This window comes from Rhododendron vialii, chromosome 7a (assembly GCF_030253575.1).
Source record: "Rhododendron vialii isolate Sample 1 chromosome 7a, ASM3025357v1".
NCBI classification, from domain to species: Eukaryota; Viridiplantae; Streptophyta; class Magnoliopsida; order Ericales; family Ericaceae; genus Rhododendron; species Rhododendron vialii.
The window spans coordinates 10,928,908-10,983,218 of record NC_080563.1 but is presented as its reverse complement, the minus strand read 5'-3'; the positions used below and the strand labels follow the sequence as shown (position 1 = coordinate 10,983,218).

The 54,311-nt window shown below is 38.2% G+C and overlaps 4 protein-coding genes and 1 pseudogene across 6 annotated transcripts; 2 read left to right on the top strand and 3 right to left on the bottom strand.

The window, feature by feature from the left end:
• Positions 1–5,214: 5,214 nt before the first annotated feature.
• On the bottom strand, positions 5,215–9,558 carry LOC131333906 (replication factor C subunit 2). The gene is made up of 7 exons (XM_058368715.1): positions 9,310–9,558; positions 7,853–7,959; positions 7,650–7,751; positions 7,201–7,396; positions 5,961–6,089; positions 5,678–5,872; positions 5,215–5,544 (listed from the first exon to the last, which is right to left on the bottom strand). The coding sequence occupies exons 1-7, from the start codon at positions 9,469–9,471 to the stop codon at positions 5,434–5,436; spliced, it is 1,002 nt and encodes a 333-aa protein (XP_058224698.1). The 5' UTR covers positions 9,472–9,558; the 3' UTR covers positions 5,215–5,433.
• A 7,899-nt stretch (positions 9,559–17,457) lies between these two features.
• Positions 17,458–22,360, top strand: LOC131332311 (E3 ubiquitin-protein ligase At4g11680-like). Its single transcript, XM_058366462.1, has 5 exons — positions 17,458–18,108; positions 19,207–19,329; positions 19,428–19,560; positions 21,504–21,668; positions 21,797–22,360. The coding sequence occupies exons 1-5, from the start codon at positions 17,615–17,617 to the stop codon at positions 21,968–21,970; spliced, it is 1,089 nt and encodes a 362-aa protein (XP_058222445.1). The 5' UTR covers positions 17,458–17,614; the 3' UTR covers positions 21,971–22,360.
• Positions 22,361–26,572: 4,212 nt separating this feature from the next.
• Positions 26,573–27,922, bottom strand: LOC131332314 (BON1-associated protein 2-like). Its single transcript, XM_058366465.1, has one exon. The coding sequence runs from the start codon at positions 27,552–27,554 to the stop codon at positions 26,964–26,966; it is 591 nt and encodes a 196-aa protein (XP_058222448.1). The 5' UTR covers positions 27,555–27,922; the 3' UTR covers positions 26,573–26,963.
• Positions 27,923–29,279: 1,357 nt separating this feature from the next.
• LOC131332313 (CASP-like protein 4A4) lies at positions 29,280–31,308 on the bottom strand. Of its 3 annotated transcripts, XR_009201645.1 has the most exons (4): positions 30,926–31,308; positions 30,679–30,814; positions 29,434–29,748; positions 29,280–29,399 (listed from the first exon to the last, which is right to left on the bottom strand). XR_009201645.1 is itself a non-coding variant. In XM_058366463.1 (3 exons), the coding sequence occupies exons 1-3, from the start codon at positions 31,306–31,308 to the stop codon at positions 29,566–29,568; spliced, it is 702 nt and encodes a 233-aa protein (XP_058222446.1). In that variant the 3' UTR covers positions 29,327–29,565. The 3 variants fall into 3 exon arrangements, 2 of the variants coding, with proteins under 2 accessions (XP_058222446.1, XP_058222447.1); XM_058366463.1 differs by having other exon boundaries at positions 29,327–29,748; XM_058366464.1 differs by having other exon boundaries at positions 29,327–29,748; positions 30,679–30,808.
• A 2,021-nt stretch (positions 31,309–33,329) lies between these two features.
• On the top strand, positions 33,330–34,138 carry LOC131333416 (thaumatin-like protein; annotated as a pseudogene).
• Positions 34,139–54,311: the final 20,173 nt, after the last annotated feature.

Below are 54,311 nucleotides of genomic sequence, written 5' to 3'. Positions count from 1 at the left end.
CCAAAGCCCAAAATTTGATTATTTCTAAGAATGTTGTTAAGTTTGATTATACCATTGTGAGCCATCTTTTACTCCAATATTGTTAACTTTAAAAATAATTTGCTTTTGATTATGCCACTGTGGATGGCCTTAGTCAAAGACTGAAACTTTTGTTTAAGAGAACTAACGAAGACTATTTCCATCAATGGGCCGATGGAAGCGAGAAGTTCGGGTTATGTTTTGCCACAATCCTACGATAGAACTCAACGATGCTTGAATTGGGACAGATGTGACTCCTTTTGCGACTAATGTACACTGTAAAATGCCATCTGAGTCTAATGCCAATCTGTAAGAAAGTCATGTTGGTGATTATGTGTGTGTGTTTTTTTTGACAATTCCTAACCCATGAACCTTGTGATCTCGTTCTTGCTCACTCTCATATGGGGTGAGCCAATGCTCTTTGCTTACCTTACTTGGACATAGAGGCGAATAGCCATAATATTCGTATTGGATATAAAATATATCATTGATTAGTAAATGTGAATAATGTTTTATTCACTTAAAATAAAACAAGAACAAACAAATTAGGACAGAGTATGCATTTTACATTACATTTTTGAAGGGAGCATGTCCTGTCAAGTTTGGTTAATAACCACTCTCGTCCAATTTGTATTTTTTAGGCCCACAACAAAAACAAAAGCGTTCATTTTGTAGAACTCGTGTTCGTTGGTTACCGATTGATGCTTGATAAGTGCAGTCTATGTGATAAGTGCACTCATTTAAAGATAAATGTGTTCCGATCAGGCGTCGATCGGCAACCAACCAACACCATTTTTGGCATGCGGAAAGATCAACAAACTGAACGATTTCGACTTTTGTTGTGAGCCCGAGACAGGGCCCACAAAAGCCAAGCTGGATGGGACTGGTTATTAACCAAACTGGACAGCACTACCCATTTTTAACGGAGGTGATCTCGGTTACAGAACCATTGACTACATCGTAAGACCAAACCAATACACCAAGCTAGGGAATGCCAAAAGTATAACGGTACAGATTTTTTTATTTTATTTTTATCCGCATAACGGTACAGATTCAAAATATGCAGTTAAATCTGTATCGGTGCGTACAAATCTTTCCTGGTCCGTTTTGGGTCTTAAAAAATGATCGGAGCCATCCATTTTATTTAAAATACTTCGTTTATGGCCCTTGCAAAAAAATAAGCTCCATCCAATAACGGAAAGGTCGTTTACGAAACATCCATCTTTGCTTTAGAATTCAAGCCTAAATTCTAGAATAAAGTTGGACGTTTCACAGATGCCCTAAACGATACCGGATTGAGCTTATTTTTCGAACGGACCATAAGCAAAGTATTTTAAACAAAATGAACGGTTTCGATCATTTTTTTTAGATTCAAAACAGACCCAAAAAAAATTTGTACGTGTTGGTACAGATATAAAATCTGTACCAGTAGCACCTCTGATATGTATGTGGGTGCAATGCATCTTAGAAGAATAAATTTTTATGCTTTTACCAGACGCGTTTTAAAAATAGGATTTGGACAAACCAAGAAAAACGATTGACTTCATCAATAGAGTTCATTCAGATGGAAAAGGAATTAGTAAAAGCCATCAGGAGAGATGGTTAATTGAAACAGTAAAATGCTTTGGATATAAAAAGCTTATAAGATTAAAAATAAATAAAATTAAGCTATCTTAAATTTCTTTGTAGTTATTTACTCATGATATTCGTCTCCAATGGTTTTTTTTTAATTACCAATAGTGTAGAAAATCGGTATTCATATGTATTTATTTATATATGTCCTTTTTATTTTATCGAATTTCTCTCAAGTCAATTTAAACTTTCTGCATGATGCATCTTAAATTCTTGTTTCAATAATGTTTCTTACATTACATGGGTCATTATATATAGTAGAAAAATAAAAAAAATATACGGTAGAGGAAGACAGAAAAGATCACATATAATCAGACATAAAGATTTGAAAGGGTTATTTGGACAATTTTCCTATAAAATAGAGCCCAAAATTGCATTATTGAGCTCACATCTCCTGCAATATAAGCAATGGTCTTTCCGATTGTACCACGTTTTCTTCGAGACCGGTTCTTATTGATTTAAGTCTAAAATAATTACTAGTACTTGTATAATATTGTATCTTTTCCATTCACCAAATGCATAAGATAATACTATATTTCAACACTTTCTAAAATCATGACCGAACAAGAGCGATTCGATTCGCGAATTGTAATTGGCCGTCTTGATTTTCGATTCGGTTGACAATTCGACAACTATGGAGGTGATAGTTCCACTATTTTTTCACACGTAGGACTATTTTTACTTATTTGGCCATTAAAGTGTTTAAAACTCTTTTATCATCTACAAATAGTGATACTTAGACGTTGTTTTCCGTTCACTCATGTTGCCTTCAATATAATATGAACAGAGTCCGCTCTGAGCTAAAACTTGTGTTGCGGCTGCTTTAGGCCTTGATTTTTATTTTGTTTTTGAATTTCAGAGGCCCTTTCCACTGTTTTAATTCCCTATAATGGTCCAATACAATGGTCTCATTTTTGAATTTCGATTTAGGCCCCTAAAATGTCAGAGCTACCTCTGCATGTGAACTAAAAAAGAAAGAGACAAGGGGTCTTGCAGTGAACTAATACACTATAGGAATGTAGTGACTCGGTACATGTTTCCGAGATTCTACCACCGTGATCCGAATCATTAATTTTGTAGAGTTTGCTGAGTAGGTCATCGAGAGATTTTTATTTTTTTTTTAAATTGTTCCAATGTCGTTAACCCCTTGGTCGGCTAATATTCCTTATACAAACATGGATGGTATAATTTTAAAAGTAAATTGTAAAACAAATCTATATTGACCATGTGGTTACCAATCGTCGGTTCATAAACTGTTCGAGTATTATTTTTCTCACACAATTAAGACGACCCACCATTTACTTAAATAAAAATAGTAAAAGCCAATAATGGTTATGAACCCATTGACATTTTGTGCCCACGGATTGGACACAACATCTTTCTGGGTGCGCATATTTTTTAGAATGCCGCCACTGGTACAGCAGGTTGGGCACAGACAGCGCGTATAACGCGCGTTTGCGCCCCTCTCGGGTCCAATAAAGATAATCGGAGCCGCTTATTTTATTCAATATATTTTGATTAAGGTCCCTGTAAAAAATCAACTCCATCCGACATCGATTAGGGCATTTACGAAGCGTCCAAAATCGCTTTAGAAATTTTCTTAAGCAATTTTGGACGCTTCGTAAACGCTCTTATCGTTGTCGGATGGAGCTGATTTTTTGCAGGGACCTTGAGCAAAATATATTGAACAAAATGAGCGACTCCGATTAATTTTTTTGGACCCGAGATGGGTCCAAACGCGTATTGTACGCGCTATCTGTGTCTCAACTGCTGTACCAGTAGTATTTCTGTATTTTTGACAAGTTCATATTCCTTCCTTTGCCTTTCAAGTTTAAATAGTACTACGGAGTAGTAGAAAACAAGAAGAGGTTGGCAGTCTAGGACAGCTAAGTTGGACCTATATAGTTTTGCTTGAATAACTCGCACACCATGTGGTTTTAAAGATACGTGTCCGACATCATTGGTTTAAGAGAATCTTAGGGTTTTTGCTAATCTTTTTGTAAGGGGTGTGATTAGGTCCCTTAATTAATTTGGGAAATTGTACAAACAATTTGACCAATATGAGCTTTCATACCTCATTGGTCAATTTTTAGTACAATTTGCCAATTTAATTAAGGGACCTAATCACACCCCTTACAACAAGATTAGCAAAAACACCTACGATTAGCAATTTGGTATGAATGTTCTGGCCAATGGGCTCTTGCCCAATTGGTATCTTCTAGATCTCCCCACGTGGGAGGCCAAAGTTCGAGCTCCTTCATGGGTGTTTGGAATTCAAGCTGTGCATAATCTCTAAAACCTCTTGTGGACTAATTCTCTTGGACCTTCCCATGTGGGAGGCCATGGTTTGAGCTCCATCGTGGGTGCTTAGGATTCAGACTATACATAACCTCTAAAACCTCTTCTGGACAACGGCCCTGCTAACTCCACAATATTTGGGGGGAAAAAAAGTATGAAAGCTCTGGACTTTTCAGATTGAAATGCTGAAAGGATAATGAAATGGGACTCAATGAAATGATGCTAGAAAGCAACATTTCGGGATCAATGCCATTTGGGTCCACCTTCTTGGGCCTACGAGTGACTCAAACTCTCGACTGTTAATTTACTCGCCGAATTTGTCGACCTTGTCCAAATGGCATTGATCGAATATCAACAACACGTCAACACCCGCACTAAGGTCGCACATCTATTCAAGTTTATCACAAAACTTTTTATAAGATCGTCCTTACCGTAATACGGTAAGGACGTCCCTTTCCCGACCAATTTGCGATGATCCAAGCCGCTCAATGTGTTCAGAACGTGATTTTAGGGGTATTCCCAAAAAATCAGCAAAAAAAAAAACCAGAAAATGCTTGATCCGAGCAGTTTTTGTTTGTATTTTATCGAACGGTTCAAATAAAAACTGCTCAAATCAAGCCCTTTCTGGTCTTTTTTTTTGTTGATTTCTCGCGTGTACCCTTAAAATCACGTTCTGAACACATTGAGCGGCTCGGATCATCAAAATTTGGTTGAGAAAGGGGAGAAAAGGAGAAGTCCTTACCGTAATATGGTAAGGACGCCCTTATAAGAAGTGGACTGTCAAGTTTGTTCTAATAAAAATCATTGCCATCAATGATTTTCAAGAAAAAACGTTGTTCATTCATATTGGCATCGTTGTTCATAACGATATCATCTTTGACATGGATGCCAAACTTGTTCGTTCATATTGGCATCGTTGTTCATATCGATATCATCTTTGACATGGATGCCAAACTTGACGCGCCAAACAGAACCAAACAAAATGGAAAATGATTTTTTCAGTCTTTTTTGTTAAGGGCAAATTTTTTTTTTTTTGTCTTTTAGTGGAAAAAACCATACAAAAATTTCACAAAAAGACAAAAAAAGAAAAGAAAAAAGGAATGCCATTAACGAAAAAAGGGAGTGTAAAAATCATTTTCCAACAGTGACCACGCATAGGTGGTGAGTAGTTAGAAGCAATTCATTTCATTTCTTCTTTTCCCAACCCTAATCTTATCCCAGATCCAAACATAACAGCAGAACAAGCAATATTTTCTACTGGTCATATGGCAAGAACTTTCCCCATGACGAATAAAAGTAGGCTTAGCAAATATTTCACAAGTCCAAGCAGTCCCCAGGTAAATAAAATGCACCCCAAACAAGTTCACCGCAAGTAGCTTTGATTCCTCCATACAAAACCTACACATGAACACCAAAAGCGTATTCCCACAAACATCTCAGCATTAGAAGGCCTACTTAGAATTTTAGAATTTAGCAGCTACGAAATTATGATGCTTTTGCGGTTTCCCGCACTAGTGCAAGCTTAGCCAGCAAGCCACACAGCTGAAGATATGAACCTACTCCATCACAGATTCTCATGTGTGCAAATCCAGTTTCCTGCATATGGTTCCCGAGAGAGAGAGAGAGAGAGAGAGAGAGAGAGAGAGAGAGAGAGATGTAACAATGAAAATACATTTGAGCAGGCAAAAACCAAAACAATGAGAAAATTAGGCCCATACGATTTACATACCTTCATGAACTCCAACTTCAGATACTCAGCCATCTCATAGTTCTTGATAATCCGGAAAAGGGTTGTGATTATATCAGTGGGGGAGTAGCCCAAATCATAAAGCTGCTTTAGACCAGCACAAGAATCATCAAATTTTCCCTCTAGTACATTACGCACAATATTCTTCACAAACAACGGATGAGGCTGGTCGCAAACCTAAAAACAATAGCGAAAATAAGTAAGACATCTGAATCTTAAATGGTGGTGACAAGCACCAAAAGGCTGCTACATTTTCTTGTAGTACCTTGAAAACATTTTCTTGGTTGACAAACCGGAATCCACTGTATGTAGCTTGCAAGTTATTCAATGCCTGCCTCATATCACCATCAGCAGTGAAAATAATTGCTTCAAGGCCTTCCGGAACATAAGGAACCTTCAATGGTTAAAACATGCCTCAGTCATTCCTTTTCATCATTGTTATAGATAATACTGGGTAACAGATGGTAATGAAATTTAAAGCCATCATGAATTTAAATATAACTCACAAGTTGCAAGTGATTGAAAAGATGCCACTCCAGTTAACAGATAATCATATGTATGGTCTTAGTGAGGGACTTCCTAGTTTACAAATGAAATGAAAGTGCAACAATGGCCTAGACATAAGTGGCTTCAACAAATCAATAATTGCACATTTTGAAAGCTATATACAGGCTGAGCCACAAACTGACAAAAGCTTGGAGGAGAAGCAGCAGCAAATCAGATGGGCCAAGATAAGCCCCACAACACCGCAACGTAGCTTTCTTGTGTGTAAGGAATTAACAACATTCCAAAGACACTTGGAAGGTTTAGAGCTTTTTATATCATGGAAGGTTTAGAGCTTTGTGTCTTTTTCCCTGTGTTCTTGGTTTTCATGGTGCCTGGTACTGTCTGAGACTTCATGCCTGTGTTATTAGGAATGTACTTCCTCTAGCTTGTTGTTTTGAGTTTTTTTTCTTGAGTTTGTTGAAGGTGTTTGGATTCCAAGGGTGTACCATTGATCCCCTCTTCGTGGTTCATTTGGTTCTAATTAACTTATTCCCCAAAAAAAAAAACTCATCCAAATACACACGGGTGTTTGGCAGAGCCGCAGAGCAAGCCCAGTGTCCATGACATGGCTCAACGAAAGAGAGACGGATGAAATGAGCAGCCAACTTGGCCACATTAGTGCACAGGAATAATTGTGTAGCTTCACAAAGTGGTTTTGAATTCTAATTGGTAATCAAATTTATTTGTCACTTCAAAATTCATTCCAAAGCTCGACAATCCTCTAATTGCTGCCCAGATTCTGAGTGTGTAAAAGAAAGATAATATAGCAAGAAGCCTGAAGAAACTTTTGAAAACTGAAAATCCAATCACAAGTCTGGGTTTGATCACCCAATTTGACCTTTGCAATGTCAACATAAAAGTATATGGACTCTCTCAGTGAACAGTATGTGGCTTGAAAGACACCTTAATTCACCCAAAAGATGAGATGACAAAGAGGACGCAAAATATAATAGACATACCTTTTCTGCTTCAAGGACCACCATGAGACGGCTGAGAATCTCTTGATCGGATAATCTTGAAAATCTAACAAGTGCACATCTACTTTGGATAGGCTCGATAATTTTTGAGGATGTATTGCAGGCAAGAGCAAAACGTGTGGAATTGGAATATATTTCCATTGTCCTCCTCAAGGCTTGCTGAGCTCCTGATGTCATGCTAATTTGAATACAATAGAATTAGTTTACAACCCCCAACAACATAAAGGTACAATCTTATTAAGCTCATGAAAGTAGAAAAAATAAATTCCAAATGGAGAACTTGTTAACAGATAAAAAGTCGAGTACATTTCCTCAGATAGGACATTGTTTTCACTTTTCAGAAGTTCAGAAAAAACAGTATTTAGCTGAAGTCTCCTCTACCAAGCCAGCGCAAGAGAAGTCATACCACGAAAATTAATCTAATTGCTCACCTGTCAGCTTCATCCAATATGATTACTTTGTGCCTCCCAGGGGGTAGCGTAACTTTCTTTTGGGCAAACATCTTAACTTTGTTTCTCACAACATCAATTCCCCTAAAAGAAGGAAAGTAGATGTGAGTTATATACCTGCAGATCAACCACAGAAACTACAGGAAAGCTAAAACACCACAAACGTTCATGAACAGCTTATATACCTCTCATCTGATGCATTCAGCTCTAAAACTCCCTCCTTAAAATTTGGTCCCAGGAGCTCATGTGCGAGAGCTAAAATACTAGTGGTTTTACCAGTTCCAGGAGGACCCTGAAAAATTACCATGAGAAGTGCACCATAGCAGTGTTTGATTTAGTAACTCGTTCTATGAAATTTGTGGGGGAAAGAACAAAATACAGACACCACATTGGTAGGCGTATATTGTTTCTTCAAAGAGATGAGAATAAAAGCTTCCTACCCTTTTAGCCCTCTTGCCAGGTAATGAGCAAACAAACTAATATCTTCCCTTAACTCAGTTAAAAGTCAGATAAACAATAGCCTAAGCATTTACCAAAAAAAAAAAAACAATAGCAATCCAACGGGCGTTGATTGACGGTTAAATTTTGCATCTTACCAATGGAGAAAAACTCCATCCTGCTGGGTCATCGACTCATCCCTACCAGAAGGGTAACCTTAACGACTAATGTGGCATAATTATGTTATCTGACCACCTTAGTTCCGCTCAACCGTGTATGGTTTCAACTGATGGATAACCCCTCTTTTTAACATTCCTCTCACTTCGAAGACAACATGTTGCAGCTTGCCCATATAGTTTCAACTCCAAAACTAGTACACAAGTAAGTCCTTTTCACTCATTTCCAATTGGTTCTAAGTTGAATTGGAATCGGGTTGCTTTAACATAGTATAAGAGTTGGGCTTTGGGAGTTTCTGGGCAAGACTCCCAATTCGTTTAGTGATTGATAGATTCCCCCTTGTTGTGGGAAAAAAATACACTCCATCAGTTAACTCCCCACGTACAAGTCAAGAGTTGCACGTGCTGGGAGCTTTATAGCTTGTCCCATAGAAGATAATTTTTAGTTCTGAAACTACTATATGCATCTTAGAATCCACTCATTGATTAGTTTTGAGTCGGATACTTTACCACAACACTTTTATTCCCATCTTTTGATTGGAAAATCCATTAACAGATTACAGTAGTGCATATTACCCATCATCCCAAATGAACTTCTATTCATTCGAAGGCTCAGTTATAAATTGTACATCGATTTGACATACTACGCTCGCCATGTGTTTGTCATCAAACACTGGAGTGTCGAAATACGCTAAAGTGTACATAAACATGTGGAAATGCGCTAACTTTCTAGTTTTTTGGCATTTTTCCCACCTTAACCATTAGATTTCGCCGTGACGAATAACTCTGAAATGGAAGTATCAAGAAGCTTCAACTAGTTGAAGACGCACTGGAGCTTTTGAAAAAACAATATGTATGTCATCTGTTTCCCAAAAACCCTCGGACAGTAAACCCCCGGAGAGATTACAAAAAAGGACAATCTTTGTACAGCATTGTAGACATTCTTCTACAATTTACGTCAATCTTATGAGCTAATCGAGCCCTAGAATAAATATTACGCGGCAATACGAAGGGGAGGGGTTTCTTACAGATAAGATGAGGTTAGGCATGTTGCCGTCGCGAGCGATGACTTGGAGCCTGGACACGGCGTCCTCGTTGCCGACGATGTCGGCCACTTTGGAGGGTCTGTACTTCTCTACCCACGGTATCTCGTACGCCTGGGTCGCTGATGACGAAGAAGAAGACGCCATTGTTCTGAGCAGAAGAAGCTCGTGGGAGTGACTCGAAGAATATGGGCTCTGTTTGCAGCAAAAGAAAAACCACCCTAGCCTTGTACTCTTTGGCCTCTTTTGAGGCGCGGACTGAAAATGATGAGATTAACAGTACTGGATTATTTGTTCCGGATTAATTTCATCCATAATTTCACCCAATTCCATGTTTGATTCATGTGGGATTAAATATGGGATAAGGAATAGGATTTATTTTTAAAAAAATTTCAAAAACATTTTTCGAAAAAATAAATTTTTGAAAAAGAAACATTTTAAAACAAATTTTTTTGTGAAACATTTTTATTACAAAACAATTTGGGAAAAGTTTTTTCTTTTTTGGACTAATTTTTGAAAAAAAAAATTTCTTTAAAAAGTTGAAAATCAATTTTCTGAAAGAAAAAAAAAACTAGTTTTTGAAACTTTTTTTTGAAGAAAAAGGTTTTTTGAAAACATTTTTCAAACAAAATAGTTTTTGAAATCATTTTTTGAGAAAAGAAAGTTTTAAGAAACATTTTTCGTATTTTTTTTAAAAAAAATAATTTTTGAAAACATTCTTGACAAACATGAAAGTTTTGAAAATATTTTTTTTTAAATTTTTTTGTAAAACATTTTTGAAAAATACGAAAGTTTTGAAAATATACATTTTAAAAAAAAAGTTTTTTCAAAACAATTTCTGAAATTAATATTAAAAACATTTTCTGAAATTAAAATTAAAGAAAATAATTCTGAAAATACTTTTTGAAATCAATCTCAATATCATCGAAATATATTTGAAAACAATTCCTCATTTGTTAATCCTACGTAATCCCACCTCCCCCTAGGATTATTTAGTACCCCCCATATAGGGATAAAATTAATCCTGGGATTAATAATCCCGACAGTCATTTCAGGAACCAAACGTGGGATAACTCAGGATTAAGTACATTTAGTCCTATCCTAGGCAGTTAATCCGCGAATCAAACGAGGCCAGGGTCAATTTACACTGATTCGCTTTCCGGATCCGGATCCTCATCCTCCCCGTGGACGAGATAGTGTTGATCTGGACTGTCTATTGGCAAATTCAATGGTTCGGATTTTCTTATAATCTATTTTGGCCAAATAATTAAAATGAATTTTTTTTCGTTCAAGTTTTTTTTTTTCCGCATTTGTTAGTTTTTCGGTGAATTATTATTTCGTCATGACGGGAGGAATTTGAAAAATAGAAAACTAATATCGATTTTTTTTTAATAAAGATAAAAATAAACCGCTTAATCCACAAAAAATCGACACAAAATTTTAAATGCAAATTTTTTTTGAATAAAGGCAAAAAAAAATATGTTGCCTCTCATCCCTTCAAACACTCCGTAACAAATTCCGTCATGAACCCCCGTAAAATCACGGATAAATCAAACCACCCGAGCAACCCCGAACTGCCGTCAACATAATACTAAAGAAACAACGTGTGATCAAAATGGAAGAAAATGAAGAATTGAAACAGGAAAACAGAGAGAGAAATTGGGAGATTCATGTCCCTCCTACTTGTACTCGTGCATGATCCAGTATGTGTGTTGACTGCTGCTCGGACTCTTCCTTGGTTTTCTTCTTCCCCACTATGCTTTTTTCTTCATGGAAGTATCTTTATCATATCCGGTTGGTTTCCAGTAACCACTGGGAGTAGTTCGGTTTGTTCTAAAACCGATATATTATCTGGGATGATCTGGTTCGTCGGAAAACCGGATTGGTATTTGGATTCTGCGAAGAAATAGAAGTACCATTTACTCATCCCCTCCTAGTTTTGCATTCCGGGCAAATTCCCGGGATCAACTTTGTTCAAATCCGCATCTCCTACTGCGGCATGGCGGTGAAAATAATGCCGTAACCCAAACTATAAGAGCATCCACTGTGGATATGATAATTTTTCACATGTTAAAAGACAAAAGACAAGTGTCTATATGGCTAAATTTAGAAATTATTTGACTTAGTTAAGGTATAAGTTAGGTAATGGACTCATGTAAAGTATTACGGGATAGCTAAAAAGTTCATTAGTTATAATATTTTACCTCCAATTAAATGCCCAATAGGCAATAGCCTCTTCTTTCTTTCTTTCTTTCTTTCTTTTTTTTTCTCCTTAAATCCCAACGATGATTATTATTATTATTTTTTGACCAACGTCTCTATATTTAAAAAGCACAACTCTAAGGCCATCCACAGTGGTATAACCAAAAGACAATTGTTGTTAAAGTTAACAATATTTGTGCAAAAAATGGCTCACAATGGTATAATCAAACTTAGCAACATCCTTGAAATAATCAAATTTTGGGCTTTGGATAACCAAAACTAGCAACCTTTTTCAATAATCAAAATTTGTGAGCCCCACATTACATAAGTTAACTAGTTCCAAAATTTATATACACACGTATTTCAACTACTATTTTATTCTTCTCTTCTTCACTTGCTTTATATCTTCTTCACTTCAACTACAAACTGTTTCTCTTTCTTTTCCTTCAAAAGTGAAGCTCATATTTCTCGATCATCTATAATTTAACTTATCGTTGCTAGATTAAGGTATTTTACTCTTCTTTTACGTTTCTATTTTAGGCTATATTCTTATGAATTTAACTTAAACTTAACTTAAATCTGAAAATTGTCTTTATTTGAATTTTTTTCGCATTTTTTAGTTTTGCGCCAAACTTTTATAGGTTATTGATCTCAACGAGAGGAATCGGGAAAAGCGTTTTTTTTTATTTTACTTTTACCCAAGTATATTGATAAATAATCACTTTTTAGCAAAAAAAAATTGATTTTTTCGACTAATTAAAAAGTGGTTATTCAATTTTTTGTTCCTCCCCCCCCCCCTATGGTTGAGTAAACAAAGAACCTTGCAAAAAAAAGAGAGGAAGGAATCTTTTCCAAATTTAAGAACACATTTGATTTTTTTTTTGAAAGATTAAGAGAGTGGTGAATTTGTGATATAGGCTATAGGAATAAGAAGAAAAAAAATCGGTGTTGTTTTGATAGTTAACACTAGGAAGAATATCATATATTCGATATATTTTTGCCCAAAAAAAAAACGTAATGGAGGGAAATGAATGGCGGGAAACAAAAGGGGAGAGATAGATTGTGTGAAATTGTAGTGGACCATTTATTTTGGTTATGGACTAGAAGTGACCATTGTGAACCTCAACATTGTTAAGTTTAACAATCTCTTAAGTGAATAATCAAAAGCTGATGTGTCAACTTTTGGTTATTAATTTTTGATTATACCACTGTGGATGGCCTAATGGAGTATCTTTTTTCTTTTGTTCCCAATGGCTGGAATACAAGTTAAGCAAATATTCACCAAGTATTCACCAAATGAAACTCAACAATATTCACCAAATTATTCCTTTCTTTCCAATCCAATTAACTAAAACTATTGCCTTGATTTTTTTGACATAAATTAATTGTTGAGGTTGCAAGTGAAATTTAATGCAACGTTAAAGTTCTTCTCAGCAATACAAATGACTTGACATTTGCAAGAGACAGCTCGTGCATGCAATTCTTCGCGGGACAGCTACATACACTTCACATTGAAATTAGATTTTAAAAAAGTATAATAATGCATCAACTATTCTGTGGAGTTCAATTGGTTAGTTCTCCATGTTGATGTTATAGGTAAGTTTGTTAGTTTTTCATGTTGTGTTACTCTAATGGGTAGATGATTTATATGGTGGACCAATTTTTATTTTTCTTCTTCTGTTCTTAAACAGAAGTACTAAAGTTTTAGCCGAAGGGTTGCATGTTGTAAAGTGTCAGTCTTTTTTTTTTTTTTTAGGGAATTTGGGTCAGGGGGTTGGCACGGAATTTGTCTTTCTTTTTCTTTCTTTCTTTTTTTTTTTTTTTTGCCTTTTGTGAGTTTTTTTTTTTGGTTGATGATAGAATAATTTTCTTGCTTGGTTGGAACTTGGAAGTCTATTTTTCCTAAATTTGACTGCAGTTTTGTTATGATGATTGGCTTCAGTTAGTTTAGAAACACAATTGGAGCTCTTCCTTTTTTCTTTTCTTTTTTCCTTTTTATGTTGTTAATTGTTGTTAGAGTTGAAGTTTACCAACTTATAGGCATTTATTAAGCTTTAATCTGTGCAGATAATGATGAATCTGGGTTTTATTTATGAGTAGGTTAATACTTTTTAATAAGTGCCTTCAGGCACATGCTCATTTGTTGAGTACGTAATGCAAATGTGTTGCGTTGTGCTTGAAGATCACTGGCACAATCGTTAGGGATTAGAAAATTGTTTATTTTTTATTTGCTGATTCAAGTTGAATAGGTCAATAAATATGTTTTGATTATTGTTTTCCGCATAGTTAGATTCGTTGAGTAGGAGTTGATGTATTGCACTCGAGTCCATAATTTATTTGTCTGTGCTGATCGTTTGAGCTGTACCTGGCATTCGCTAGTGCATCAATAAATCGAAAGGGTCTACTTTTGGATGGCTAGAATATTGGCCAAAATTGGCCAACACTTTATCACTTGCTGTATTTAAGTCACACTCTAACCTATCCAAATGCATGTTAAAAATGCCTAACTACTGGCTAGAAATTTAACATCCCCTGTTGAGGCCATCTCCAATAATGGAATTAAGAACCAAATTAGGTCCGAAATTTGGTCAATTAATTAATTTTATTAGTGTTTTTTTTGCTCCCAATCGTGTAGTTTGGTTGTGGTTAGAGTATGTTAGGCCATCCCCAGTGGTATAACCAAAAGACAATTGTTGTTAAAGTTAACAATATTTGTGCAAAAAATGGCTCACAATGGTATAATCAAACTTAGCAACATCCTTAGAAATAATCAAATTTTGGGCTTTGGATAACCAAAACTAACAACCTTTTTCAATAATCAAAATTTGTAAACCCCACACTACATAAGTTAACTAGTTCCAAAATTTATATATACACTTATTTCAACTACTATTTTATTCTTCTCTTCTTCACTTCAACCACAAATTGTTTCTCTTTCTTTTCCTCCAAAAGTAAAGCTCATATTTCTCGATCATCTATAATTTAACTCATCGTTGCTAGATTAAGATATTTTACTCTTCTTTTACGTTTCTATTTTTGGCTGCATTCTTATAAATTTAACTTAAACTTAACTTAAATCTGAAAATTGTCTTTATTTGAATTTTTTTCGCATTTTTTAGTTTTGCATCAAACTTTTATAGGTTATTGATTCGTTTCAACGAGAGGAATCGGGAAAAGTAATTTTTTTTTTACTTTTACCCAAGTATTTTGATAAATAATCACTTTTTAGCAAAAAAAATTGATTTTTTTGACTAAAAAGTTGTTATTCATTTTTTTGTTCCTCTCCCTATGGTTGAGTAAACAAAGAACCTTGCAAAAAAAAAAAAAGAGAAAGAACCTTGTATTTTTTTCCAAATTTAATAACACATCTGAATTTTTTTTTTTGAAAGATTAAGAGAGTGGTGGATTTGTGATATAGGTTATAGGAATAGGAAGAAAAAAAATCGTTGTTGCTTTGATAGATAACTCTAGGAAGAACACCATATATTCGATATATTTTTGCCCAAAAAAAAACGTAATGGAGGGAAGTGAATGGCGGGAAACAAAAGGGGAGAGAGAGATTGTGTGAAATTGTAGTGGACCCCTTATTTTGGTTATGGACTAAAAGTGACCATTGTGAACCTCAACATTGTTAAGCTTAGCAATCTCTTAAGTGAATAATCAAAAGCTGATGTGTCAACTTTTGATTATCTATTTTTGATTATACCACTGTGGATGGCCTTAGAAGGTTAAAAAAGTTAAGACAGATGTTAATTGTCCAAGCTCCACAAACCTCAACTATGTGGGCCCAACACATAAATATTCTGACGAATATAGTAAAAAGCCGCTCAAGATTGTGTTGAAAAGTAAAATTATGGGACCCATTTTGATTGAATTTGTATTTAATTTAACACAATGCTAGTTGTACCATCGAAATACACATAGAAAACTAAACTAATAACAACTTCACTCACACAATTAGGTCGCACTTCTTACATTTTTGTATCGTATAACAACACAAATTTAACTTCACTATTGGAGATGGCTAACTCACTCCTAACATAATTTCTAGTTAACCCATCCATAGGAGATGCTATAAAGCTAAGTATGAATTCCAGTTCAAAAGATAGCTAGCCCAACTATTAATCTATTATATATTCATGTGCTTTATTTTTCTTTTCACCAACTGAAAGGGGTGATCCCTTAAACAAATGACATTCTATTGACTTTTTTATATATATATTAAACTTCAGTTTTCTGTTATATTCAAAACAAATTTTTGAGTTAATCATTCCATTGGAAAGAGATAAATTTTTGAACTTTAAATACCATGTTCAAAACTTTAAAAATATTTGTAACAGTGAGTTTTGGAGTCTTATAACCTATTTTGTGATCAAAACAAACATATTATCTTTATTTTTATTTTTTTAATATTTTACTCCGACTTTACTTTGTGTTTGATTTCTTCCGGCATATGTATGCTTAATCACATGTATTTCGACCAAAAACTTTAAAAAAAATATATAGTTCACAAAATATTAACAGACGCATTAAAGAATATTTTTTTGTATGGGTTACGCTATGTTAATTTGGGTTGTTTAACGTTATTTGAATATCAAACATAAGACAAATATACCAACTATATATTTAACCTATCTACGTGATGCAATTGACATTTTCAAAAAGAAGAAAACAATTGAATTTTTGGGACATGAAACGGCCCATCCAAATTTGACATTTGGCATAAATTCATCCAACATCACTCGAGGAGTGTCTCTTATTTAAATGCGTAATGACATGTTGAACAAGTCTGGAAAAATTCAAAGCAACATCGATAGGCAAGAAGAACGGGCAATTAAATTTAAGCCGGCCGTAATCATATCACAATTGCGGAAGTAAATGAAAAGGACTAGCGAACCAAAGACCAGAGTCCGAAATCAAATCGCAGATCTTCGTTTCAAAGAGGATCATTATTTTAACCAATTGTTCATATCCGATTGGAGTGCTTAATTTTAAAAGAGTTCAATTTAAAAATGTCAAGCTGTCATAGACTCTTTCAAACAAATTATAAAACACCTCCAAATTTAAGCACGGATGGAAAAAATTAGCGTCTGCTCAATTCTCTTGTATGAGATTTTATGGGATGTAAAATGAGAATTAAGATGGCTTTACGTAAAATTACAAATCGTTCATTTTATATGTATCGATACGTACTTTGACTAGAGAAAAAATTAAGTTGATCGAACATCGATATCTATTCTGTGAACGATATTTATCTTAAGAGTAATGAATAATCACTCTCATCTCTTTAAAAATAAATTTGAATTTGATTAGAACTTTATTAATGTCCAATCATTCAGATTTTTTTCATGAATGATTTACGCGTGTAAGCTTATCAAAATGAACGATCCGAATCTTTTAACTAAATTCAGAATAAAAGTTACTTTAAACTGTACAAAAGATCATAATACGTGACAGAACAATTTGTGGAAATACTGCATATGATGCCTCAATAATAGAAAGGAATGGTGCTATGCAAGGGATAGGGTTATCAATGAATTGGATTCGATCAATATTTGATCTAAAAAATTTGAGTCATTCGTTCGGCAATCTAACGGTTCAGATATCATTTTTATCTTATAGCATACGAGCCTGTTTATTATCAAAATGAAATCTAGACCATTTAATTGCTGAACAGATGTCTCGAATACCTCCCGCACAGCACCATCCCCGATCCCAATAATAGACACTTGTGCCAACTGAGAATGGTCAATATTTTAAACCGGACAAGAAATAGTACTTCCAAAAATCAAAATAGTACTCCAGTAAAAAATACCATGCCCACCATCTGACAGGTTACATCCGTTGAGAAACATCCGAATATAACCCAAATTTCAGCTGTCACTTCTCAGCCCAGAAATCTAAACTTATCATCATCCTACCTCTGTATATAAAAAACTCACCATCCCCATCAATAATTTCTCATTCTCTCTCCTCTCTCTCTCTCTCTCTCTCTCTCTCTCCAATTCACCTGATCTGGCATTCGAAGAACACGGCAAACACATACAGCGAGTCGCCTTGGCGAGTTAGGGCTGTTCGATCAACCAGAATGTCCACGTCGACCACCCCGACCAGATCCTCGCCCGACGCGGCGCCGCTGCTGAGCCCCGACGAGGATCGCAGCAGCCGGAGCCTCCGGCGGCAGAGCATGCGGGAGGCGGCGCGGTTCCTGCGGCGGGCCGGGAGCCGGCGGCTGATGCGCGAGCCGTCGATGCTCGTGCGCGAGGTCGCGGCGGAGCAGCTGGAGGAGCGGCAGAGCGACTGGGCCTACTCGAAGCCCGTCGTGTTCCTCGACATGGTTTGGAACCTGATGTTCGTCGTGGTCGCGGTGGGAGTGATGGTCCTGAGCCGCGGCGAGTCGCCGTCGATGCCGCTTAGGGTTTGGATCGTGGGGTACGCTCTCCAGTGCGTGGTCCACATGGTTTGCGTTTCCGTCGAGTACAGGAGGCGGCGTAGGCGGTCGGTTGCCGCGGCCGGTGCGGTGGATGGGGGGAATGGGAATCAGTACGTTTCGTTGGCTCACCTAACGGATGACAGTACAAGGTATAACTGAAAAATGCTATATGGTCTGGATTTTAGTCACATAATGTGCATGCGTGAGCTTTCACGTCTTTTGAGAATTAAAATTTGTGAGAGCGATAATTGAGAGTGGGAGCGAATGCCCTACCAAAGGATTGTATGACTAAGGATATTAGTCACAAACTGTGCGTGCGAGAGCGTGAAAGCGAAAGTGTATTTCGAGAGCAGCAGCGAAGCGACCTACTGTTGGATTATGTGACTAAGGTCTAAATCTCAGTCACATAATGCGCATCTTTTGAATACATACCAAAGTATTGAAATTTGTCAGGTGAGAGATTGAGATCGTGAGCACAGAGCGAGGATTGAGTGCGGGAGCGGAGGTTCCTACCAAAGGATTATGTGACTAGTAATGCTTGCTTGATTATGAAACTTGAACTTTGTAAAGTGATTTGGTTTTGAAAAATTTACATTGATCTATAGTAGGACATGGTGGCTCTTGTTTATCTTAGGGGGGTTGTAGAAAACATGATTCTCAAGTAATAAATAAAGGATATGTTAATGTATTGATGTTGTTGTCTTGAAATATTTAAACCACGTTTAGATATATGCAATTTCACATAATTTAGCATATTGACATCAAGTATTTTGGACCCATAAGAACTCCGTTGTTGGTAGTTGGTCAATATGAAAACATCATTTTCTATGCACCTCACCCGTCATTCATTCATTTAATTGCTAATTTTAGGATTCTTTCATTATTGATTTCCTTGTTGAAAGAGCTCTTTCAACCATCATAGTTGTGACCTGCATGAATGGTGGTTTCACGAGCAAATGGACCTACAAAAATGCAATGTTTTCCATTGTCTCTACCAAACTTTTTTCAATTTAGTGCTTTTCATTTCTTGATCCGTGGGATCTTCCTTTTTCATTGGACCAGTGTCAAAGTTCTACATAATGGGTGCAAACTCCTCGCCAAGTTATTTCGACAGTTAATATTGGAAAAATTGTGGATCTTTTCAAGTTTAAGTGGGTCAGCTGACCCCATAATTCTATTTTTGCCCTTCCTTTTGGGAGTAGAAGCTTTGTTCTGTGCCTGTTACTTACTGTCTTTTAATTTTACAGTAGCATGGCCAAGCACTTAGAATCTGCAAATACAATGTTCTCCTTTGTCTGGTGGATCATTGGATTTTATTGGTTATCCGTGGGTGGACCATCGTTGGCAAGGGAATCTCCACAACTTTACTGGTTTGTGGACTTGGTTTTCATTAACTCCGTTCTATTTGCAGCATCATGTTAATTGTTAAGTAAACCTTATGCTTAGTAATTTTGGTTTCGAAATGCAGGGTTTCCGTACTTTTCTTGGCTTTGGACGTCTTCTTCGTTGTTTTCTGTGTTGCCCTGGCATGTGTGATTGGTATTGCGGTTTGCTGCTGCCTTCCATGTCTTATTGCAGTCTTATATGCTGTGGCAGATCAGGTAGCTGTTGCACCTGTTTCCTTGTGTTTTTTATTATCTTATGGGTTGTTTTATCCTATTTGATTTTTCCTCTAGCTTGGAAGAATTCTTGCTTTTGGTGAACAATGTTTTCCTACTGCCTAAATACTCTCGAACTTTAGAGTCGCTAGCTCTAACCTTTTCTTGGATGTGCATTCACTATAGTGGTTAATTCAGTTAAACAAATACTTTTCATTCTGAAATTTCATGCTCCTTTCTATTCATTATGGGTATTATATTGTCTAGCAACTCAACTACGTCTGGAGGTATTTTACTTCGATTGGGTTAAATTTCATGAGTTAGCTTTTCATCTTATTGGAAGTTGAGGTACTCATACAAACAAAAGATGAAATGATAAAAGTTAAGGATGGTACTTCTATGATCCTGTCTTTTGGATAGTTGTATTTGAATACAGTTCTTAAAGGTATTCTACACGGTATTTGGATGGTTGTATGAAAGCAAATATGTTTGTCTTTTCCCTTTGGATTGACAATTAGCGTCTTGATAATATCATGTGGAATTGACACAGATGGTAACATTTTGGTGTTGCTTAAATGGACCAAGTTTTCTTGGAATTATACGCCCGAATCCCTGATCCTTTGGTTTCTGACTCTGATGTCTGCATCTGAGGAGCATGGTTCCTTCTAACTTCTAAGTTCGTGGAGTCCCTAACTAGTTAACTCTAGTATCTCTTGACAAATCTTAAACATGGAATCTTGTGGATTTAGGAGGTGGAGTGATAGAAAAATCCTTTGGCTTCATTTGAGGATACATCTTACCTCAGAAGTGCTACCTTCTTAGGTGTTAAAAAAAGGATGTTGGAATACGACACTCCAGTCCTTGCCTGCCCGCCTCCCTTAGAGAGTTCAAGTGTTTCCTAATTTGGCAAGATTTTGAGTCCAAAACATGAAATATTGAAAGTGTCGAAAGCACCCATGAAAATGAAACTTCTCTGAAAGCTAAAACTGCTTGGCGGGATAGTGTCTTAGCCTAAAATAAACCTTAGAAACAGCCTATTTCAGGTTGTCTGAATGCTAAATCTAGGCCCCTGCATCAATCTGGGGTGTTAATTCTTGTGCTCATATAGTGCATCATCCTATATATGAGGAGACACCCCAGAGGCTTATGTTACAATTTCCCGATAAAGAGACTGAAGTTTGAGCCTTCGTAATGCCTATAGACAAAGGCTAATAGGAGAACAAAAATGAACGCCTATCTAACTCTCTATCTCGTTTAACATGTTCACGTCCGAGTCTCCTCTACGCATCAACATATTTATTTGGAGAATGAGGAACGCTGGCTGAATTAATATCTGGATAAGAATCAATGGAACCCGTTATAATAACTTCATGCAGGAAAGCTGGTCATAGTTGTTAAAGTTTTGTAAGATATGCTATTTTGCAATTTTGAATCGGGGCATCATAGGTGGTTTGCTCATGATGCCTAAATTTATGACCTTGAACTTTGAGGAACTATGCAAGAGACAAGGAAAACTTTTTGATAGCAGGAGGTAGAAATTGTTGGATTTCAGCCTAATCAAGCTAGGTCCTGAGGCTTCTACTTCTTGATATTGACAGGCGAGCTAGAGATTTGAGCCATTTCCTGTTTTTTGTTTTTCCTGGTGCGAATAAGGGAAAAAGAGCCTACACCCTGTACACAAAAACTGGCCTTGTGCATTTTGTGGTATTGCACAAGGTTGCATTTTGTGACCATACCTAGATCACAACTATTACTTGCCTTTAAAGAGTGATTCATACTTTACAATGTAATATTAATTTCAGAGAATCACAATTGGTCTGATTGTTGCAATTATTTGTAGGTACTCGTTAGAGCATCATGTACTCTCTTTTTATCGGCGTTAGAGCATCATTTGCTTAACATTCTTCCTTTTTCCTCTTGCTTGCTCCTCTTTTTATCAAAACTAGGAAGGAGCATCCAGAGATGTCGTTGAGCAACTCCCAAGATACAATTTCCGGAGGGTTGGTGATACAGACAAGCTTAGTGGTGAGGTACAAGGACCTTTTGCAGGAGTAATGACAGAATCTGGCACAGATTCACCAATTGAACAACATCTTTTACACGAGGATGCTGTAAGTTCATCCAACCCCTCTCTCTTATTACTCGGCAAAAAAGGAAAAAAAAAAAACTGCTTTCTCTTATTAGTTTTTTTATTCTCCTCTCTTTCTATCTCTGAAATTGATGATTATGGTAACTGCAGGAGTGTTGCATTTGCCTTTGTAATTACGATGATGGAGCTGAGCTTCGGGAACTTCCCTGTGGTCATCATTTTCATTCCTCCTGTGTAGACAAGTGGCTATACACCAATGCTACTTGTCCCCTCTGCAAGTACAACATCGTCAAGGATAAAATCCAAGGCAGCGAACAAGTGTAGAAGAAAGTTGCCTAGGATTTAGGGTTCCCACATGTGCAACTCTGCATGCTTGCTCGAAGCTCAAGGCTTTTTATCGCGGAATATGGTGTTAATAACCGTTTCTATTCTTCTTGTTGTGGAAGTAGTTGTGATTTGTAGGGGTGGTGCGTGTATGTGCCTGCTCTGGATGTGTCGAGCATTTGTCCATTGTTGTCCAGGGCAATCCTCTGGGGGAATTATTTTGCGCGTTGTTTTCATTTCACCCCCCTTGCTTTCTCTTATGGGGCGAGAACAATGCTGTAACAACGAAAGCAAATTCCTGTATCCAAATTATCTCCGTTAGAGGGAGAATCCCGAGTTTTATATAAATGTTTAATCATTACTCTGGAGAAACTATTCTCTCCTTGAGCATGAGGACTATCTATTTGCTGCCCTTTGTTACTGTTGATCATTTCAGCTAAAACATTCTCGATCGAGTTTGTTTTTGCTTTTATTCTCTAAACAATGCACATTTTTTCCTATTTTGTCCTTGGACTACTAATTTGACGAATTTATCCCCTTAACTTTTCGATTGCATCCTATTTCATCCAATCTTTGATGGTGTTCAACATTTTGGATGAAAGATCTATCACGTGCGATCAGAACCCAGATGAAAGGGGCAAAATTGTCATCATGTACTAACTCGATCCGTTCTTCTCCTTAACGTCACTATTGCCTCCGTTATCATCTCAATGTAAGAAGGATGGGAAGAAGCTTTTTTCTAGGCTTCTTTAGAGCAGCAGGAGCTTTCTTTGGCTTGGCCACGTTCTTGGCCTTTGTCGGCACGGGCGCCGGATCTTCTGCCACCTTGGCTTAGTAGCCGCCAGATTAGTAAACAACTCTACTGCCACTACTACTACTTCATTGGACTCGTGATCGGAATCACTCTCGGCATCGCTCTCATCATCGTCTTTGTTTGTTCCGAGAACTCGATCTCAATCCAAGCACCGCTCTCAACTTGTAAATTTGATTGTGATTTGGGGGTATGGGATCTAAACGTTTTTCAAGCTTCAACGATATGGGAAAAGAAGGGGATAATTTGTGCCTTGACCATTCCACATTCCATTCCAATATATAAGATGAGACCTAGTTGGGGTTAACGTCAACCATCGTGTTTTCAGAGCTTCCGAAGGCCGCCATGGTGATGATTAGAAGGGGAAAATGAATTGGATTAGAAAGAGGGAAGATAGAGGAAGAGAATAGAACAAAGGCAAGTCGAATCGGATAAGAAACGAGAGAGATATGATGCGGCAAAGTTGATCCAAAAACAGAATTTGTAGAGAGAACGAAATGGGTTTGGTTGGGGTTGAAAGGGGTAATTGGGAATGCCAATTTTGTCCATTTTATTTGGGTTCTCACAGCATGTGATAGATTTTTTGTCCAAAACGTTAAATACGTTAACGATTAAATGAAATAAGAAGCAATCGAAAAGTCGAAGGAACAAATTCGTCAAATTAATAGTTCAGGTAACCAAACCATAATGGAGTACTAATCGCACATTCGCACGCTAAGTGCTACCGCTCTCGTGGACCGGGACTCATGATTAATTGATTATGGACCCAGCTCCTTTAGAAAAAGGAAAATCATCTTTCCAGAGTGAAGTCGTGGGAGACTTTTCATAGTTGAACTTTTCAATATTATACAAAGTCAAGCCGCAAAACAGTGGTCATTATCTTTTCAAGCCCGACAATTTCGGTCTCTCCACCTCCGGTCGCCCCTCCAGTTTGCGTTTTGTGTGCTTATATAGGGCCCAAGTCGATAATCGAAACCGTTCATCATGTAGATTTTCTAAGATGAGTGCTAACACAGAAAATCACGTTCACCGGATCTTTATTGATACCTGATTGAAACACGTTTATTTGATAAAAATGGTGTTGGGCACACTGGATAGGAACCGGTTGGTTGTAAGGTCATATGTTCCGATCAGGTATCAATACAAATCCGATGAACGTGGTTTTTTTTATATGCTCACTCGTCTCGATGAGATCTACAAGATGAACGGTTTCGATCATCGACATAGATCCTACATGAGCCCACAAAACACAAAATTAGAGGGGAGATCGGAGGGAAGAACTCGAGGGGAAGTGAGTCCGACAATTTCGGCCTCCAAATTTTCCAAGTCCATTTTACATCACAAAAAATCAGCTAGCACTAACATAGCACCAATGGGGACAAGTTCCCTTGTACTTCCAAGCTCCAACCAAGAAAAGAGAGTGGAGTCCAGTAGATAGTAGACACACATTTTCAGTTGGGTCTATACATCAAGTCAACCAAAGTCCCAGCACCTTTTTTTTTTTTTTATCCGCAAGTCCCAGCACCTTCGCAACACAACTTTTAAGACACACTTCTTCTACAGAGATGCTACCCACACAGATTTTGTGCACAACGATTTTGCACCAATCACGGTGTGGGGTCTATTTCAGGTCCCAAACCAACAGTCAGGGTCGTTTATTGAATTGAAAACATTTTTTCTGAGGGTTCTCGCTGAAAATCAGCTCAATCCGATACCTATAAATGCTCGATCGAATCATCTAACTTTTTATTTAGATTTTAGGATCTTGAAAAGTTTAAATGATTGGATTGAGCACCTATAGGTATCGGATTGAGCTGATTTTTCATTGGACCTTTGAAAAAATATTTTACATTTAATGAACTGCTCGGATCGTTTATGTGGGATCCAGATTGGGCCCCACACTTGTGATCTATGCACGACTCCGGTGTACAAAATCTGTGTGGGTAGACTTTCTGCTTCTTCTCTATCTTCAATTGTGTGGGTTTATGCACCACACAATTAACCAGGATTTGATTTTTGGGGTCAGGCTGCAAGAAAATAATTTCTTGTAAATTTTATGATCTCGGTATGGATGATTTGCTTTTGATCGGAGCAGAGAGAGTATAAGTTGAGGTGCACATAAATTGACCCAAACACTTCTGGCCGTTGAACCGAAGAGGTTGGAGTCATTGGACACACACTCCGCCCGTGTGTGTACGTGTGAACACATGGGATGTGGGAGAAGGAAAGTGGATAGTTGAGCTTGAGTGATTGGAGTGCTAAGTACCTCGAAAAAATACTCAGAAATTGAATCTGGACCATTGATTTTCAAATTCGGGGTCATTTATGGGTACTCTTTTGGGGTACATAGAATTTTCCTAACTACTTTGTGCTAGTAGTTACTCCCTCCATTCCAAAGTTTTAGTCCTATACGGTTTTACATGCAATTTTCAATTGCTTCTATCTCTCAATATATATTATTTTCTATGTTTTTGAAAACATTATTTTATAGAAATAATTGAAATCTATTAAATAATATCCATATTGCATATTTTAAACAATATACATTAAGAGATATGGGTTGTTGAAAATTACATGTAAAATCGTAGAGGACTAAGAATATGGGACGGAGGGAGTAATTCATATTTTAGAAAATGTAGTGTCAATTTTTGATTCTATTAAGATTATATAGGGAATCACATTTGTGACACTTACACAACTTCTCAAAATTATTCTCTTTTTGTATATCAGAATAGATTGTGAGTGAAAGTACATGCATGTTCCAATGATATATTCTCTCTGTCCTAATTTAATTGTAATTTTATTTTTACCGGATAAAAAATTAGTTATATTTTTAAATCGATAATAAATTTTATATCTAATATGGATCTTGTTTGATAGATATTGATTAGTGCTATAATACAATATTTTTTAAATCACATAAAATATTATAAATTATGAGATATAATTAATTAAAAAGTGACACAAATTTCGAAAAAGCACAATTAAATTGGGAAGCGGGGGGGCTGCTGCAGCGTGCTGCTGTGACCCATTTGCGGGTCCATCCCGGTCTCGCTCCGATGATCGAAAATGTTCACTTTGTAGAGCTCGTCGAGTAGAACAACTATGCAAAAAATCAGCTTAATTGGATATCATTAAGTGCCTGATCGAAACCTTTTTATCTTAAAAAGAATGGATCCGAAACACTGGATCAAATCCATTGTAACCCATGGACCGAGAGTCATATGGGCTCCGATCAGGTACTTAATGATATCTAATTAAGCTGATTTTTAGCATGGTTGTTCAACTCGACGAGCTCTATAAAGTAAACTTTTCCGATCATCGAAACGAGACCGGGATGGACCCGCAAATGGGTCACAGCAGCAGCCCCCGCTTCCATTAAATTGGGATAGAGGAAGTAATTGATATGTCAATTTAAGTGATTGACAATGACACAAAGTTCATCAACGTTTTAGACGGGTGAGAGAAACGGTCTCATTTCAATTCGTGAACATTGTTTATGCTCAGTTCTTGTTAAACTTTTTGTCTAAACTTATTTTGATAATTTTTACTTTTCGTACCAACTTTTTGTTGAACTTTTTATCGTAATTTTTTAATCATTTATCTCAACGAGATAAATAAAAAAAGTATAAAAATATGAATTAATGTTGAAAAAAATTCATATATATAAGATGACAAAAAAGACAGCTTCTTGATATTTTATCGTTTTAAGTGATTTTTTTTTTTGCTTTTGATTGTACCTTTATTTTTTAAATTCCTTTCGTCGAAATAAATAATTATTCAAAAAAAAATATAAAACAAATTTAACAAAAATTCAAAAAAAAATAAACATACAAAACGAAAAAGAAAAAGAAGTTACAAATAATTGGACACTTCACTTCTCTAGCAGGCGCTAATTTGCCAGATCCGTGAACAACAAAATTGGACACTTCACTCTAGTAGGCGCTACTACAAATCCAAATGATTGGAAAAATCCAAGACGTCGATTTCGTTAATCAATCCTCCTGGCCCACCTTCTGCTATTTACAACTAACACCAACTGTCCTTGACTCATAGTCCCGGAGCACTGTTGCTCGGAGATCTCCGACACATTATCATGAGGTCGCACTTTTTGTAGCGAGCCCACGTCAATGTGGGGTGAGGAGAAGGCTAGAGCAGCACGTGATGCTCTTCCAGGAGCACTTACAAGTAATCTTTCCCTCCATGCGTCTCCGCCACCGGCAACTGTCTAACCGGAATCCCAATCACCGTCTGACCCAAACCCATCTCCGGCCAGTGTCTCCGATCAGAACTACTCGGTCTCTGGCTCTGAGGGCACATTATTACAGGACCTGAACCGTCCAATTTCACCGCAATGTTAACAACCCCATGACCCCTGCAACCGTCTCTAGCCCGGAGCCGGTAACTCAGCCGGCGAACGTGCCCCGCCGGCGACAACCCATCGAGTATATCGGCGGCCGGAATCTGACACCACCCCAGTTGGGTCTGACCACCCATGAGATCTTTGGTGCACAACTGGAGGTAAATCAGAGGGTGGTAGTACTGTCTTTGGTAAAAGGAAGAGGTGGAATTATGATCCAGTGGTATGTGGAACTTGTCACCCCAGCTGGGGTTTGTGCCTCCGGCTTCATCCACCGTTGTTTGGTACACGTGGACGGGCTTATCGCCGTTGGTTGATGGAAGGGTGAGGGTGACAAAGGGCCTGAGCTGGCGGGGGAAGAGAGCAGAGGATTTTGGCTTCAGGTCTTCCGCTGATATGACTGTGAGTTCCATTGTAAAAATGGGTCTGGCCAAATCTTGATGTGTCAAATTCTGGCAAGTGACATGCCTCTATATATTGAAGGAGAGAGAGAGAGAGAGAGAGAGAGAGAGAGAGAGAGTTTTCTAGGGAGGTTCAGAGGCCACTCTGTGCAACTTCCTAGGGTGGAAGTAAATGGGGACTTGGAATCAAGCGCTGGCGTTTTGCCGTTTTTGGTGACTGACCGACTCTCGGTAGTTCTCAGGGAATTTTCATGTGTGAGATCATACTTGTTACGTGTCATTTAAGTCCACGGAAGAGCTATAGTGGGGCCGGAATTCCACCCAAATTTAAAGTTTGGGCTAGTTTGCATAATTTTGATATGTATATATACACAAATGTTCAAGTCCACGCCTTTTACGGTTCACACCATCCACACCTCTCATTTTTTGATTAAATTTTGATGATCCGAACCGTTCAATGTGCGCAGAACGTGATTTTAAGGGTATCCGCCAAATTTTGATTATCCGAACCGTTCAATGTGTGCAGAACGTGATTTTAAGGGTACCCGCAAAAAATCAGCAAAAATAATGACCGGAAAGGGCTTGATTTGAACAGTTTTTTATTGAACCGTTCAATAAAAAATTGTTCGGATGAAGCCTTTCCCAGTCATTTTTTTTGTTGATTTCTCGCGGGTACCTTTAAAATCACGTTTTGATCACATTGAGTGGCTCGAATCATCGAAATTCGATCGAAAAATGGGAGGTCCGGATCGTAAGAGGTCCGGACTTGATCAGGACTGTGTATATACACATAATATTATAAAATTCCAATCATTATTAAAAAGTAAGAATAATTTTTATTTTGAGCACACTAAATTATGGCAAAAAATGCTGTGCAATAATGATGCGCAGGTTGTCAAATGTGGTCAAATCATATAATAGCTACAATACTCGAGTTTAATTCTTTATTCGAAAAAACTCTCGAAAGACTAGATTTTAGTCTTGAAAAATTATTGAACCAAAATTTCTTACATAGTTGGGCTGATTGGCTCCCTTCGACTTTGATTGCGGCTGATTTTTGTGACACCATGACCCAAGGAAAGGAAAATGGCCCGATCAGGACAATGTAGATATGTTAAAAAATACAGTTGGCTGCCAAACCAAGCATAATTATTGGAAATTTGTGTGGATGGAGTCATTTTCAATATTATCTTAGGAGATATGCATTACGGCTGGGGCTGCATGACCCAGCGGCCACTCACGGCAAGTGTAGAGAAACTCGATTCCTTTACTAAGGGTGTGTTCCACTAACTAAAATAAGTTATTAGTATTTTTTGAATTAAAGGTGATATATTATGAAAAAATAATCTGTCTCGTAAAAAGCAAGAAACTTTTACTTAAATATCTAGATTTGTTTTTCTTTCTTGATAACACATATCTGGATGTCCTAGGTTAGAGGGCTCTTTTCCTAACTAGGGAATACCGTGTTGATTGTTGCTAGTTACAGAAGCTTACCTGTACATGCCCAGTTACCCTTTGGATTGTGGGACAGGGAGAGAAAAAAATGTATTGTTGCACCGAAAGTGATGAGAAAACAAAATGGACCAATAAAGATTCATTGTACCTTTATTTTGCATCCTTTCTTGCCATTTTCCATCTCTTTTAGCTTTCCAAATAAATGCAATCATTCTCCTTTTCTTTTCTTTTCTTCATTTTCTCGCCGTTCCTCACCTTCGCTGTTAGGCTTTCAAAATGAAATTTCAAAATTCATCTTGCATTTCAGCTCTATACAGTGGCACAAGAGGTTGCAACTATATCACATGAATTGATTGGTACCACAAAACAACAGACAAGGTTAAACCAACAAAAGCATTGAGACTACGGAATTTCCAATCAGAAAACTGAGTTCTACTGATAGTATTTGTCTATTGACATTCAGAAAGATTGTGGAGTTACTACACTTCAATTGCACGTTGCTTCTCCGATTACCCTTAGTTTGGCCTTGCCCCTCTCTAGTAAGAAGCATAATCAGGAAGATGAACTGTCACCATATGATTCTCTTGCAGAGCTTGTAACCTGACAAGAGCGCGCAAATGGCTATAACAACGAAAGCAGCAAAAGACATGGTGACGGAGATAACTGCCGCCTTCCAGAGTGTATCTTGTCTTCTCTGTTGGATGGCCAGCACTGTCATAGAAGATGATGATATGAGAAGGTAACCTGCCAACTGTTATATAGTAGAAGTAAATGAGTCTTTAGATAAGTTGATAAAAGAGAGAAAAGACTAACGAAGTTATGCACAGGAACAAAGGTATGTGTGTTAAGCCCATTCTTTCTCTACCACATATATTGTTCTCTTATTCTTCCTACGTGACCACAGGGAACACTTTGGCATTAAGCATAGGTCCAATATAGCAATTGATCAATGATGGTTGAGTTATGCAGTGCCAGCTGATTGAAAAGGGGATCCTTTAGGGAAAGCTTTTCAATCGAATCATCCAAATGATTTTATCCACCCAGAAATATGAACTATTTGTGACAAGTGCCCATCCTTCGTAACTAGGTTTCACTAACCTTCGTGTTTTCTATTGGGTGCTTTTGACAACATGGAGATGCTGAGAGACTTTTGCCAGAAACCTTTGGTTGAGAGAGATATTTCTTTTGATCACTCGGTATCTGGCTTAATGGACTAATGTATTTGGGGGACTAATCTCACCTGTCCACTAGAGGGTGCCCAATTAAATTTGGGGAAAATCCCGTACGGACGGGCTCAACACAGGAATTGGTTGCACACGGGTATATAAACTGCATGATATAGCTAATCCTAATCATAGATGGAGTTGTTTATGTTGGTTTTATCACTCAGTATCTGGCTTAATGGACTAACATGTTTGGGGGACGAATCTCACCCGTCCACTAGAGAGGGCCCAATTAAATTTGGGGCAAAGTCCCGTAAGGACAGGCTCAACAGAGGAATTGGTTGCACACGGGTATATAAACTGCATGTTATAGCTAATCCTAATCATAGGTGCAGTTGCTTATGTTCGTTTGGCCCTCCACAATATGGTAACTGCTGCTAAACATGCTAATCCTTCACGTGTCCACTGGTGTTGGCCATTAGACAGCCTCTAAAAAGGCATCATGGGAAACAAATTACCTGATCAAGGATAAAGCTAAGGTAATCAGAAGCCATATCTGATATGAGAATCCCTCTGTAGGCAATGTCACTAACACCCTTAAAGAGCTGGTATGCTGAATATACAAAAGCCAGTATAGTCACAATGAAGCTGTACCTACACAAACAAAAGAAATTAGTAGTTTTATTGGCTTCTTGAACTTTATCACCTAGTATTTGTAGAAAACTCTCAGAACCAATTCCTTGTAGTATTACTGCTAACGCTTACAATAGTTCTGGATAGTCACTGAAGCTAGAATCATCTTTGCCTGTAGTCTTCTTAGCCGATGGAGCTGCTAGCGCGAGAGCAGAGGCAAATGAGAAAATGAGAGCCAGAAACCGAAGGAAGAGACTTGAAATATATATGGAAGGTCTTGAGCTCCACCTTGTCGAAGCAACAGAAAATGAGAAAGGAGAGGGTGTTGCCAACAGTGGTGGTGCCGGAGAGTGAGTTGCTGAGGTCGGCAAAATGCCGGCCATTGATCCACAAGCAATCGCTACCATACCTCCTCCTAATTCCTTCATTGGGTATGCACTTTCTTTACCTGTGCCCTTTTCCAAGTTATTAGGAAGGCTTTTTTCAGAAGTTGCTTGTGAATAAAAAGAGGGCATCTTTCTTGAGTCTATCAAGTTAGCAACTAAACCAAGGTTGGATTGTATTATGAGCTTATCATATTTGTAAAGAGAAGGGTTTAGGTAACAAATGCATGTTATCAGCAAAGTCCATTTTGTGACTTGTGATTAACCCTTCGTCTAGCTTGGTTTAGGATAATGTTCTAACCTAATTCTAGTTAGATTTATTGACAGGGTAGGTGATGGAAAACGATGTTTGCACGTCAACAAATTTTCTATCAAATGCATGAATCTTTGCTCACACACAGAAACAATAAAGAATCACTCGCTTGGTAGAAGCAGAAATATTTATATGCAACATGCAGAAAGCAACAAATTAAGACCGCATGGTATATATAATAAAAGGTCTTATTCAGTAGGTATACAGACAACTACATCCTGATTGCTATGGGAGGATACTGGTTTTCATGACTTGAACTTGTGCCGGAATACACGAGGCTGTTGTATTTAGCTACATGACTTCACCGGATTCGGACCCCTCGTTGCAGGAGCTAAAATGAGCCATGCTGGATGTAATCACCAAATCTTCCTTATTCACACGCGACAGTAAATCTTCAGTCACTCTGATCACGATAGATTTGCGCTTGGATTCAAAATCACCGCCTCGTCAATACAATCCATAATTACCCTACCTTCGTCAAAATCCAAGCTCTTATACGTGTTATCATGCATCCAACGACAAATATTGTCTCCCCAAGAATGACCATAGGTGCAAATGTTCTGCAGACCAAACATCAAGGGGAACTCCAGGATACGAAAGCCGTACGCATCTTGTTGGCGGAACTATTTGCCCATTCTATTTTCTCAACTGAATTGAACCAGTTAGAAAGCGATATCATGTTATTCTTCACCATGGAGTGAAATAACTCCTTAGACTGAAGAGTACATATACCAAACCGAATTGAGCCTTAACTCCCAATTAAATGCGGTCGGCTACATGAATCTGCTGTCAATCGGATGTACCTCATAATGATCTAACGGGGTCTTTTAGTGCTACCTGTCAGCTACCTATGGAACGCCCTTGAACTTCATCTAAGCCACACACACACACCCCCACTCACCCCTAAGTAGCACCTTCGACGACTGTCATATAAGATTTAGTTGCCATCATTCTCCTGTCCTGGTAATCTAGTACTCTACCGATTGGTATTTGGCACACCAACTGGCTTCTTGTGATTTAGCGACCTTACCTTGTTCAGTTGTTTGTGAAATGCAGCTTTCTTCACATTGATATAAACCAGGTTCCATTGGCCTTTTTTTTAATCGCTGCATCGGCTGGTACCTAACAGTCATAGGTAACAAAACCAAATCTGTTCCCCCAAATTCTTACTTCGTTTGGTACGGATGAAAGCATCCTTACAACTACTCCAAAAAGTTGCATAATATTTCTTTTCACCCATGGATGATCATTAACATTCTCTGGGATGTCATCAAATTCATATTGACTACGTACTTAGGTGATTCTGGTGGCATAAAATCCCTCTTACCTATTATGGAAAAATTGGGCTGGAACTTCTGTCGAACAGGTGGCCGGGTAACTGGGTGAGATACACTCGGACGCCTTGGGCGGGATCACTATTCACTGGTAGGGGTACAAACGAGTCGAGCTCTCCAAGTCGAATGAGTGTTTGAGCTTGGCTCATTTTTTATTCGGAGCAGCTCGCCAAACCGAACCGAGCTGAGCCAAGTTCTTGGGTTCAATTAAATCAATTTTAAACATCCCCGTACTTACTATAACTACCCAAAGCCGGAGACCAAGTCTCGCCTTTGATTCAGTTGGCTTGCCTTCTCGTCAACCAAAACAATGAACTCGACCATCTACCAAAATTTTCAACAAAAACACGTTATTGACTTCACTTCCAGTCACGCAAAACAACTAGTCCTACTCCTAGTCCATCAATATCTAACAAAATTTTCAACACATTATTATAGGAGTATTTTTCTAATGATTCACTCCTGGATCCAATTAAGCTCACCGGCCCTCCTCCCCCCTCATACATATCCATATACTCATCCGCACAAACAGAACTCCTAGACCCCATTCCTCTAATAAAATTACATGGGATTCTGTAATTCTCTTGCCTTGCCCCTTTTCCTTCTCACTTCCCTCCACTTCACCACCACCTCCACCCACGCAGCCACTGTCAGTATCAAAAACAACTGTCCCTTCACTGTTTGGGCCGCCGCCTTGACCAGGGCCAGACTTGGACCATCAATCCACCTGCAGGCACAAAGCAAGCCCGCGTGTGGCCCCGAACTGGTTGCAACTTTAACAGATCGGGCCAGGGAAGATGCCAAACCGGTGACTGCGGCGGGGTTCTCGAGTGCCGGGGGTATGGTCAACCCCCTAACACACTAGCCGAATATGCGCTAAACCAATTCAGCAACTTGGACTTCTTCGACATATCCCTCGTAGACGGGTTCAACGTGCCAATGGAGTTTAGCCCTACTTCGGGTGGGTGCACCCGCAGCATTAGATGGATTGCTGATATAAACGGGCAATGCCCGAACGAGCTGCGCGCCCCAGGCGGGTGTAACAACCCGTGCACTGTGTACAAGACTGATCAATACTGTTGCAACTCCGGAAGTTGTGGACCCACAACTCTCTCAAGGTTTTTCAAGGAAAGGTATCCGGATGCTTATAGTTACCCTAAGGATGATCAGACTAGCACATTTACTTGTCCTGGGGGAACCAACTACAGGGTTGCTTTTTGCCCTCCCGACATACCTTCTGGGATTACGGAACTGTTGCTTGTATGCGATGATAAAGAGTTATGAAATCCAATTTTAGAACTGAAAGCTATTCTTATTTGATTGTGCATGGCAGAATAATTCTGAGCTTGATGTCCACATGACCACATCTAATCTGCATCCCGTTATTGGAACTTTTCATGAAGTTAGTATGGTTATGGGAAGGTTCTTTTTCGGGTGAGGCATGAGTACCATGAAGGCGAGTTTTAGAGTGCTTTATATAATGAAGTGCAAAAATAATTGACTGCTAATTTTGCCACTCCTTTTTTTGTTAACGCCACTCCCCTGCTTTCACTATTTGCGGATTAGCTGAACTAAGCAAGCAATAGGGATGAGCGTCATGAATCAAGGGCATGCCCGCCCAGGTCTCCTCATTGCTAACCTTTCGTGTCAATTTCCTTTCGTGAGTGACATCGAAATTGAAGAGTTTTGGCCTTTCATTCCTGTTTTCCCTAAGGTTGAGGCCGACGCTACAGCTACTGTTACTAATAAATCAACTAAGCGAAGAAGCTACAGCTACTTCCTTAGGCTTTCTTCCTCCGTAAGAACAGGGGGAATATAGTAGTGCCTTTCTTTCCGAACCCGGCCAATTTAGCTACTTGCATACGTATATGATAAAGGTCGTGATAGACACAAGACATTTTATACTTGCAGGGGAGTGACATTAACAAAAAAAGGAGTGACAAAATCATTTCTCAAATAATTTCCCGTGGAAACATTAACATGAATTAGATATTCCCTCCGTTCCAATTTAATTGTTTCTCGTTCTATTCTAACCGGCTAAAAAACTTGTTATAACTTTAAATCGGTAATGAATTTCATATTGAATATGGATCTTGTTTGATTAAAAAATGACACGAACTCCCAAAAAAGACCATTAAATTGGGACGGAGGGAGTATTAATAGTGGGGTTTTTTTCCCCTCCTGGTGGGGTCGCTAGTCGCGTGATCCCACTAATACCACTGTGGGTCGCCACTGAATGTTATCAATGAAGAGGGTTAAGATCAGCTTCGTCTGTGAAAACATTTTGTCGTAGATGAGTTTCGGGTGCTTTCCCCGTATCAGTAATCAATTCTCCTCTTTCGATCTCTCCGCGGTTCATTCCCCATGTTTGACAGAACTCATCACCATGTCTATTCAATCGCTGGAATCCATCCTTCCACTACCTGTTTTTTCATCGATTGCTCTGACTTCTTCTCGCCACCAAAACCAGGGGGACATAGTGATGAAATTCGTATTGACTACTGGTGCCAATTACGGAAAATTGATTTGGGACTTCTATCAAACAGTTGGCGTGCTAAGAGACTCCCAGCCCGTTCGCCTAGTACAAATGTTGATAGCCTTGGACGGATCTCGATTAACAGGCTTGCACACAAGCTGAGCCGCGGAGTTTTACGGCGTTTCAAATTTAGTAAGCTCGAGCTCGATTTGTAATTGAGAACTTGAACTCAGTTCAAGCACTAATTACCAAACAAGAATCTGTAAACGAGCCGAGCACATTCATATATACGAGCTGAGCTACAATTAACTTGAGTTTGGTTGATTTATTAAATGAGCCAAAAATTCTGTTTGAGCAAGATTCGTTAATTTTATGATGAATCGAATTGAGTTGAGCTAAGCCTTTATCAAATCGAGACTCGCGTTGCTGTCAGACAGCTCAGCTTGTTTACAATGCTCCATCAACATATATCGAGCCACTGCCCCCATGGGTTCAAAATTTATCAAGGAAAGATCAATCTTGAAAATTCCTGTACTTGGATCAAAAAAGATAAAGACGTTCCCCTTCTCCCCGTACAACGAACATTTTTTTTTTTTTTATAGAAAAAGTGCACGTTTTATTTTTATTCAAATTTTTTTTCGTGTTTGTTAGTTTTGCACCAAATTTTTATGGGTTATTGCTTCATCTAGTAGAGAGAAATCGGAAAAGTAAATTTTTTTACTTTTACCAAAATATTTTGAAAAATAACCACTTTTAAGGGAAAAAAAATTGACTTTGTTACTTAAATAACCCCTTTAAAGATAATTTTCTTATGCAATATGGAAATAATCACTTTTAAGCTTTAAAAAATTCTATTCAAAAAAAGCTTTAAAAAATTGAAAAATTAGTTACGTAAATACAATATTTTTAAAATTTTTAAATAAATACTTATTTTTTAAAGTTAGTGGAACAGGGCCTATTATTGTAAAGTTTGAGGTACCTATGTGGGCACAAACCTTCTAACCGCACATGTGGTCGGCAAACAACCAAAGGATAAAAGTAGGCAAATCAGTGTCGTGCTAAAAGGAATTGGATCTCTCTTGTCTTTAATTTGGATGGATGAGACGGTTTAATAAATCAAAATCGTCCATTGCTAATCATGGGTTCGGATTAGGTTAAAAACTCTTACCGATAAAAGTCTTTGAGAAAATCCGAATTATTAACTGTACCGATGTATATACGATCTAAATTTAGACTGTCCCGTACGTCCAGTTCAAAACTTGAACCGAAGAGAATTGGAACATGTGTTAAGAGTATAAACAACGAGCAAGCTTGATTGTAGTATCAAAGTCTCGACGTCTTAAAACTCTTTTCCACATCAAAGTCTCAACACCATCAATTCCTCTTCCAAGTACTACCCAAAGTCTATGAGGATAGAGTAGCGTAACATGACTTGCTAAAACTATATTTTGGCTCTTATCCAAATTAGCAGTTTTCTGCGTATTTTCTGCTTTGAGACTTTTCAAATCCCTTTACAAAACAACAAACAGTCCAAAATGCAGCTGAAAAATCAATCCGGCGTACGTGTTAATTTCAGTTTTAACAACATGGGCGGCTCTACCATCAATCGAGTGGGTTCAAGCGAGCGCTTGGGTTTAGAAAATTTGGCTTTTCTATGATATTGTCCGCACTTGATCAATAGTGAGAAGTGAAAATAAATAAAATTCACTTATATTTTCGAGTAAGTAAATAGATAGTTCAACAAAATAAAATAAATCAGTGCCGATCAAAAAAATAAAATAAAATAAATCAGGTCTAATAAATTTTTAACTAAAAGAGGGGAAAAAATTTTATTTAGAATTTTGTATCAATTTGATTTTCCTATACGTTTTTTTTCACCGCTAAACGCAAATCTTGGAGGCGGCCTTTTTTACCAGTCTTATTTAACTTATTTTTTTCATCAGTAATTACTTTTTAAGAAAAGGAAATCATTTTTTTTAACGGCAAAATGAAAAGAGAAAATTACCTCTAACTATAACTGTTTATCCAACAATTTTGCTTCTAAAAACAATAAAGTGTTTTCCCAATTTTGTTAGTAGTAGTAGATTTTACTTTCACCACGTGGTTAAGTCTCGTATGCCAAAAATCTCTGGGAAGCAAAAGGTTGGGATAATAATAAAGTTCAGAATTTTTCTGCCCATAGTTATTTAATTTTCGGTTATAGAGAATGGAATAATATTGCTAACCACAATAATATTTACGTGGTTCTCCCTAAATAGAGTCCACAGTTCAATCCAAATCTTTACTATCCTGTATGCAAATGGGACTTCAGGTTGGTATTGTGTAGTAAGGTGCACACAACACTGTGCATCCGACTGCTCGGATCTCATCTTGATAATCAACGATCGAGAGCCATTCATTGCTGAGATGAGATCCAAACCGTTGGATGTACGATCCGACGGCTTGAAGGTGCGTAGCATGGTGCTGCGCACACCAATGCACAACACCATCTCCCAATTCATGTAGATGTAGTTTGGACTCAAAATAGTACTTTAAACTCTTAATCCTTAATTCTTACAATTTTAATTTTTTTAGAAAAGAAAATTTGAGAGAGAAAGAGAGAGAGGCGTGTGGGAGAGAAAGAGAGACGTGGGGAGGGTTTGAGAGAGGAGAGAGAGAGAGAGAGAGAGATATTTTAGGGGAATTGAAAATTAGCTTTTATTAGATAAAAAATGACAAATGAGAATCATACTTTTTAGTTTTTCTTGATTTGCTTTGTTTATCCTATAGTATTTTTTAAAATTGCAAATTAATTTGAACACCCACGAGTCTTCTAATTTGAAATTTTATTTAATATTCGTTATTCGAAGTAATTTTTTTGTTACAAATTGGTGTTCTATAAATAGGAGCATTTTGTTGCCATTCAAAAAAAAGTCAATATTTTTTTCTTAAACTACTCCTATATTTTTTGTCAATTAGCGGTGTCTCCGTTTAATACACAAAGAAACTGAAAAAGACACTCATGAAACTTTTTTGTCTCGTGCTTCGATCGGGTATAACAATAATACATATTATAAGCAAATGGGTTGAAGAGAGAGAGGTGGGGAAGTGGGGGGAGAGATAGAGGAACGTGGGAGAGGGGGAAAGAGTGAGACTTGAGATTGAATATGGAGAAAAAATTATTTTATGTTCTTGCAAGGTACTGTCACGTGGTGCGTACTTTAAATTCATTTTCTACCATACGTCTTTTAATGCATAGAATGAGACTAATATTAGCGTATATCGAACAAGGAACCAAAAAAGTATTCAACTAGGAGTACTATATTTTGTATCATTAACATTGTACTCATTCAATACACAAGACCGAAAAAACCAATCTGATATTTAAATTCCGTGTATTGAACAAGAACAAACACTAGTCATCCACTAGGACCACTATAAATATGTGTAGAAAAGTCTGTGTTGACAGACTTTCTGATAAAATAAACCAAGTCTGTGCTTGACTGGAATTGCAGCGAAGTGAAACGATTACCTCATCAGCAGAATATTCTCAGTTTTTTACTACTTTCCGTCCGGATTTAATAGTCTTTTTTCAAAATTCGTATTATTTTTTAATTGATTATAACTTGTAATTTATAATGTTTTATGTAATTTTAAAAATATTATCTTATAGAACTAATTGAAATTTATCAAATAAGATCCATATTTGACGTAAAATTTATTACTAATTTAAAAATATAAGTCATTTTTTATCCGGTTAAAATTGAACGAGAGCCTATTAAATCCGGATGGACGTAGAGGTGTAATATGGGCCGGGTCGGCACGGGCACGGCACGGCACGGCACGTTTAAAGGCGGCACGGCACGGGCACGGGCACGGAATAATCCTGGCACGGCACGGGAACGGCACGGTCTTAATGGGCACGCGGCACGGCACGGGCACGGAAGTGAGCAGGAACGACACGGGCACGGCACGGAAGTTGACTTGGCACGGCACGGCACGGCACGGTCATAGACAGGCACGACACTGGCACGGCACAGAAGTGGGATGGGGCACGAGTCACGATATGGCACGACACGGTTCTAGCACGGCACGGCACGGCACGGCACGCGACACGGCACGGGCATGGAAAGTTGACTTGGCACGGCACGGCACGGCACAGGCACGGAAAGTTAACTTGGCACGGCACGGCACGGCACGGGCATGCGACACGGCACGGGCACGAAAAGTTGACTTGGCACGGCACGGCACGGGCACGGAAATTTTTTTCATTTTCTCTCTAGTTGTATGCATAAAAAATAAAAATTGTGTTTAACTTTTGTTAATTTTGCATTAAATATTTTTATCTATTCAGACTATTCCCCTACGGGAATAACCTAGAAAATGAAAAAAATTTATGGATCCTTGAAAAGGTTTAGACTTTTTCTCTCTAGTTGTAAGCATAAAAAATAAAAGTTGTGTTTAAGGAAGAAAAATAATTTTGGATAATTAAAACTATATAACGAACAATAAAATTTAGATTATTATTTTATTTAGTGAACTCTTTTGAATTTCTTGTCATGATTTTTTTTGCTTTTAAATTCTTCTTGTCAAGATGAATAATTTTTTTTTGAATTGACTTAAAATTTGAAAAAAAAAAAAACAACAAAGGAAAGCCCACAGGAGGGATCTAACTTGTTCATTTTGGCTTTTTAAGTCTTTTTTGATACTTTTTAAAATTTGCATTGTACTCTTTTAAATTTTTTACTTAGCTTGATGAGAGGAAGTAAAAAATAAAAAATTAAATCTAAGAAAAACTAAAAAAGACTTATTAGTATAAATACTTAATAAATTTTGTAAAGCTAAAAACAAATAAAGTTTACCCAACTTAACCTACATAAGTTGGGACAATATTGGAAGAGATAGAGCCCCACAATATTGAAACCTGGGCTAACGGGCGCCGAATGCGCAATACGCCAAAGGAATCAGAGCCCCACGATTCCTCAACGGGGGACACGCGTCAAGAGATAGTCAAAAGTATTTTTTTTTCCTGTGAACTAGATATTAAAATTTAAAAATTAAATTAAAAAGAAAACTTATCCAAACATTTATAGTAGTGTGCAAAAAAGATTTGACTCAGAGTAACATTTAAAATTTAAAACAACTGAAGCATAACTAATACAAGGGCTCGAAACAGGGACCTCTCGGTTTAAGCAATATGGACAAACCACTGATACTTGAAGCTTGGAACTCTACTCGTGCTAGAATTCGGAATAACTTACATATATAATATATTTTCGTCTTACGAAAAACATGGCCCAGTTTTCGCCCGAATTTTGGAGGCCTAAGGCGGCTTCACCTCAGGGCGGGCCCTACGGGCTACGGGCACGACACGAGTCACGAGGCATAGAAAAACCAAAAAAAATATGTTATTAAATAAACAAGAGTTTTAAGATTATAGTTTACTTTATTTGTGTGTATTTTTTGATAATCCAATAATTTATTAATCTTTTCATTTTATTTAAGTAAAATAAGCTTTTAAAATATTTTATATGATTAAGAAATTTTGAATCAAATTCAAACATGATAATATATATTAATATTATATAATTCTATTTTTAAAAAACGGCCTCTTGTACGCTAGGTCGCTAGCCACACGATTGCAATACAAGTATGACGATCCATACCGTTCATTTCATTGTTTTTGGTGTTTTAATTGCTCTCGCACATTTTAGGGTCTATCGGGTTTTTGAAACCCTTTTATCGGGACGTAGATATATTGATAGGGGATTTTTTTTATGTGCGATCGAGTATATAATGATAACCAATTTACTTTATTTTTTGCACAAATGATATAAATAGTCCCACAAAAAAGGTAGACAGCTCAGATTTTCAAAAAACAACTCGGGTGGCCCTAAAGTGGTGCATTATAGGACTTTTACGTCGTTGAAAGCACCGAATGTGTTCTGATCACATGGTCTCGGACATCCGATTATCACCTATTTCGGGAGGATGATAAATTTGATAAGATCTTAAATCGTAACGGTTTAGATCGAATATTTGAAATAATGAGTCTGCAGCTACCGTTTAAATCTATACATCTAACTTATTTAGTTCTAAATCAATGTATTCCGCTATAGTTCAATGTACGCTAGCCACATGATTGCGACACAAGTATGACGATCCATACCGTTCATTTCGTAGTTATTGGTGTTTTAATCACTCTCGCCAAATATCGGGTCTATCGGACTTTGGAAGCCCTTTCATCGGAACATAGATTCATTAATAGGAATTTTTTGTCAGGTGTGATGTAGTATATAACGATAGCCAATGTGCTTCATTTTTTGCATGAATGATATAGTCACTCTCACATAAAAGGTAGACGGTTCGGATTTTCAATAAACAGCTCAAGCGGCCCTCGAGTGATGCATTATAAGAGTCTACGAGAATTTTCGATAAGTTGGTGCATATGAATTATGGTGTATCGTATGCACATGATCACACACATCATATAAAAAGAATGAGATGCTGCCCTAGCAGACATCTCATTCAGTCTTCGATCTCTCACTCTCTCAGACTCCTCACTCCTCTCAACTCTCAAGTTCTCAACGTCTCTCTGTCTCTCTCAACGTCTCTCTGTCCTCTCACAGACTCACGATCTCACCTCTGACGACGAGCTTCAACGTTCGGATTTCTGGCACGCCTTATTTCTTTGGATCCGTTCACCGAGTGATTCACCTCTCTCTGTGACTCTGTCTCTCACTCTCTCACTCTCTCAGAGACTCAGATCAGACTCATACACACACACAGACTCTCTCTCTCTCTCTCTCTCTCTCTCTCGCTGCTCCTCAGTCCTCTCTCTGTCTCGCTGCTCCTCTCTCTGTCTCATCACCTCAGGCTCAGGTACTGAGCACACCGAGTCACCGACTCACTCACCGATCACCATATCTCTCTGAGCACAGCTGCAGCTGCTGCACAGGTACCTCTCTCACTTCCCTCTTCAGTCTCCACTTATCTACTGTAAGTCTGTAAATAGGGTTTCTGAAAATAGGGTTTTAAGTTTTAACCTGGTTTTTGAAATTAGGGTTTTTGTTAATTGTTACAAATTTCTGAAATTAGGGTTACGAACTTACGAAATTAAGGGTTTTCTTGCTAATTTCTGAAATTAATAACAAGAAATTAGGGCTTTTAACTTTTATTGCGAATTTCTGAAATTAGGGTTACGAAATTAGGGTTTTTGTTGCTAATTTCTGAAATTAGTAACAAGAAATTAGGGCTTTTCACTTTTGTTACTAATTTCTGAAATTAGGGTTACGAAATTAGGGTTTTTGTTGCTAATTTCTGAAATTAGTAACAAGAAATTAGGGCTTTTCTCTTTTGTTACGAATTTCTGAAATTAGGGTTATGAAATTAGGGTTTTTGGTGCTAATTTCTGAAATTAGTAACAAGAAATTAGGGTTTTTCACTTTTGTTACTAATTTCTGAAATTAGGGTTACGTAATTAGGGTTCTTGATGCTAATTTCTGAAATTAGGGCTTTTCCCAATAACCCCTTTTATCCTGTTGTTTTTGTAGATGGATGCTGGAAGTGGGGAGGATCGTGACTCCCACTCGGGCCACTCAGGTTCTGATGAACTACCACAAAACCCTATTGGACCACAGCGTATGGGTTCTGTTGGTGAGGAGGCTGCTTCCAACATTGTTGGTGGTGGAAGTGGTCCAGGTGGTGGAAGTGGTCCAAGTGGAACAGGACCTCTAGGTTCTACTGCTACTCCGACAGATTCTACTCATGCAGCTGCAAATTCAGGCCTTAGTGGTTCAAAAAGGTCACGACGCCACTCATGGGTATGGAATCATTTCTCTATAAATGAACACTTCAAAAATGAAAATGGTGTTGACATAGGAGCTAGGGCTGTATGCCATTATTGTGACAAAAATTATAAATGCAAAAGTAATAATGGTGTAGGGCCACATGGTAGACATCTAAGAAGTAAACATGCTGATAAAATTGGTGATGCATCTGATAGTAGTAAGGGAAATTTTTAAAAATGGTCCCTCTAGTTTGCACGAGTTCTCATTTTCGTCCCTCTACTATTAATTGTATCATTTTTAACCCTATAGTTTTCATTCCATCTCAATTTCGTCCTTCTCCCTGACGCCGTCCATGAAACAAACGGAATTGAAGGGCAAAATTGTCATTTTCTCTCACAGAGGGACCAAATTGAAATTTTATGCAAACCAGAGGGATTATTTTTAAAATTTTACATTTTACTTTTGTTTTTTGCAAATAAATTAAAAAAGACCATAAGAAATGTATTTGACAACTGAATTATTTTTTATTGGGTAATCAAACTATATTGAAAAATTTATATTTCATTACACATTACAAAAATATTAGAAAATGCACAAATCAACCCCTTAGCTAATGTCTTTGTATCATGTTCTTATAATCTTCTTATTTTTTCACCCAATAAAAAAATGTTTAAAATCCGTGTTTATTTGTTATATGAGTGATCTTATGAGTAAGTCCAAAAATAAATACACTTATACCCATATTTTAATGTATTTGATCTCTTAATATTTAATAGTGTTTCATTGCTTAATTAAACACAATTACAAAATTTCTAAATACTACTGAACAACTTTTTCGTTTTAATCATATGACAAAAAAAATAACGATAGTGAAAATTCAATTGAAAAAAAAAATACAAGACCAAGACAATTAACATAAGGGTTGTTTTTTGAATTTTCTCATATTTTTTGTGATGTATATAATAAAAACTTTACAAAATTTCAACATATATTTTATTATTCACTATAAAATGAGATGAGAAATATATTATATATGATGTATTTTAAATTTATTTACAAAAACAAAAGTAAAAAACAAAATTATAGAAATAGTCCCTCTAGTTTGCATGAAATCTCAATTTAGTCCCTCTGTGAGGAGAAATGACAATTTTGTCCTCCAATTCCGTTTGTTTCATTAACGCCGTAAGTGAGAGGGACGAAATTGAGACAGAATGCAAATTATAGGACTAAAAGTAACACAATTGATACTAGAGGGACGAAAATGAAAATTCATGGAAACTAGAGGGACCATTTATAAAAATTTCCCTTTTATTTATTCAAAAGAAAAAATGAGACATGGACTGGCCCTTTATGTAGCTGCAGCAGAACAACCATTTACTTTTGGTGATGATATTAGATTTGAAAATTTTGTCAAAAATTGTCTGAATCCTTCATTTGCTAAAGTTTCTAGAAATTCAACCCGTAGTGATACGAAGAAAGCTCATAATGAAGTTAAAAAAGATTTGATTACTGAACTTGCAACTGTTGGTGCAATAGGTTTTACTTCTGATATGTGGTCTGGTATAAACAATCGTGGTTATATTTGTGTGACTGCTCATTATATAGACTCTAGTTGGATTTTGCAAAAAAAAATTATTGCTTTTCGTTTAGTGGAGTTTCCTCATGATGCTGAACAGATTTATGAAAGTATTATGGGTGTTTTTAGGGATTTTGAAGTTGTTGATAAAGTTTATAGCATTACTTTTGACAACCATAGCGCTAATAGTGCTACACTTCCATTGTTTATAAGAAATTTGATAACTCCTTATTTTGGTGAATTATTGCATTTGCGATGCGTATGTCATGTCATTAATTTAGTTGTGCAAGATGGTTTGAAACATATAGCACCACAAATTAAAAAAATTAGAGATGCTGTTCTTTATATTGCTACTTCCCCATCTAGGCAACAAGAATTTGATAAATTGTGCTCATCACTTTACAATATTAAACCCAAAAATATGAACTCTGATGTTCAAAATCGTTGGAATTCGACCTACCTTATGTTAAAGTCTTGTCGAAAATATAGTGATGCAATATCTGGTTATGTTAATCAGAGGTATAGACAGTGTCGTGGTAATCCTTTAACTGTAGCTGATTGGGAAATTGGTTTTGAGTTCATGAAATTTTTGAAAGTGTTTTATGCTGCTACCGTAGCTTGTTCAGGTGTTCGTTACCCTACTTCTTGTATTGTGCTTCATCATCTTTTCAATATCAGTGTCAATTTTCGTAAACATAGGGAACATCCAAATTTTGCACATGCTTGTATAGATATGGAAGAAAAATTCAGAAAATATTATGAAGAAATGCCACCAATATTTATGTTAGCTGCAGTAATGGACCCTAGGATGAAGTTACAAGGTGTTAGCTTGCTCTTAAGAGAGATTGGTACGAATTTGGGGATTACCACTTTACCTTCTTCAGCTAATGTGAATGATTTATTGACTATCATGTATGCCAAATATGAATCTAAGTTTCGTTCTAATGCTGCATGTACTGCTGCTCCTTTAACATCTTCTACAAGTACCAATGATGAATTTTGGGATTTTGTTAGTTCAAATTTAGGAATAGGAAGTACTACTGGAACTTCACGCATTGAACTTGAGAAATATTTGGACCTAGAATCTATTAACGTGAATGACAGGCGTGATTTTGATGTCTTAGCTTGGTGGAAAAAAAATGAAGATAAATATCCTGTTCTTTCAATCATGGCACGTGATCTACTAACCCCTCCTGTGTCTACAGTGGCATCCGAATCTGCTTTTAGTGCAGGTAAAAGAGTGTTGGATGAGAGAAGGAGCAGACTTGCTCCAGACATTTTGGATTGTCTCATATGCTTGAAAGATTGGGAGGATGCACGCCTTGGAATTCAAAAACGCTCAGCTAAAGATGAATTCAGAGGCTATTTTGCAGATTCTGATATAGACAGTGATTAGGGGACCTGCTGTGCTGCTCACCTGCTGGCTGCTGGCATTTGGTTTGATTCTATTATTCATTTATTCTGTTGGGGTTGTGTCTGTGACTTATTCATTTCAGTATTGTGGTGTGGCAACTTATGAAGGCCTTAAATGGCAACATGATGTTGCCCCCACTTCAGTTTTATGCTGCATGCCTTGTGGTCTGTTTATCTTCACTTAACTGAAGTGGATGTTGCCTGCATGCGTTGTGGGGTGTGTGTGTGTGTGTGTGGCAGTGTGGTGTTCTGTGGCAGTGTGGTGTTCTGTGGCTTATTCATTTCAGTAAGTGGGCTGAACTGAAGTGGATGTTGTGGCAATTTATGAAGGCCTTAAATGGCAACATGATGTTGCCCCCGCTTTAGTTTTTGGCTATGATGTATTTTCTTAACTAATATGCTGAGCCTAAGTTTTGCTGCATGCCTTGTGGTCTGTTTAGCTTCACTTAACTGAAATGGATGTTGCCTGCATGCGTTGTGGGGTGTGTGTGTGTGTGGGGGGGGGGGGGAGGGGCAGTGTGGTGTGTGTGTGGGGCAGTGTGGTGTACTGGTGTGTGTGTGTGTGTGTGTCTCCTTTAGTCTGAAATGAATAAGCCACAGACACAACCCCAGTTTTTGGCTAAGCGAAGTGTGATTGTGTTGCAACTTATGAAGGCCTTAACGGCAACATAACGTTGCCACATCCATTTAAATTTCCGGCTATGATGATAAAAAAAAAGAAGTAATGTTTGAGCCGTAGTGCCGTAGTGGTATTGTTATGAACTATAATTCTACGAAATGGTGTTGCAACTTATGAAGGCCTTATTGGCAACTTAATGTTGCATCCATTTCAATTTTCTGCTATGATGATTATATCTGAGCAGAATTCTATTTCAGTTTTCTTCAAAATTTTGTTGAGATTTCAACTTTTTTTCTTGATCTTGATGTGTTATTAGCTCGTATTTGGCTTGGTGGATACCTCTAACCTGGTTTTATGCCAAACTTGAGGTGTAACGAAGCCAGGCTAAATATTGAGTTTGTTTTTAGTTAGTATAGTTAGTTTTATTTGATTGCATTGCTTAGCTGAGGTGGTGGCATAACCCCTCGCATATTCTGTTTGCTGAGTTGAGGTGGCGGCCTAGCCCCTCCGGTCTGTTAGTTTGTTAGTATGTTAGCTGTTTATTTGATTGCATTGCATGAGCATTAATTTTTTGCACTACAAGAATATGCATAAAATTAAAATTACTGATATATTCACTTGATGTATGCTTATCAGTTATCAGAAGACCCCAATGTCGTTTCTATTCGTTTCTTCTAATCTTTATGAGTTTTATTGTAGTTTTTGGTTCATGAGTTTGATATTGTAGTTTTTGGTAGTCAACCATCGATACCTTCTTCTGAAAATACTTGTACCTGTTTTGGACAACGTTTATTGTAGTTTGCTTGACCGATTTCCTAATCCTAAATTAATGGGTTGCCCCAAGCGTAGGGCGGAGACCGATGTAGCACAATATCCGGTAAGTCCGGAGTCGAATCCACTAAGGACGGTAAAATGTGCTGACTAAAAACTCGGGCTTAACTAGTTTAATGGGCTCTTAGGTAGCCACCCTTTTCCGATTTGATTGAGAGATTAACTAAAACAAGAAATTGATTATACTTTTTTAGAAAATTAAAAAGAGGTACAATCGTAGGGTTCATAGCACTCGTAACCAGTCCAGATCAACCTGCTCCATTTGGTATTCTTAAAAACGTTCAATTTTGGATTGAAAAGATACCTCGCAAGATGCGAAATCTTAGGGTCGCCGTATACCCATGCGCAGCGAAGAATGGGTTTTGGACCCCCATTCTCCCGTTCACATGAGCTCCGACAATGCCCGGGTTCGTCCACGGGAAGTATTTTTCAATCTAAAATCGCCTTTTTTATCATTTGAAAATAGGAGCAGTGCCCGAACTGGCCACAGCGTGCTAATCACCCCGCGACCCTACCTACACGACTACTCACTCATCATTAAACAATAAACACAAGAAACCCTAATTTGAATCATGCTTTTAATACTGGAGAAAGAAATTGAATAAACGAAAAATAACAACTAATTGAAAATCAACGAACAACTTTAATTAAAAAACAGAAATTAAAACGAGTTACCGAATACTTAAATACTCAAACAAAAATTAAAAACTTGAAGGGAAAAGCTCTGAAACAAAATAACGTAAGAGAAAACCTGTTGAAAGAAAAATCAAACCAAAAGAAACGTCTCGGCAGCCCCGTTATTTGTTATTTCCGATGGCCCCGTTCGTCGTCCTTCTTCCTGTAAAAAGTCACTGTAAAATAATGCTGCGGAAAGCCAAAAGTCTTGTGTCAGAGAGCCCTGTACCGCAGCCCCGTTCTTCTCCTTTCTTTCCCACGGCCTGGTACCTTTTTTTCTTTTTTTTTTTCACGGCTGCTGACTGACGACAGTAGGGTAAAAAAAAAGTTGGTTTTATAGGATTGAATGGATTAATCACATAGTGGCCCTTGGGTTTCATCTACTTCGCGCTTTGACCCAAAACTTTTGCCAACTTTCGTCTTTACCCCAAAATCTTGAACATCAAGCTCGAGCAACCTTTATACATAACAACAAATAATAACAATCAGTTAACAAAAATAAAAGACTAATAAATATAGATTGGAGGGCCAAAATATACATATTTTGACACTTATCACACCCCCCAACTTACATTTTGTTAGTCCTCGAGCAAAAAACAATAAAAATAAATAAATTCTAACTATGTCATTTTCGTAGGACTCACGATTGCACTTAGCATGTGCAACAAGCCTTTTAAACCCCTAGGCGATCCCCAGAGGACGAGTGGAGTCTCGTGAGGGTTTACAGCAATGAACACCCACAAACACTGTGAATTCTTTTCACTCAAAACCCGAAAACCTGTAAAACAGCTCAATGATATCTAAAGCAAAGAATATGAAGTCATCGCAAAGAGATATTGGGCATAAGCAGTTCTAGATACTATCAAGTCCGAAAAATGAGTCATGGCACCTATACTCAGCGTGTGTGAACAAGGGCTTCGGTCACAAGTGAAAAATAACCAAAAGTTCTCTCTGGACCGAGTCTCGACTTCAAATCTCACTGTGTCATGCACTCAATAAATGAAATCACTCGAAACAAGGTGCATATTACTCTCAATATGTGCGGGCGAACGTTATGTAAATGAAATTAAGCAAAATACTTCCGCACATAATGACACGAAAAGAACGCTCTATAAAGTGGACACACGATCTCATGAACAGAATGCCAAGTATTGGAAACTCTCTCTATCCACCAATTCACAGCCCATTGCCCCTAGGATCAAATAGGACTTTCATTTGGGTTATAATGTCAGGTAAGGGAAAATGTTTCAAGGCTAGGTAAAAATTCAAGTGTCCGAGAATAGGCTAACCACAACTCACGTAGGGCAATATAACGATGCGTGCCCTCGTTTTCTTCTCTTTTTGTTTTTTAACTCTGCCACATCTCTCTTTCCTACCTTTAACACAAACTCACTTTTAGAACAACTACTATTTTCCACAATAATATGGTGTCTTCCCTTTTTGCTCTTTTTTTTTTTTTCTTTTTTTTCCTTTTTTTTTTTTTAATGGAAAAGATCACCAGTCAATCAAAACTCAATTCACAACTCTACTCATCTCCTTCTCAAAAGTTCACCTTCACATCATTAACTAACCATTCTCAAGATACAATATAGATGGTGGAGCTCAACAAGAAAAAGGCTGTATGCATGAGGCTCAAATTGGTTCATAAGTGATAAATGTGTGAATGAAGAAACGAACCGGCTCTAAATAGCAAAGATGGCCTATAATCCTCTCCAATGGGCAATACAACCATGCAACTTTCCAAATCCAAGAGATAAGTAGGCAATTCAAAACATTTCCAACACTTGACGACAAAAATAATGAGATCAACAACGAATTTACTTTTTTCATGACAAACAAAAGTTTATTTGACACCACTCCAAGAAAAGATAAGGCTCTAAACTCAGATGGGGCATAAGTCTCCACTAAACAAGCCATCAAGAATAATCAAGTCACAGCTCACAAGCAACCAAAGCCCAAACAGATGTGAAGTGCAAATGTGCTAAAAATAAATGCCATGACCAATTCTTCGCGACAGGCTAGCAAAAAGAACTACTATGCCACCAAAATATTACAAGAATGACTATCATATCTCAATCAATCGCAAGCCAATCTCAACAGCTTTCAAGTCTCATGCAAAAAGAAACCCACTATTTTTTCAATTTTTTTCAATTTTTTAACAAAATAACGAACAAAATGATCTCCCCCCCCCCCCCCCCCCCCCCCAACTGGAACTATTCAATGTCCGCATTGAGAGCATAAAAAATAAAGATAGGACAGAAACATAAAAGAGAGGAGAGATATCACCTCGAAAAGGAGGGGCTAAGCAGAGTAAACTATAGAGAGAGGGAGACCCCCCAACTTGGATCGAACAACCTGCAAAATGTTAGCCTCCAAGACAGCAAGAAAAATAACTGAAAGAAATAAATAAAGTAAGAAATAAAAGAAAAACAAAAGAAACCATCCACTTTCTTCACGCGAAAGACACGGGTACTACTTTTCTCCCTAGCCAAAGACTGTGTTTCCCTATTTGTTGGAAGGACAGTATGCATAGGATTCAACGATATCTTGAGAAGTAGTGCCATCATCTAATAGGCTGTCACTCCCTCTGGGGCTTCCAGATTTCTTACCCACCACTCCGTTTGTGAAGCAATCTCCACAGAGTTTTGACATTAAAGTCAGATGGTTCAGACAGAATTCTCGCTGCTAACTACGCGCCTGCCGTCAGACCCAACCTCCTAAGTACTACATACATAGCTTTGACCAGGTGGCTATACCAGACCATTATGCTAATTTTTTCCCCTTTTCCAATTTCTACTTCTTTTTTTTTTTTTTATTGATTAACAAGAAATAAAAGAACAAGTGTACAAAGATTATTCCCAAAACCCAAGTCAATGATGGGTACCCCTATTGCTAGGGGCCGGGTCCACTTCTTAGTGAAGACAGTGGTACGCGAAAGCTACCCGTCGGAACGTAGCCCAACGGCTACACAACAGGGTCATCCGAATAAACAGGATCGACCAAAACCTCATCAGGTTCACCTATTTCCACATATTCCAAAAAAGGTTTTAGACGTTGCCCGTTAACCTTGAAAATATTATTATTTTTCGGGTCACAAATATCTACAGAACCATTCGGGTAAACCTTATGCACAACGTAGGGACCATCCCAACGGGACCTCAACTTACCAGGAAACAAATGAAGGCGCGAGTTATACAGTAACACTTTCTGACCAACACTAAAGGTTTTGCGCTGAATATTTCTATCATGATACGCCTTAACCTTAGCCTTATAAATACTCGCACTCTCATACGCATCATTCCTAATTTCTTCAAGCTCACACAACTGGAGCTTCCTATGGGCACCCGCCTCTGGTAAACTCGCATTAAGCGTCTTAATTGCCCAATAGGCCTTATGCTCCATCTCAACGGGCAAGTGGCAGGCCTTACCATAAACAAGCCGATAGGGTGAAGCACCCAACACGGTCTTGTAAGCAGTGCGGTAGGCCCACAAGGCATCAGTCAACCGAAGTGACCAATCCTTCCTATTCGGGTTCACGGTCTTCTCTAGAATCCCCTTAATCTCGCGATTTGCTAGCTCAGCCTGACCGTTGGTTTGAGGGTGATAGGCAGTAGACACCTTGTGAGAGATGCCATACTTGTTCATTAATGCCCCAAAAGACCTATTGCAAAAGTGTGTGCCCTGATCAGAGATAATGGCACGTGGCATGCCAAACCTTGACAAAATATTAGTTCGTAAGAACTCTAGCACGACCTTAGAATCACTGGTCTTAGTGGGGACTGCCTCAACCCACTTGGAAACATAATCCACCGCCAAGAGGATGTACTCATAACCGTATGACACCGGAAACGGGCCCATGAAATCAATACCCCAACAATCGAAGACCTCTATCACAAAAATGTTCTGTAGGGGCATCATATTCCGCGGGCCAACCTTGCCTAATTTCTGACACCGGTCACACAACTTACAAAAGACATATGCATCCTTAAAAAGACTCGGCCAAAAGAAACCACACTCACTGATCTTAGCGGCGGTCTTCTTTGCGGAGAAATGACCTCCGCACGCCTCGGTGTGACAAAACTCTAAAATTCCCCTTTGATCAGTTTCGGGGACACACCGACGCAAAAGTTGGTCCGCGCAATACTTGAACACATATGGATCATCATAGATATATTGTCGGACCTCTCTCAAAAATCGCTGCTTCTCAGCTGTAGACCAATGGGGTGGAATCTGCCCAGTCACCAAATAATTCGCGATATCTGCAAACCATGGGCACGTATTAGCAGCAAACAACTGCTCGTCAGGGAAAGTATCCACAATGGGGAGATGAGAGGTGGGGTCCTCAAACTCCAGACGAGACAGGTGGTCGGCCACTACATTCTCAACCCCTTTCTTATCCTTAATCACGAGGTGGAATTCTTGCAGCAAAAGAATCCACCGGATAAGGCGAGCCTTCGCATCCTGCTTGGTCATTAGATACTTCAAGGCCGCATGATCGGTATACACCACAATCTGCGAACCCACCAAGTAGGACCGGAACTTGTCTAAGGCAAACACCACTGCGAGCAATTCCTTCTCGGTAGTGGTGTAGTTCATCTGTGCCTCGTTCAATGTCTTGCTCGCGTAGTACACGACGCAGGGATCCTTCCCTCGTCGTTGCCCTAAAACTGCCCCGACAGCATAGTCAGAGGCGTCGCACATCAACTCAAAGGGCAAACTCCAATCTGGAGGCTGAACAATCGGCGGAGTAGTGAGACTCCGCTTCAATGTCTGGAATGCCTCCTCACACGACTCAGACCACACAAATGGGGTGTCTTTTGACAGCAAATGACACAACGGTCGGGAGATAGCACTGAATCCCTTAATGAAACGCCTATAGAAACCGGCGTGACCGAGGAAAGACCGAATGTCTTTTACAGACTTTGGAGTGGGAAGATTTGCGATCAAATCAATCTTCGCCTTGTCCACCTCAATACCCTTAGATGAGACAATGTGTCCCAACACAATTCCTTGGGTCACCATGAAGTGGCATTTCTCCCAATTAAGCACAAGTTGCTTTTCCTCGCACCGTTGCAAGACCTTTCCTAAGTTCTCGAGGCATTCGTCAAACGAATCCCCAAAAACTGAAAAGTCATCCATAAACACCTCCACGATCTTCTCTACCATGTCGCTAAATATTCCCATCATGCACCTTGAAAAGGTTCCGGGAGCATTGCACAAGCCAAAGGGCATGCGACGGTAGGCAAACGTACCATAAGGGCACGTGAAGGTGGTCTTCTCCTGATCCTCCATGGCTACCTCAATTTGATTGTAGCCAGAGTACCCATCAAGGAAGCAATAAAACGCCCGGCCAGCCACTCTCTCAAGAATTTGATCAATGAATGGGAGAGGAAAGTGGTCTTTTCGGGTGCTCGCATTGAGCTTCCGGTAATCTATGCAAACTCGCCACCCGGTTTGAACACGGGTCGGCACTAGCTCGCCCTCGCCGTTTCTCACGACGGTCACTCCTGCCTTCTTAGGCACCACCTGCACTGGGCTCACCCACTCACTATGGGCTATCGGGTAAATAATACCCGCATCTAAAAGCTTCAGCACCTCAGCCCGAACCACCTCCTTCATATTGGGGTTCAGACGACGCTGAGGTTGCCTAGTAGGCTTCACATCCTCATCTAAAAAAATGCGGTGTGTACACACCGTTGGACTAATACCCTGCAAATCTGCTATTGTCCAGCCTATCGCACCCACGTGCTTTCTCAACATGGTAAGCAACTTAGCCTCTTGATCTACCTCAAGGGATGAAGAGATCACAACCGGAAAAGTATCATTGCCTTTAAGGAAGGCATACTTAAGTGTGTCCGGCAGAGGCTTTAGCTCTGGTTTAGGTGGCTGGACAGACGATGGGAAAGCTGTAGGAAGTGGGGCGCCCAGCGGCTCAAGAACTGGGTTCCAAGCGGCGCCACACACATCCTCCACTGCAAGCATCTCCATTAAACTTCCTACCTCTGGAGAATCTAAAAATGACGCCTCCTCGGCGGTTAAGGTTATCTCCAGAGGATCCTTGTATAACACACTATCGACATGCTCTTGTACCAGCGTGTCGATCAAACTCACCTCATATATCTCCTCATC

Coding starts and splice junctions, on each gene's coding strand:
- LOC131332314 (XM_058366465.1), bottom strand. CDS start 27,554: ATGGAACTCACAGTCATATCAGCGGAAGACCTGAAGCCAAAATCCTCT.
- LOC131333906 (XM_058368715.1), bottom strand. CDS start 9,471: ATGGCGTCTTCTTCTTCGTCATCAGCGACCCAGGCGTACGAGATACCG. Junction 7,752..7,852: donor CTGAATGCATCAGATGAGAG/GTATATAAGCTG, acceptor TCCTTCTTTTAG/GGGAATTGATGTTGTGAGAA. Junction 6,090..7,200: donor TGGTCCTTGAAGCAGAAAAG/GTATGTCTATTA, acceptor TAACCATTGAAG/GTTCCTTATGTTCCGGAAGG.
- LOC131332313 (XM_058366463.1), bottom strand. CDS start 31,308: ATGCCCTCTTTTTATTCACAAGCAACTTCTGAAAAAAGCCTTCCTAAT. Junction 30,815..30,925: donor AGTGACTATCCAGAACTATT/GTAAGCGTTAGC, acceptor TTGTTTGTGTAG/GTACAGCTTCATTGTGACTA. Junction 29,749..30,678: donor TTAGCTTTATCCTTGATCAG/GTAATTTGTTTC, acceptor ACTATATAACAG/TTGGCAGGTTACCTTCTCAT.
- LOC131332311 (XM_058366462.1), top strand. CDS start 17,615: ATGTCCACGTCGACCACCCCGACCAGATCCTCGCCCGACGCGGCGCCG. Junction 19,561..21,503: donor TATATGCTGTGGCAGATCAG/GTAGCTGTTGCA, acceptor TATCAAAACTAG/GAAGGAGCATCCAGAGATGT. Junction 21,669..21,796: donor ATCTTTTACACGAGGATGCT/GTAAGTTCATCC, acceptor TGGTAACTGCAG/GAGTGTTGCATTTGCCTTTG.